Source organism: Perissodus microlepis, chromosome 16 (genome assembly GCF_051167445.1).
Source record: "Perissodus microlepis isolate ML-2025 ecotype Zambia chromosome 16, ASM5116744v1, whole genome shotgun sequence".
Taxonomy (NCBI): domain Eukaryota; kingdom Metazoa; phylum Chordata; class Actinopteri; order Cichliformes; family Cichlidae; genus Perissodus; species Perissodus microlepis.
The window spans coordinates 10,511,335-10,583,423 of record NC_140476.1 but is presented as its reverse complement, the minus strand read 5'-3'; the positions used below and the strand labels follow the sequence as shown (position 1 = coordinate 10,583,423).

The following is a 72,089-nucleotide window of genomic DNA, read 5'->3' as shown; positions in this document are numbered from 1 at the left end:
TCCTATAATTTGCTAGTTTTTGATTGCCTTTTATACTCCCTAACCATCTCTTCAACCTAAGACGCAGACAAAGCAGACTTTGTCCCAAGAGTTTGCGCCTTGTGTCCACGGTCAGGGAACACCAGAGCAGAGTTGATGTTATGGAGAGCACAAAATCAACTTCTAAGTGAAAGGATAAAACAGATCTATTTCACTATACATGCACTCCAAAACCGGATTAATCAGACTCTACAGGAACTCAACACTTCTACCCTCCCCTATTTTCAAGTTTGTGGACAAGGCTTAGTGAGCCCAACATTCGAAAGGAAAAGAAAGACAACACTGGAAACTCCATACTTTGCTAATAAAAACTCCCCAGTCAATACCGGCACAATACTTCACCCATTTTTCCTGACTGTCCTTGGTTGTGAGAACTTTTCAGACAAGAATCTCACTGAACCTGAAAAGAAAGTGCTAGCCAAACGACTCAATTTTGTAATTTCTCTACAACAGCTGCCCATAGTGGACCTCACTACAGCCACGGGAACTATAAGGATTAACAAATTAACAAAAATAGAAGCAGAGCAAATCAGGTTGAAGATTTCAGTCACCTTCTCCAGTGGAAAAGTTCTATCTAATCTCACAACACAAGAAAAGAAGGCCGTCACATCCCTGAGCAAAGCCCATAACATCACCACATTACCAGCCGACAAGGGGAGGTGCACATCGAAAAGAAGTCGCCCAGCAGACTCCCCGGCACAGACTTTACTGACATCCTAGAGTCAATCCATAAGCGATTGTCCAGCTTTGATGCAAGGTTTTCCCTGGTGGAGATTTTAAACCAGGAATTTAAATCCCTGAGAAAATCCCTGGAGTTTAGCCAGCAGCGGTTGGAAACGCTTGCTGCTGAAAATGCCTCACTATGGGACTCTGTCTCACATTCTCGGTAAGAGACTTGACAGTTTAACAAAACAAACAAAAGGACTGCTATTGATCTGCAAGCCCGTAGCATGAGCGATAACCTTGTGTTTCCTCATATCTCAGAATCTGCTGGAGAGGATGTGAACGCAATGGTGAAAAGCTTCATTAAAAAAAACGATGAGCCCATCACATTTCTGGAATATTTACGCCGTATAGAACAGGAAGAAGACAAAAAACAAGCAACTACAATACAGGCTGTGTGTGATAGTGGAAAGCCAGACCCCTTTTTTAGCAACTGGTCATCTGCACCTCAGGGTGTGTGTGCCTTGTGATTTTATCAATGTTTTTGAGCACAGTGTATTAGACTTTAATTTAGATCTCTTCGCAGAATGGATGGTTACCGGTGCTGGAAATGCTGTTTTAATCCCTACTTGAATTTTATTTGCCCCCAAAAAAGTTATGTATAAAACGAAGGAGAACACAGCAGGTCGGTACAAAGACAGACTTGACGAAAAGGCAAAAACAAATAAACAAGCAAAAAAAAGGTAAGAGGAAAAAAAATTAAATGATAAAATCAAAGGAGGGAAAGGGTTTGACCCATACGAGCATATAGAGTGGACTAAAGACGTTAGCGTGCTGCTCAACTTTCATCATGCTCATATTTATAATTATATGGTCCTAAGTGTGAGTTCATACACTCATGAAGTGTTTAGCAACTTCAGATCCCTGCAACAAGCCCAGGTCCAGTTTACCGGCGGATGGGTACAGGACCTTGTACAGACGACAGTCTTTTGGTAAACTTACCTTTGAGATGTTCCGAGTCGAACATCTCAAAGGTAAGTTTACCAGTCTCACAAATTGTCTTCATAAATACCCATTAGAAAACCGTGGAATAATAAGTGCTAAGGTCAATGGAAATTAATTAGTACATTTCTTGTCCAAATTAAGAAAACGTAGCAGTGACAATAATAGTGTACGTTTTAATCGTACTGGACAAAAATGAAACAAAAATCTGAAATAAATTGTGAGAATAAAGTATTTCTTTTTTCCCCCATGTACCATAGAGTATTGCATTTTACTATTATTATTACTGTTAATTACTGTTACTATTAATTAAGACCATTCACTATTTATAAATCACTGCAGATTTACTGTACAGTGTATCCTCTAAAACATGTTTTTCTGTATTGACAGTTTCAGGTAAATCACTCCATGCGTCTCAGCCAAAAGCCTCTTCAGCCCTGGGTTATCCTTAAATCTAATGGGGAGGTTGAGAGTGCCCATTGCACATGCATGGCTGGTGTGGCAGAGAAATGTGTACATGTGGCAGCTCTCCTGTACAAAACTGACACTGCAGTGTGTCTACGAGGGAACATCACCTACAGATGTTCATTCTTACTGGGTAATGCTCTCAAATGTGCAGAAAGTGCAAGGAGTCCCGGGCCACGCAATCGACTACACCACCAGTGCAGCAAGGAAAAGGGCACTCGACCAGTCTATCAGTGAAGGACAAAGCAAGTGTTCTGTACCCAAAATCCGGACACGTACTGGTGGCAGTTCGCTAAAACAAAGCACACTGATTGAGTTAAAAACCTCTCACAGATCTTTTGCATGCACACCGGTCGGGACTGCTCTGTTATGGAGGAATTCTGCCACTTCTATCCAGACCCTGTCCAGCCTTGTGTCCTCCACAAATCCCTTCTACGTCTCCATGACCCACAGATGACGGTACTTCTGGCGGCACCATGAGCAGGCAGCGGCTGATAGCGCTCTGGCAAAATTCTTTTTTTTTCTACGGTGCATCATTTTGTTTGGCGACCAAGGTATGATGGGTACCACCTACCTACAACAGACAATTCCTGCTCAGAATCAGGAAAGGAAAACAAAACAAAAAAAAAAAAACACAATTTCCACGACTAATCTGCCGACAGAAACCCCCCCACCACCACCAAGGCGCAGCTGGCCAAAACTAAAGCGCTGCGCATGTAAACAAAAGCGAGGAAAGCCTGCCAGTGCTAGTGCTAGCCTAAAGGCTAAGCCGTTCCGACCAGAACTTCTATCCATCGTGCTCTCCAATGTTCACTCCCTGGACAGTACAATGGATTATCTGTGGCTCCAGCATTCGACCCAGCGTGAATTGAAGAACTGTCGTGTTTTCATCCTCACGGAAACATGGCTGAACACGGACATTGCTGACTCGGCTATCCAGTTAACTGGGCTATCATGCTATCGAGCTGACAGAGAAGCCTTCTTGTCTGGTAAGAGCTGGTGCGGTGGTTTGTGCATCTACATCAAAAAACTGTGGTGAACAAATTCGGCTGAAGTGAGCCGCCACTGCTCACTTAAATTATTAAGTTTCGCCAGTTCTACCTACCAAGAGACTTTTCTTCGCTACTTGTTATAGCAGTGTATCTCCCACCAAATTCTAATGCTAACTTGGCACTAGCAGAATTGACAAATGCTATCAACGAGCTCCAGACTGCACACCTGGAAGGCTTTTTTGTCGTAGCTGGCGACTTCAACCACAGGAATCTCAAGACATTTTTCCCCAAATTCCATCAACACGTGACCTTCCCAACCAGAGGGGAGAACTGCCTGGATAAAGTTTACACCAACATGTGCAGGGCCTACATAAAACAGCTCTCAGAACAGCCAGAACCAACCTCTCTCGCGCCATCCGAAAAGCAAAGCGTGCACATGCACAGAAGATACAGAACCAATTCCACAACACAAAGGACTCTTTCTGGAAAGGTATTCAGGCCGGAGACTTGGCGGAAAGACAGTAAATGGTAGCTTAGAATTTAACAAACGTTTTCATCTTTTCAAGCTTCCATTATACCAATCAATTGTCATAAAATTAACAATATCTGCTTAATCATCTCCAAAACTGGAGGACAGCGGGGAGAGTTTAGACGCTCTCCAAGATTACATCGACCAGTGCTTCAAGAACATAGTTATGAAGAAGGCCCAGAGCGCATCTTCCCCGGCAAAAAAAACGACACCCCATTATCAAAAGAAGTCACCCAGCAGTCTCCCCTGGCGCAACATCACCTGCCAGCAAAGACATTGCAGACATCCTGGAGTCAATTGACACGCGACTGTCCAGCTTCGATGCTAGGTCGTCCCTGGTGGAGATTTTACATTGAGAATTTAAATCCCTGAGAGAGTCCCTGAAGTTCAGCCAGCAGCAGGTGGAAATGCTTGCTGACGAAAACGCCACGTTACGGGTGTCGGTCAAGTCTCTTACAGAGAATGTGACCAAACATCGCAGAAAATTAAAAAAAAAAAAAAAAAAAAAAAAAGCAGCATGAGAGATAACTTTGTGTTTTCTGGTACCACAGCATCTGCTGGCGAGATCGCGGAAGAAACAGTGAGAGGCTTCATTAAAAACACATCTGAAGTTGCCAGAGGACACTGAAGAACACAATATAAAACAAAAATATAAAATAGGAACGTCTTGATGCATTCTCAATCATCCAGGAAAGTAAATCTCCAAAAGTTAATTCTGTTCATCTGGACGTAGCGTTTTGTGGGAATTTGCATAATTATGATTAAGGAACTGACCTCCCAGCCCATTGTTCCTTCGGTGGGCTGGTTTCAGTCATTATGCAAATGTACTGTTTATAAGATTTGGGGAAACCTTCAGTCTCAGCTGACTGCAGAAGTCACTTGGATGAGTGACGAAACGTTTCTCCCACAAAACGCTACGTCCAGATGAACAGAATTAACTTTTGGAGATTTACTTTCCTGGATGATTGAGAATGCATCAAGACGTTTTAACCCACTTTGGCAAGGACTGCCTAAAGCTTGTACGTCAGTATGAGCAAACAGCACTCAAGATGGCGGACTACAGGAACCACCTGAGATTCAGACTCAGATGCCGAAAAAACAAGGATTACTCCTACAAGTCTGCAAATGAGCTCTTCAGTTAAAGGCTTCCAGGCAACAAAAATCCTCCAGAAGGCACAGCATCAGTTGCTTAATGAACAGGTGAGGCAAACAAATTTTACCATCGAAATGCTAAAATCTCAAGAGGAGCAGATCCGACAGAGACTGCCAATGCCTTTAAAGATGAGAATACTCTTAAAAAGGTGTTTGACTTTACTGAGAAGGCTCGTCTAGCACAGCACAATAAGTCTAAGACCAGGCAACAAAGGAAGTTCGACTTACGTCGGAAACCACCACAAAATACGGAGAGTGCCCTCAGTGGCCAGAAGAGACAAGGATGCGACACCGAGGATGTGGACAAGTGGGTGAAGAATTTGTCTGACAGACAGCTCACCCAAACAGAGAAAAACATCCTTGCTAAAGGGTTGAACTTTGCTGTGACGCGAGACAAATCCCGCTAGTGGAACTGATCACAGCCACAAAACAACAACATTGCAGACGTGGAAGCAGAGCAACTACAGACAAAAGTTTCGGCCTGTCTCAGCAATGCAAAGCCCCCAGCATCCAACATCACCATGGAGGAGAGGAAGGCACTCACATCATGTGATGACAACAACATTATCATCCTTCCGGCAGACAAGGGCAGGTGCACAGTACTGCTAAACCAGACAGACTATCATGAGAAAATTGTCACTACTCAGTGATGAAAATACTTATGAGCCCCTGAAACGAGACCCAGGAAGTGGGTGATAAACCGTCTGAAGCAGTTAGAACAAGACAAGGCTATCGACTGGACCTCATACCAAAGGCTGTACCCAGGGGAGTCAACATGGTTTATCGAAAATACATAAACAGGGTGCACCTTTAAGACCAATCGTCTGCATGATCAACTCTGTCACCTATAACATCTCCAAGTTTCTGGCTTCGATCCTCAACCCGCTGGTGGGCAGCTCTGAACACCACATCCAGAACACCGTGGATTTTGTTGAGAAGGTGAGAGATGTCATTATGGAGGCAGATGAAACCATGGTCTCGTACGACGTTACAGCTCTCTTCACTTGCATCCCAGTCACGGAAGCGTTGGAGGTAGTCCGTAAGAGATTACAGGATGACACCAACCTCAGCAACAGGACCACTCTCAGTTCCAAAAGCAAATACACTTGGTCGATGCTGTGTCTTCATTCCACCCTACTTCACATACAAGGGTCAGTTCTACAGGCAGAAACATGGGTGTGCCACGGGCTCCCCAGTTTCACCCATCGTGGCCAATTTGTACATGGAAGAAGTGGAAAAAGAGGGCTTTGCTATCCTACCCTGCAACACCACTGAGTCATTGGTTCAGATATGTGGAGGACACCTGGGTGAAAATCAAATCTCAGGACGTACCACATTTCACGGATCACATTAACTCAGTGGACCGACACATCAAATTCACCAGGGAGGATATGAAGAGTGGCAGGTTAGCCTTCTTAGACTGTGAGATTTCCATCAGTAATTGTAACTGGGTGTCATTAGGATGCTACAACACAGAACGAACACCATCGTCACTGACACAGCGGCCATGGAGGCAGAACAGCAGCACATCAAGAAGGCCCTGAGTAAATGTGGTTATCCCAGCTGGACTTTTGTCAAAGCTGGAAAGGCACCTAAAGAAAGCTCCAGCCGATCCAGGAGAGAAGGACAACCGCTGCCCAAGCGAAAGCCTGTAGTGATCCCATGTGTGTCAGGATTATCGGAGCAGTTGAGACACATTTTTTCTAAACACCGGTCTCTGTGGCTTTTAAAATCCCAAAACACGCTGCGCCAAAAATTGGTACAGCCCAAGGATCAGGTCCCCCGACACAAACAGAGTAACATAGTGTACACTGTTAAGGGCCAGGAGGATTGCCAGGATTTATACATCGGGGAAACCAAACAACCTCTGGCGAAGCGGATGGCACAACACAGAAGAGCTACCTTGTCAGGCCAGGACTGTCCACTGGCCTGTAGGTGTAAATAGACTGCACTCTTTCAAGGATTAGGATGTACACATCCTGGACAGGGAGGAACGCTGGTTTGAGCGCAGAGTCAAGGAGGCCATTTACGTGAAAAGGGAAAGACCATCTCTGAATCGAGGAGGGGGCCTATGGGTACATCTTTAGCCATCTTACAGTGCTGTGATTGCAGCCATTCCTCAACTCTCTGAATGGGACTCATGGCCATTGATGAGAATTTGCATAATTATGATTAAGAAACTGACCTCCCAGCCCATTGTTCCTTCAGTGGGCTGGTTTCAGTCATTATGCAAATGTACTGTTTATAAGATTTGGGAAAACCTGCAGTCAGCTGATACTGAAGAAGTCACTTGGATGAGTGAGGAAAAGTTTCTCCCACAAAACGCTACGTCCAGATGAACAGAATCAACTTTGAGATATAAAATAGTAACTGAAAAAACAAAACAAAAAAAAAAAAAAAAAAAAAACCCTATCAAATTCTTAGAAGCCTACGTGTCCGACCAAGATCAGGAAATACTGAACCAAATACACAAAACCAAAATAGAATTAAATGAAATTATTAATTAAAAAACCCCACAAACAAACAAACCCTCAATTCCTACTACAAAAACTTCGCTTGCCTTCTTCCTTCTTCATCGTGGTTGGAGTTTACATCCCTCCTTAGGCCAATGCGAGCAATGCACTGTGGGAGCTGGCTGATCAGATTGCTAAGCCCTTATTGGACTAGATCCAAGAATAAAGGCGGTGAGGCAAGCGCAGCTGATGTGCCCGTCTACCCCTCCCTAGCTCACATAAAAGACTGTTATAAAGCCTCAGCTGCAACCGGCGAGGACAAGGGGGGGGGGGGGGTATGCTTCGCAGCCCGACCCCATCCATGCAGTAAATACCCATCCCGTGGTCGAGGTCGAACCCCCATTATGGCATTGAAGGTGACCAAAGCCGTGTTATTTGTGTTTACAAGTCATGGACTGAGTCTGGATGTGCAGAGGCATGTAAAGGCTTAGGGGACCCATTGACCAATGTTGATGCATTTATCACCCGACAAACAGCTCTGCTCCTCGTATCGCTTAAACGGTCAGGAAACAGAAGCCACCTTTAGGAGGTGTCGGACACCTCGGGTGAGAGGCACCTACACGGGGAGGGATGGCAACACCATCCTGCCCAATGGGCATGAAAACTTAATAGGTCAAGTTGGTCTATGAACGCCTTAGAAACACTTTTAAAGCCTTTGGGCGATTTTGTTGTAGTCAACAATGTGTGCAGAAAGAGGGGGAGGATGTCCATGAGTTCAGGGCAAGATTAGAGGAAGTTTTCAAAGAATACAGCGGCCTTGAAGAGAGTACAGAGAATATAGCCTATAGCAGCAGCAGTTACAAACATGCTCTGATGAACAGCTTTCATTCACCCATTGCTGATTTCATTAGGAAATCAATTGTTAATCATAACACTGACAGGTCCATTGAATGCATGAACTGGGCCCGCCCTGCACAGGAAGTAATCAAAAATACAAGAAGTCAAAGCTTTGCCGCCGCCTTCTTGGCAGATAAAATCTTTTTCTAGGGACAGGTTAGAAAGGGGAAAAAATAGAGGCGGAGGCAAGAGAGGCAGAGGAAATTTGGGTTCTAAAAAGGGGAACGGGACAAGAAATTCGATAGGTGTTATGGGTGTGCAGGAAAGGGCCGCTATATTAAGGATTGCCCCGAGCCCCAGCCTGAAGAGTATAGACGTCCCAAACCCAAAAACCCATCAATAACTGACTAGCACCTGTCGCCACTGCCAACACCCACACATGTACAGATGACTGTTTAGGTTGCCAGAATCAACAACAGCCTGTGCTCCAGACCATACATTTAACTGAAGTATTGTTAAACTTAACGTGCGAACTGGTTTCACTTCTTTCCCTGATAAGTGTGCAAGGAAAAACCATTCAATTTGTGTGTGATTCAGGGGCAGATAAAACAGTCTTGAAAGATCATGTGTCAGGAGTTGACCCTTCAAGTGGCACAATTTATGTAAAGTCTGCAAGTGGTCAACTAAATCAACATAGAATCTCTAAACCAGTGTGGATTAGAGATCCTACCACGCGAGAGGCAGCCCAGGGTTCAGTTGTTATGTGTCTAACGTGTCCAGTGAACCTTTTAGGAAGAGATATGATAAAACTTGGAATTTCAATAATTCCAACATCCACTGGGATGACAGCTGCAGGAAAAGGAGAAAACTGCTGAAACAATGGTTCATCAGGACAGTGGGGATTTGCATTATTACTGGACACTTGACCTGTCAGCCTCCAGACCAGAGCAAATAAACTGCAAGCTGCAGCTGAGGAAGTGTTTACAACCAGCCATGATACACAGACACCAGAAGATTTGTTACGCTGATATTTTAAGACTACGCCTGGGCCTGATGAGGCCTACACAGACAGAGTGATGAAATTAGGGACACAGAATCACCATAAAAGCAATATACACTGATGGTGAAACAATGGCTGGATGCAGTGTGATCCTTTCTGAAACAGCACAACTCTTTAAAGGAAAAAATGCCACGTTTCACTGACAAAGTAAAGCACGGCTGAGTGGACAGATTTAGTCTTTAGTGATGCAAGGTGACCACAGAGCGTGGCAGCAAGCTGGAGAGGGGTGGGAGACAGACATGCAACGCAGCATCTTTCGTAAAAAGCTGGGATGGGTGACACAACACCACAAACACATTTAGAGGGGGGTGAGAATGACACATAAGAATGATATCTTGTAGATGTCACAGAACACCCGGAGCTTAAACAGGGTCCCAGAGAAGCTCTGGTCTACGGGGAAGACTGATGTAGTGTTAATGACAACAGCAAGTCCGATGGTAATAAAGCCCAAAACATATAGGCCAAGAGTGAAGCAATATCTGTTAAAGCCTGACACAGAGGAAGGCATTAAACCAGTAATAGAGGACATGATTAAAGCAGGGATATTAGTTGAAGCTCCACATGCAGTATCTAACACACCTATTTTCCCAGTCAGAAAGGCTGATTCACAGTCATGGCGCATGATTTAAGACTTAAGAGCTGTAAATCAGGCAGTGGAGAGCATCGCTCCATGCATCAACACCCCAGAGTGAGTGCCGGACTCGTGATTTTAGTGATGTTTTTGAGTACAGCATATCGGATTTCAATTTAGTTCACATACCCACCACACCAGAGTGTATCAGAAATACCCATGAGTCACACAGATTTTGAAGAAAGCTGCATAACAGACTCTCAAATATCACAGGCATATGACGCATACTTAAATGTTGCAGGCTCGCCGCCTGCTGAACAGAGTCACTGCTTCAGTAGTTGATAAATTATGTTTGATTGAAGCTAAACTCAATTATCATTAACAAGCAGCACAGGGACACTTGCAAGAAATAGCCGGTGCTCTAACTAGGATCACCGAGGTAATAAACAAAACCTGCAGCGTATTAGATGTCATCTGCACCAGAATTTTAAATCCCTGACTTTTAAAATCCACATCATGGACCCTCCTAATTATTTAAACACAATAACGGTACCTCCACTCCTGCTAGATGGTTTGACTTAGAGGCTTTTAACCAGTGGTCTGAACAAATAATAAACAAATGTGATATTCTGCATACAAGACTTCATAGGGCTCGTGCGACAACATCTGATGCACATCCTTGTCTGTCGGCACGGCTGCTGGGGCTGTTTTTACTAATGCTTCTGTCACACCTGCTCAGGGGTGTGCACCTGGCACACAAAGGTGTCTGGGGGGTGCTGCTGCTACTGATGCACCACCACAAATGATCAGTATTTCTCCTCCACACAACACCTCAAGAAATTTGCAGAAATTTGGGCTTTGATAACTAGATACTTCTGGAGTACTTTGTCAAGCAGGGCATAACACCTAGTCACCTAGACAACGATGAGGCCGCCTACAGGGAGGAGGTGGATCGTCTGGCTGAGTGGTGCGACACAAACAACCTGCTGCTTAACACCGAGAAGACCAAGGAGCTCATCGTGGACTACAGGAGGAATGCTGACCCACATCCATCCATCCACATTAAGGGGACGGCTGTGGAGCGTGAGAGCAGCTTCAAGTTCCTGGGAGTCCACATCTCCGAGGATCTCACCTGGACGACCAACTGCTCCAAGCTGGTCAAGAAGGCTCACCAGCGCCTCTTCTTGAGGACTCTGAGGAAGAACCACCTGTCCTCAGACATCCTGGTGAACTTCTATCGTTGCACCATCGAGAGCATCCTGACCAACTGTATAACAGTCTGGCACGGGAACTGCTCTGCCTCGGACCGGAAGGCGTTGCAGAGGGTCGTGAAAACTGCCCAGCGCATCGCCGGAGCACCACTTCCTGCCATAAAAGACATCTACAGGAAGCGGTGTCTGAAAAGGGCTGGGAAAATCATCAGAGACCCCAGTCACCCATCACATGGACTCTTCACCCTCCTGCCCTCTGGGAGGCGCTACAGGAGCCTCTGGACTAAGACCACCAGGTACCGGAACAGCTTCTTCCCCACAGCTGTCAGACTCCTGAACTCTGCCTCCTGACATCTGACCCACGTTAACACATGGACTGAACATACACACCCACCCACAATGGACAACTGTACCCTCAAACACACAATAATAACAACATGGACTGAACCACCACTCACAACCACTCGCACTTTATATAGATACTGTAGAAATTATCCACATATCTAATTTATCTTAACTGCACTACTGTATAGCTCTGTAAATAATCATTCTGTACATACGATAATTTTTAACCCTACAACTGTTTACAACTTGCATAGTTCCCATTTCTGTATAACTGTATATCTCAGATTTCTGTAAAGTTATTTATTTCATATTCTGTATAGTTTTTCATATTTATATCCTGTTCATAGCTTGTACTCACTACAGCCTGTACATACCTATAGTTATAGAATATTCACAACATACTTCATACCGTGTACATTATAACATACCATAATAGACCCATTTCTGTAATATACTTACATATCTATATTATTGCTAATATATATTGTAATATATCTATATCACTAAAGCACTTCTGGATGGATGCAAACTGCATTTCGTTGCCCTGTACCTGTGCAATGACAATAAAGTTGAATTCTATTCTATTCTAGTGTCACAATGAGAGGGAGCCATGTGATTTTGATGCATGATAGGGACTATGACCAGCCGTGAATTGTTCAGCTTTTTGCCCATGGGACTTGCCAAAATACCCTCTGCTTTAGGTTTTCAAGACCTGCAGAACGGCCATTTCTCACACAAGTTTAATACAAGGGATAATGAGTACTATGGTGGTCCGTACCCAGACCCCTCTTTCTACGGCTATGAGCGCATGTCTGAAAGTGGTAAGGTGAAATTCATGGAATGGCACCAGACCGCCTGTCATGATCCAAGCAGCCAGGAACACACAGGCACAAATGTAATCTTCAAAAAAAAAAAAAAAAAAAAAAAAAAAAAAAAAAAAAGGGTTTATTATACCCCCAAAAAGGACAAGATGATTACAAAAATTCAAAATAACAAAAATAAAGTTTTTAAGAACCAAGTGGGCCCATAAAAGAGGTTAACTTAACAGAACGCTACTCAAAAGTCACTTAAAAACATAACTCAAACTGACCTGCCCAAATGAGAAACAGCTCTAGTTATATAGCAAATGAACAAACCATTATATACACACCAAAGGTGAAAACTAAAGAGATAACAGCTAACCATCATTCAAGAAGAACCCCATTCCCCCTGCATGATCACAATAGATGGTCCAGTCCACTTTATTGGCTTCTGCATTTAAACCAGCTCCACCCTCAACCTCCTCTTTCAGCCAAACCAGGAAGGACTGGAGCGGAGGTCAGGTAACTCAGAAAGAGCAGAAATATAATCAATATAACATATACCTATATAAAATAACAAACAATGCAAAGCAAAGTCTATGCCACCATTTGGGCTATAGCTTAGTGCTGTCATGCATTACAGGTAAACTCAAAATATCAAATTAGTTAACTTATGCTCTAAAGCTTCTGTGATCATAACGTAAACATAAGACAAAAGACCAAATGAATATTACCTAAGTATCTCAGTTGTGTGGTTGCATGCATCCATCACACCGCCTCACAAAACCCCTTTGATTTTCAGGCTGAACTCAGGCGCTACTATGTTAACGATGTCTTGCGTAAAGCATGCAGTAAATATCGTGACACTCTACTGGGTTGTACACACATTGATCCATTCATGTATACCACCTTAGCTGCATTCAGCATGTGTGTATAAAACACTGTTTCTGCCTAGAGACACGCTTGCTCTCACGTATGATGGTGCATACGTCGAGCAGAATAAGACGTTTTCTAACATCTCTATTGAATGGCTTCAATACGTGGCCCACACTACCAACACAGTGGTAAAACATGCTCTCAGAGGCGGCGAACAGCGGGTTGGTCCATATTTTGACCCCACAAGTAATACGGCTTATGAATTTGCTGGATGTTTTCACCACAGTTGTGTTAAATGCTACCCCGGGAGTGAAGTTAACCCTGTCAGCAAAGCATCCATTGGACTGCTGCATTGCATATTTTGTGATAAAGTGGATGCATTGAGATAACACAGTATGAGCATGGTTGTGATGTGGGAGTGTGAATGGGCTGCCTTGAAGCAGACAGACCCCGCAGTTGTGGCTTTCATGCACACATACAGAAAGCCAGAACGCCTGAATCCACGAGATGCCCTCTTCGGTGGGCGCACAAACGCTCTAAAGCTGTACCACAAGACTACATGTGATGAGAGAAAAAAAAAAAAAAAAAAAAAATCCTTTAGGACACCTGCAAATCATTTACAGGCTAGAAAATTATTTCGGCTTTGTAAGATGCTCAATCTTTGTGGGGGCCATGACCACTGCACACGCTAGACTCATGCTGTATTATTTGTTAGACAAGCTACAGCAGCATGTGCTGTATTGTGACATGGATAGTGTCATTTTCACGGCACGCCCTGGCGACTGGATGCCTCTACGGCCATTTCTGGGGGGATCTCATGAGCGAATTAGATTCTGGAGAGGGAGGTACAGAGGATTACATAGTGGAACTTGTTTCCGGTGGGCCAAAATGCTATGCTTAACACACATCGCTGGGAAAGACACAGGTTAAATGTAAAGGTGTAACACTGAACGCACTAAACTCGAAAGCTGTCATCCACAACTCAGATATCAGACGCACACCTAGTTGCCGTGTCTGATAGTATCAGACGTGATAAAAATAAGCTTCATTTGAAGAATGAAGCCGTTGTGAAGAAGGTCAAGTGGTCTACAACAAGCGCCGTGCAGTCCCAGACTACTACACAACCTTATGTTAAATTAGATCAGGGGTTTGACGCCAGGCTGCAGCACCCGTTCAGCATGGTGGTCAGCGGTCCAAGTAAATGTGGCAAGACTTGTCAAAAACGTCATTGAAGACGCTTCTAGGATTATTTCACATAGCACTGATATATAGAGATAAAGTCTGAACGATAGAGAGATCTGTTTATTCAAGAATAATCCAGTAGAACCATTTCCTTGAACACTAACTACCCTAATATTGTTTAATAATCCATGAGATAAATATCAGGTCATCCTTTCACAGCGAAGAGGTGAAAGGATGTCATCACACATGCGGAGGAATCTGTCTCTGCTTGAGTTGATATACAAGGCTCGCCCTACTGTACAGAGTTATTAGTAATGCAAACTTAGATTTCATCAATGCGTTGTGTGAGAGCCTTTAACGCATTGCAAGGCAACATTCCGCTGACCAATCAGCAGTACAAACAACTAGAAATGAAAGGGGGGGGGAATCAATAATCAGACTGATTTTTGATCTTTTTTGTCAGCAATTTTGAAAAAGAGAGACAATCAAATAATCTGGCGGGTTTTGACTACCGTTATTAGGGGCTGCAATCCCTTTTATAACCAGTCTGATTGCAAACAGGTGAAAATGGAACATGTGCAAAAGATGCTTTTGGTGGCCCAACACCAGTTGGACTTATTAAAGCAACAGCAGCACACAGGCAGCATCAGACAACAGGCTAAGAATGAGTTGGACAATGAGATGCTTAAAGTGTTACAACAATCCGGCACAGATTTGTATGAGAAAGCTATTTTAAAAAAAAAAAAAAAAAACACACCCACACAAAAAAACGATAAAGGCGAAATTGTTGATAAACACACCATTAAATGTAAAGGTGTGACACTCAACGCTCTAAACTCAAGTTGTCACCTACGACTCCTTGAAAGGATTAGTCTGTGCGTTTGTAGCCAGACATGCACCTAACAGCTGTGCCTGATACTATCAGATGCAATAAAAAGAACTGACATTTGAAGAATGAAACTGTTGTGAAGAAGGTCAAAGAGGCCTACAAGTGCCCTGTGTTTCCAGACTATACAACGCAGATTAAATTAGAGCAAGGGTTTAATGGCAGACTGCATCTCCCTTGTAGCATGGTCGTCAGTGGCCCCAGTAACTGCAGAAAGACTTTGTCAAAAATATTGTTGAAAAGGCTTCCAGGATTATTCCACACCGTATTGATAACATTGCGCACACCTCAAGCTGATGATACCCTCCTACCTACAGACAAGAACAATTTGCTAATTATAGATGATTTAGTGAATGATGCCGCTAATAATGTAGAAGCGTTAACCCTAACCCTCACAAATAACAGGTAATTGTAAACAATAACAATAACTGTTTGATTTAACTCTTAGACATCTCCGAGTTGGATGATTACCTATTCCCTCTGAGTCAGATTCCCAGGCTACCTTCACGAGTACAGCTAGATTCCCATGAAAAATATTTGCTTCTCGGACACTGAGAGACAAGACTTGTTAACAGAGCTAGGCCGTCTGGCCGCTCGTTCCCAGAGCTCCATGCTCGCTCAAGCAACCGCTGAGACCCAGGCCCACTCTCGGCAACGCAACACGCCAAAGCCCCGGCGCGTGAGCTGCTTATACTGAGCGAGACATTGTGAGTTTCTGTAGGTTCTTGTAATTTTGAGCTTACCTCAGGGCACTCAAGACTGAGCACCAGGACCAAGAGGAGGACCAGAGCAAGGCGTAAACAGACAGCTGCTAGTCTCTCTTGCTCTTCATGCAGTATGTCTCATTGTTGAAATAAGAACATGTTGGCTTTTGTCCCCCCCATTCTTGCGTTACATTTTTCTGACTGAATAATGGAGAATGAAGGACAGGATGTAAGGGACCCATTTTTATCACTAAACCTGGCTTTAGCTACGTTAAAGCCAAATATCACTGATGAATCTCAAAATACACTTTCACAAAGCAGTGAGCACCCTGCTGCGCATGACCCTTTAATGCTGTGCATACACTGCGATTTTTTTTCCAGTCGCGTTACTCAGCTTCTGCTCAAACTGCACGATTGACTCGCAGGGGTTAGATGCAATCTGAGTGCTCACACTGTGCGTCCATAAAATGAAGGTTATAACAGAAAATCTGTCGCTCACTCTCCCTAACAGTCTTTCATTCACACCACCACCTTTGCTAAATTGCTAATGAAAAACATTGATCAGGCAGCTGTGATTGAGCAGCAATGTAAATCCAACCATTTTCACGTTTGTGGTCGTGATAATTTTGTGAGGCCACATCGAAAAGGCTCGGATGAGTTTTCCAAAGTTCTACAAGTTGTGCCTCCATCGCTTGTGTCCAGATCACACGCTGCACTGCCGTGCTACTCCATCTTTTTCGCCGACATTTATGGGTTTGCGTGTGCGCAGTGTGAGCGGCTGCGGTGACACCCTCACAACCAAGCAATTGATGATCGGGAGCTGGTCGTGAGGTGTTAATCGCTTCTCGTTACCCCACGTATAGTACACGACGCATGATGAAGGCCAAAATCGGGCCAATCACCAAAACGGTCGCACGACTCAAATAGTCTCAAAATGGGCCAAAAACTGCAGTGTAAGCCCGGCATAAGCCCAGCTTTACAGCAACTGCTCACACTGTCAAGGCAATACAATAGACAATTACATCCACACTCTTTGATAAGTCTTCACATATCCTGCGCCAAAACTTCTTTAACTGCTGGACAGAACCAAAGTGTCTGAAATGTAAATTTCTAGCCTCCCTTTAGTGTGTTTGTTGGGCAACTTGGATGATGTTACTACAGAAATGAACACAGCCCACATTGTTTTCACTGTCCTATGCATTGCCAAGAAAATTGTCCTCATCCGGATAGGGCCCAGGCCCCATTGTGTTGTTGCTACAGTGCTGTTCTGTTTTTGCTTGTTTTCAGTGACTGACTGGCCTGTAACACACACACACACACACACACACACACACACACACACACACACGTTGGTAGAACCTCCATAAATGCTTGACCAAAGTGTTTATGGATGCTCTTAAGTGACAAATTCAGTGGTCCCCTGTTTTGAGGTTGTGTGGTTTTGTTTTTGTTTTATATCAACCACATTAGAATTTAAGGCTTCGGTTAAGCATTTTAAGAGTATGGCCCTGTATCTTGTAGAAAGTGAGATAAGCATCACTATGCACCTTTGATACTGCGTCCATAAATTGAGGCTCTGAGTGCCACCTCAGTTTTCCACACATTACTGGCTGATGTCATATTTAAGATTAAGCAGGCGCTGCACCATCTCAGAGACTATGGACTGATTTCCAAATGTCTAGAACTTTTGGGATTAGCCAAATGGGTGCAGTGTCAGTCACTGCAGGATTAGCATGTGCAGATCACACCAAGCTGTTATTAAAGTGCTGATATTTTGGCTGTTTTCCTGCCCTGAAGGTTTAGAGCCAAGCCCCAAATATTTATCCAACTGGCATTTTGATTAAAACAGACGAGCTGAACTTCCTTACAGAAGCATGTCTCACAGTCTGACTTAGCATATGGTTATTTAAGAGTCAATCAGCAGTTGCATTTATGCTTTTAGTCTTGAGAAACCAAGTAGTTTATGTTTTGGATAAACATGCTGGAAAATGTCCTCTTCCTGTAGACTTGTGCCTGTGAGTGCCACAGCAACTCCAAAACCGTTTCAATGCAGAGCCTCACATTCAGAGAGCCAAGGTCAACAAACACTGCTCCCAGTAGGTTTCTATGGTACCTCACTCATCCATGTATGGATTCAAACGCAGTCACATTTCTTCTTTGTTTGTGTGTTTGCAAGTGGGTGAATGACTCCTTGTGCAACCGGCTGGTGCTTGGCGGTGATGCCAACGCACAGTAGGGGAAACTGGGTCAGCACTTGGCAGGCCAAGGACATGATCCCACACATGCAGATGTAGACTTTTGAGAGTGCTTACTTCATTTACCCAAACGTTAACCTTAAACTAAAATGCCGCACCCTCAAAGCCTTTTAGACAACAAAGGGGAGAGAGAAAGTCCAAAACGCCATTCTTATCAGTTTAGGGCTTATGAGCTTCATTCAGGAATATATGAGTGTACTAGTTTCAACACCAAGTACTACAATTATGAAGTTTACTGTAGTGCTAGTCTTCCTGCTGTCAAATAGCATAGCCCTTGATTGTACAATGAAATTGTGGATAAGTGAAACACCATGTGTCAGCACTAGCAACAGCATTGCTGTAGAAAATGGAACAGGGAGTGATGAGGCTGCTATTCCATTTTTCCCCTCCCCCTAGATGGTGACATGTCAGGAACCTCAGACATGGGTGTGTTGATGTTGGGTAGTCAGTGAGAAGCCAGAGGAAACAGTGCATCTTGATAGCGTCAGTGCCTGAAAGACTTCTCCTGCTGTTTCCCATGCCATGGAGGAACACAGCAAAGTTGATCCAGCGTCCAAGCTCTAAAGTCCAGCAGTTCTTATGACTTATTTGGCTTCAAGTAATTCAAGACTTGTTTATTAATATGAAACAAAACCCCAAACACACGACCAACTTCAGAAACGTGTTTACCTTGTTCAAGACACTTTTGGCCTTTATGGAAAGTTTCCCCTCCTTTCATAGAGAATGAGAAATCAAGTCTGGCATTTTTAAAAAGCCCGTATTTTCATGACATAGCCAGATTTAAGCTGGGCTGGGTCTGTGCTTTAGTTTTGCTGGGAGGAAGTCTAGCATAGTCAGTTTAGCACCAGTCAGCTATGTGTTGCGCCCACACCAGCCACTTCACCTTGTTTAAGTGGCAGTTTCTGGCTCAAAAACCCCAAACAGTGGTAATTTGAGTAGAGCAAGGATCAGGCTTCCAAAAAAAACATGGGCAACACTAAGGCTGCCAGGTTCACTTCTCATACACTTGTGAGTTCTGGGGAAAGGTAGGGCTTAGGGAATTTCTGCTAGGCAAGTGGGAACTAGTTGGCTTAATACCTGGGAGTAACATGTTGATTAAGGAGGAGTTGAGCTGCTACATATTACAGAAAAACAGGATAGGGTTTTCCTTTTTGGGGGGGGGTTATTAAAAACATTTCACATAAACCACCAGCTGCTCACCCAACCTTACACAACCGAGCAACAGGGTGGAAGTGAAAGGTCTGCTGTATATATAGAGGTCTTGATTATGGAACTGGCTGCAGCTGGTTGACTAACACACCTGTGGCCACTCCTGCAGATGAGCAGACAACCGCTGCAGAGAGGAAAGAGAAAAAAAATCTCTCATAAAGTGGCAACAGGTTAACTTGACCCAGAATAGGTCGCTAAGTGAGTCACGACACTTGATAGAAATCACAAAGTCTGCTCCTTTTATGTAACCAGACCCATATTGTTCATTAATTCTGCACTGTGATGCCTCAGCATGACAAGGGAGCTCACAAATGTAATGAAATTAACTGTTGATATGAGTGCTTGTCATCTCACAGACTGAAATAAAAGTGAGACGCAGGGGATATAAATTTAGTAAAAACTTCTTCTGCTTCAGGCAAACTTTATGCCCGAGTGTACTGCTTCTGAGAAAATTGATGATTTAAGTAAATGAAAAATTTATAAGCCATGCTGTGAGAGGAGATTTCTTGCTTCTTTGAAATCCTTTAATTAAGCTGCAAATTGCATCAAATCATAACTTTCAGTTAAGTTGTTCAAGAGTGCTTTATCTATGAATAATATTCTAATGGTTCTAAAATAATTAAATATGGTTTTGAATAATTTTTAAGCAAAAAGGAGTTAAAATACAAATTATACAAACAAAATTACTTTATTTTGAATTTTTTCTTTTACTTCTACAAAACAAATCAGTTCAGTAACACAATGAACAGAAAGTCCATATTGTTCAAATAAATGTAACAAATCTTTCTTTTTTTAAAAAAAAAAAAAATGGAAATGTGAAGAGTAAAAAAAAATAAAGTAGTTTGACTTCATTTGGTCTCTTGAAGGTTAAATAAATTCACAACATGGTCAAATGTGACATATCACAGTCACAAACAGAAGGGAAGGGCAAAAAGGTTGATCGGCTTAAAATAACCAAAACAACAACAAAGGAATATTTATTTTGCAGACTGTTCTTCCTGACATTATTTATATTTCAGTGACGTGTTGCATCTCTTGCATGCCTCAAAGGTAAAATAACACATGTGCGTCTGCAGTTACAGTACTGAAATGGAATCACATGGTGGAAATCTCTCCTTCATGTGATCCCAAACTGACTCACTGGCCTGTTCTCTTTTCTCTGTCAAATGTACCCTGCGTGGTAGCGTACCTCACTTGAAATTAATTAATATAACTGACATTTCCTTTGAAGAGCAGCCTCACTTTATGTGCTTAAAACAGTACTTATAATACTCAACAGCATATTCATGCAGTATGTACCTACATAATCCGATGCAGCGTGCAATTAAATGCAATGAAAACTACTTTTCTGTCCCGGTTCTTTGTTAGCTAAGGTTTAATTATCACTTCTCAAGAGTGATGGTGTAATAATAATGAGTAATCCAGCTGGCCGGCGCTCCTTTACCGTCAGCCTCATTCGTAACAGCAGCACCTCTGACGTAATATTTGGCTTTTCTATCTGTGTGTGTGTGTGTGTCATTGTATCTACAATGGGTAAGTGAAGAATTCCTCATAGGGATGTGTCGGACCTCCACCAGTGATGCAACTGTATGCTTTCTTGTGTGTTGGTTGAGGTGATGACTCTGCACAGGAATGTAAACTTCTCCTGTTGCCTGTTGCCTGGCTCAGGCCTCAGCTCGACACGGCAACTCATGTTTTTAATTAATTAATGAGTGCTTTCCGGATGTGTTACGCTTTCCTGGAAATACTCAGCTGTCCGTTTTCACTGAAATGAACTCAGTATTACTAAGCAGAAATTCATCGACCGAACCTGCGATTGTGTATATAATCTCAGGTCCAGTCGATTTTTAAAAAACGTTTTCCCCCGGGGTCAATATTTCATCTCTACAATATTCTTTAACCCTCCTACTTGAGTTTAAAGATGAGAGCTTCTTGTTTATCTCCATCGGCAGTCAATGCTTTTTTCTGTTTCCAAAGTTTTGATTTGGCTTTGGCAATAAAACTGGGTGGAGATGAAAAGCAGATGAGAAGGTTATCACAGGCATTTGTTGCCTGTTTATTTAAGGTTTGTAGTTAAGTGGCTTCAAACTTACTTTTTTTTTAAAGCAAGTTAGGACTCAGTATAAAATGTAATTAACTTTATGTATTGTATTTCATTTAAAATAGCAGAAAGGTGACATAGAACAATTTTTTAATTGTCTTTTGTTTTTTAATTTTAATGTAATTGCTTATAATGTGTTTCAAAAAGTTGGGTCAAGGCCAACAGAAAATCAGGCAAGTTATGCTAAGACTCCGTTTTGTTCAGGTAAATGGGGAGTCCTCTGAAAACACTAAAATTAACTATGGAGTGCCACAGGGCTCTGTGCTAGGACCAATTCTGTTAACATTATATACAATATGCTTCCCTTTGGCAGCATCATTAGAAGGTGCAGCATACATTTTCACTGCTAGACAGATGACACACAACTTGATCAATCAATGAAGCCAATTAGTTAAAATACAGGAATGTCTAAAAGATTTAATTTAATTTAGATGCAGAGCTGTTGGAGCCAACTCACTCCCTGACTCACACCTAGCTAACTGTTTTAAAGAGAGATTGTGGCTAACATTCACGCTCTTTTATCCTCAATTGGCAGGAGTGTGGTTGGTTTAGTTTGGATTTTGCTTCCCTTTGTTAGGGGTTGAAGTTTATGATTTACATACCTTACTGATGTAGTAAATCCACATTTTTCTTTTGCTTAATTAGTAAATACATTTTAGTTCTGTATACAACATTATCTTTCTAGTTTTCCTCTCCTTTTTGTGTCAGCTTTTTACAACAGTACACAATATCATTACAATATTTTGAATCTCAAGAAATCTCAGCACACAATGCCATAATCAATAATTATTAAATCCTATATTTTTGAACCTAGATTAAAAACAAATTCTTTAGTAAAAATTCAAGAGGTTCAGGAAGACTTCTGAAGTCTTCCGTGAATGAAAAGTTTTGTTTCTGCATCCACAAATCTAAGAACTCTAAGCTCATAACAACTGAGGTGAAGTTGAAAACTGTCCAGTCGCCAGAAGCCTACGTGACAATATGTGCTAAGGATAACATCTGTGAAGGCACCTTTCATGCTGAACAATATAAACACATTTTGAAGCACCATGCCACCATGCGGACATCTTTTTCAGGAAACATCTAATCTCAGCAAGAAAGAAAAATACGTGCACCTTCTGCACTTTTAACCCACTGAAATATAAAGTCGAGCAAAGTTGTTAAAGTGGCCTGTCACCCAGTGAAACAGCTCTAGGATTATAAAACAACAACAACAACAAAAATACTCTTAAGAAAGCCTCAAACTGTTGAGTAGCTAAAATCATATGAGAAGGGATGGCATAACTTTTTTCCCCAAAAAAACTATAGCAATATATCCTGAGGGTAATACAATACCCCAGTAAACTTCCTATGTCTTGACATCTTTTAAATGTGTTCAAAATGTGCCCTGCAGATGTCCCAGATTCCATGTAATGTTTTATTTATATTAGATTCAGCTAAATTTTGAGTTTAAATGATTTGCAAATCAAACTCTCTCTCTCTCTTTTTTTTTTTTTTTACACAACATGCCAGCTTCTGTGGAAACTGGGCTGGAAGTTCGGAAAACACTACATTTAATTATTTCTAAGAACAGTGTCCCAGGGACTGGAGCCTCCATTTCTCAGAAGAGGGTGACTCATCAGGCAGTTAGCTCTCAGTGGGAACACTGTGGCACACATCTCTGCACTCATTGCACAAACGTGGACAAAACAACTGTCTACCTAGTAGACTCACTCTTGCATTTCAGCCGACAATCTTTCGTTGAAAAGTTACATACCCAAAATTTTAGTTTATGATCATATTTTTGCAGCTAGCTGTTTTAAAGTCTTGGTCTTACATGTAATGTAAAGAGTGTGGCCTATGTTAACGCTGTTGTTGGCCAATAGGGTGCCAATGAAAGCTATGCTACTGTTGGCTAAGAACAAAGGAAGATAAGAGGGGGGAAACGTGAGAGCACAAGATAATTTATCTGAATTTCAGGAGCAGGACCACACCTCAAACACACCCCATCGATCCATTTCCTACACTGACACTATACTGTTTACACTAGACAGTATAAAGTTGGAATTCAATGAATAAATCCAAGCACCCTCAGCTTAAAGGCAAATTTACATCTGCTACCTCGATGTAACCTAAATCTGACCGTCAGCAGCACCGCAGTCACTGTGTATGAGTCTAACTTTACTGTGAATTCACCACAGTACTGCAAACTAACCTGTTTATTCTGGAAAAACCAAACCAGTACTTTCATGCAACATTTGAATAACAAAGCTAGAATAGCTTAGTTTGTTTTGCAAGACGTTTCACAAAATGAAAATACATAATTTATTAAAACCCAACATATACAAATCCAATATGTGATTAAAATTATTACATGTAAGCTTTAAATTTGCAGTTCATCAAGCGTCACTGAGCAGTCCTTACCTTTAAATATAACTTCTCTTCTTCCTCTAGTGTCCTGTCTTTCGTGTCTTTCTTCATCTCTGAGTGAAGTTAGCTCTTTCTTTTCTCTCCCTGTGAAATACAGCAGCTGGATCTTTAGCTAGCAGCAACTGTGCAACAATATGCACACAAGCAGTTTGTGTGTTTTTTGATATTTGTGGAGCTGATAGAGATGTTGAATTTGAAATTACCTGCCACTTAAACAAAAACAAACAAAAAACGTAGTTCTCTTAATGCTTCCTCCTCCTCTTTGGAGCTAGCTAGCCAGATACAACTAACGGACACCTGAACTCCACTTTAACTCCTGAGTATAAAGGCTATAAATGACACCGCTAAACCAAAAGTAACAAGTTCGTTTTGAAAATGTACGAGGTAGAAAGTAATAAAAGTAGTAAAAGTAAAAAGTTGTCAGAAAAAAGTACTCAAGTAAAGTACAGCTATCTGAAAATTCTACATACGTACAGTAACGAAGTATCTGTACTTCTTACTTTCAACCTCCGCTAACCAATGAAGAGTGTGCTGAGAAGGCGGAAAGAATACTTTGAGGAATCTTGTTATGAAGGCCCTTCTTATTTGCAGCATTGATGATTAGAATGACAGATGAGGCCAGACAGGATACTCTGTATTTTGATGTTTGCAGATGACATTGTGATTTGTAGTGAGAGTAGGAAGTAGCTGGAAGGGAGTCTGAAGACATGGAGTTAAGCTTCAGAGAGAGAGGATAAGCGGGAAGAGTGAAAGGTAAGGTTTACAAGCTCATAGCATGTAATAAGACCTGCTATGATGTATGGTTTGAGATGGTGGCACTGACAGAGACAGGAGATAGAGTTAAAGATGTTGAGTTTCAGTGGGAGTGACCAGAATTGCTAGATCAACAACATTATTTTATTCTTCTTTTTTTTAAAAAAAAATTACAGATGACTACAAGGACATTGTTTACAGAGATGTGCAGCATATGAACATGTTGGGCTTAAATGTACAGGTAGTTGTCATTTGAGCAGTGCAAGTGATGCATTCAGATGAAACAAGAAAGTCAGAAGTTGCACGAATATGCATACAGGCACAGTTTAATGTAGCAACAGATTAAGTTGGTACGATTAACAATTCCAAGGTACTGAACGAGGACTTGCCATGGAAACTTAAAAGTTCACTTGAGATGGCTGATGGCTTCTATTGCACTGTTGTGTCTGCACTGTCTTGTGTCTGTATCGTTCTGTTCTGCCTGGTGTTGCACTGTCTTTGTTTTGTTTGCAATCTTTGCACATTGCACTTTATGTAGTCCTGTGTTGATCGTCTGTTATATGTAGCATCATGGTCTTGGAGGAGCGCTGTCTCGTTTCACTATGTACTGTACCACTGCACATGGTTGGAATGACAATAAAGCCACTTGACTTGACCAAATTCAAAGAGCTCTGTACAGTTTATTTCATTGATTAGGTTTAATATATCTTGCTCTGATTTTTTTTCTTTCTTTGATGGTTTGCACAAAAGTCATTATAGTGATATTAAATGCTGTTTTAACATGCCTAAATAAAAAATAGAAAGTGTCACACAAAAGTACAACAATCATTTTAGTGACTCCCGTAACAGTTCACAATAAGCAGCTGCATGGCTGTCAGATACACAAAAGGACATTACTGTGTTCTCATAAATAGATGCATGCACTTGGAAAAGTGGATGTAAAATTCATGATACATCAGTCTGCTGCCAACCTTTCCATACCGTCCTGTTTATTTTGTGCTCTGTGTAAATGAGCTTTCACCTGTGGGAAGGTTGGCAGCTCCTCCAGTCTGCACGCCAAGGTGTCCTTGAGCAAGGTACTAAATTGCCCCTGATGTATCCATCTGTGTGTGAGTGTCTGTAAAATGAATCAAAACAATTTAAAGTGCACAGTGTGAATGCTTCCAAATATGACTTTACCGTGGAAAAGTGCATCAGGTACTCCAGAGTAAAGCACTTCATAAATACCAATTTTACCTTTCTGCTTTTATTTGAAGAAAAATACATGCTGTAGTTTACCTGTTTTCCACATTAAAGGTATAGTGAACTTAATTAAACTAGATGTGCAAAAGTTCAAGTTAACTTAGATACAATAAACTAGTGTTAAAGACAAAACAAAATTAACGGAGACCATGTTGTGGACTTAAAAAACTAACAATATGTGTGAGACAGATGTCTGACTGGATTGTTAAATGGAATTATTGTGCTAAATCTCACTCCGACATTGTCACGATAACAAGAAACTAAACAAACTGAAATGCAAAGCACAAATAGCTATTTAAAAACACGTTTGCTTTTCAAAATGCTGAGCGAGAGTCTAAAAAATGTGTCAACGCTCATGCTGAGTTTATCTTGTGTGAGATATTTAGCTGCTTCAGTTTCTCTTGGCAGACAAAGAGCTATTGTGGCTGCAGACTGTCATGTAGATGACACTTCTCACAAACACAACTATCCAATATCGCGTGCACACTTGGATGTACACGAGTCCTTGGAGAGTGAAACACAACACCCCAAGTGATCGCTGACTCCAATAGCAATGAATACATGGCATGGGAACACCTAATTAACACACGGCCCAGCTGACAAATGTCCTTCGCAGTGTGGCTTCTTTCTTTAAGCTGCCAGCGCATGAAAGGAGTACTGCAACAGAAACATTTGGACATGCCAAGGTTAATATTGATGAGTGTGCTTTCAAAGAAAAACTTGAAGGTGAACGGTTTGCGTGGCAGTAAAGCAACAAGGAGGCCAACGCCATCTAAGAAATTCACCAAAGAGAAACCACAAAGTTGGTGGGAGGCTGTTTTTATGGATGTATGAGATCAAAATAGAATTTTTTGCCTGAAATTGAGAAACACAGCATTTATAAGGGCTCATAAGGGCATGCATAAGGGCTACCATGAACTTCCAACAGGAAATATAACTGGAAATTAATAGCCAACTAAAGCCTAACTTGAGTGCATGGATGTGGATTTTTCATTACAATCTTCAGTCTCAGTTTTTGTGTTTTTTCTTACACTGTGGTTGGTTATTACTGAGATTTAATGGGTTCGGAGCAGACACCTGACACAGTAACAGACATCACAGTCATAGAAATAAGCAACAAAGTCTGCTGAGACTGGTTGGGCTGACAGCTTTGACCACATTCAAAGACTAAAACTGAAGATTTTTCCCACATAATATTTATTTCAGTTATATTTTTTTTTTACAAACGCTAGTTTTTAAATGGTCTTTTTTGCACTTTGAGCACCGGCGACTCTGCCAAAGATTTACTTTTAAACAGTGAAGGTCAGATACTGATACCAAATACTGTGGAAGGACCTCAAGCAGTTCATTTGAGGATGCCCAGCAATACCAGAGCTGGGGTAATTTTGTGAGAAGCAGGGCTGTGAATTTGAAGTTTTTCCTTAGGGCTGTGTTTGCTGTTCAAACTGTGCCTGGAACCAAAGTCAACAAAGTTTTTCCACCCAGATGGAGAAAGTTGCAAGAGGAGTCCTCAAAGCAGAAATCCTTATATCTATGTGACCAAAACAAGTTCTGTATTTATGTTTATCATTACAACGCTGAAACTTCGCTGACATGTGTCGGTTTAGTAAATCTGACTCTGGCAGAGCTGTGTTATCTTAGTTGGCTGTGACTGACCCTTACGTCAAGAAAATATGGAACAACTACAGCAACTGGCCAGTAATCAAAATCACTGATTTATTTCTTGCCTTAGTAATGTGAACCTAAAGAAAGTATTTCCAAATATTTGGACTCTGAAACATTTGGCCTCATTTGTAAACACAGTGCACAAATGAGTGATTTATGAATATTTTGAGGGTCTGGCTGTCTTAGAAACTTTATCTTACACTGTCTCTATTATCAGCTTTCTTGATTTTTTTTTTTTAAATTAGTATTTTTTTTTTTTTTTTTTTAAATGGTCATGTCTTCTGTGTCTTCTGTGCATTTTCTGGCTTCCACCTCAGACCTTACTATTTAGGTTTTTTCAGAGTTTCTCCTGCTTTTTTGCAGGCTTCTTTTAAATCACTGCTCTTTCCACATCACCTTGAGCTAAACATTTGCATATAACACGCATTCTGCAAACAATGAGCTGAACCCTATTATCTGGGATGAGTCTGATCCATTAACACATGCATGTTAGTCAGCTGCAGAACTGACTGGCGCACATGGGTTTTTTGTTTGTTGCAGGTTAATAACGTTGTCACACTTGGTGATAGAGGTCCAGTGTCTTCAAATAAAGGTGACTGTGCCTTCACAGCACCACAGGGATGGTGGATAAATTCAGCAGTTAGTATTTCTCCTTTTAGCAGTTTAACAACTGGTTTGTGCTTTGCATTATTGTCAGTTATCTTCCATGCAAAAATTTTTAAGCTACAAGATATTTGGTTTTTCTTGGAACAAACTATACTTACAAGAGGTTAGTAAGTTTTTCAAGTTTTCACGTTTACTGTACTCTTCTAAGCAAGGTTGTACAACTAAATTTGCCTTTTGGCCTTTTTTTTAAATCCACACCAAGGAGGTTATGTTATTGCTAGGGTGTGTGGATGTGTGTATGTGTCATTTTCTTTGTAAACGTGACGGCTCAAAGTTTTGAATAAATTCTGTTAAAAATTTGCAGGGGTGTAGAGCTGCCTGGTTAGAAACATCCATCTGGAGGCTGGAGCCAATCCCAGCTGCCAGAGGGATATGTGTGAGTTTTGCCAGAGGTGGGAGCGGCCCACCTTAGACTTTTAGGTTTGAAGTATTTACTGTTGCAACAGGGAGAAGAATTGGACATTCTGTGTCTAGCATCTTATCTAGTAATAGAAATGTACATGAGAATGAAACGGGCAGAATTGGGAGCCAGCGTCTTGATGATCTCTGGATTCACATCTGGATCCAATTTCTGGAAGCATTATGTACCACTGAGAGGAAGGGAAACATCTCAACTTTAGTTGTCACTGTCTCAAACACTTTAACCTGGATCTCTATTTCCTCCTGAATCACGGGCTCTACACACGTGGATGTGGAGGGATTTTTCAGCCTTGGCAGGTATGTGCATTCTCAGTCTGCACATAAGACTTGGTGTCCTAATTTGCTGTGTGTCTGGGAGTGTGTTTGTACCACAATCAAAAGCAGGTCTGCTGACATAACTTCCTCCTGGCCAACAATACACAAAATCAGTGCAATATTTAAGAATGGAAAAAGGACCAAGAAAATCTGACAAAAAGTTCAGACTCATACTGAAGAATTTGAAAAACTGGTCAGTATGGTAAACCACATGGTACTTAACAGCACTATTTTACTCTAAAGCCTCATTCACAGTCCCACTTATTCTACTTCAAAATGATGAGCTTTTAATCAAAGAGAGTTGCTGCATTCAAGAAAGAATCTGCACATACTGTATATGGGCATATCTGACCTTGCTGGCAGCTTTAGTGCACAAAATATTCAGGATTAATGCTTTAAAACACAGATTTACTCAGTACATTTTTGATACGTGCAAGTTTAGCTTAAAGGAAAGGCTTTGCTTGTCCGCATGTGTGTTTATGGGTGAGTGAATAAATGCTGCTTCTAGCTGTCCTTATGCACTGAAGGCCAGTCCAGGCCAGTGTGCCGGCTATGCCAGTATTTAGTCACGGCAGGTAACTGGGTCAAGAGCCCATAATCCCTCCTGTGTCCTCCTTCAATGCTCCTTCATTTATTCCCTGTTACTGGATCAGTAGGACAGGACGAGGGACAGAAACAGCACAGAGACAAATTATCCCTTCTCGTGTATCAGATGGCTTTCAGCATCTCTATTTTTTTTTTTTTTTTGAAGTCTTTGCTGGTATAATTTGAATTCAGAAACATTTTGCAGCATATTAACTGGAGGAGCAGCTGTGTGGATGTGCGTGTCAGACTTTTCCTCTCCTGGCTGTAAAAAACTAAATGCAATCAACCTTTTTCAGTCTGTTAGAAGGTTGTTTATGTGATTAAGTTGCACCATCATCAGAGAGGAGACACAAATAAGCAACAGAGGCTTCAGGAAATCACTGAAAGGATTTTTTTTCCTTTAATGTTGACGTTATTTGATCTTATTTGAACTTATTTGAACTTTTGATTTTCAACATTAAAAGGGGACTTAGGCATTTGCATGATTTCTCATTTACCAGTTTTTTAACTACATAACAGTAATGAGGAGGTCTTAAGTCAGAGGTCACATAAACACCTAATGTGACTGTCTTGATGCCCTGAGGGTTAAGAGGGTTAACCTGACCAGGCTCTTTCCTAGCTCTTGGCTTGCTCTCTATCCTCACTTTCTTTCATCCTTTGCAGACACAAACACAGCTGAGATGCAGGCACACAATCAAAGTCTGTGTGTGTGTGTGTGGAAGCTCTGCCAATCCGAACCGTCTGACCTGCAGCTTTGTCGGGGCCTCGGCTCACCGCTCGCCCTGCAGATGGGCTGCACGTCAGCACTTACAGGAGGAACAATTATGAATGAGACCAGAACTGATCTGAATCAGCTGATCCAAAAAGAGTGTCTCATTTTACATCATCTGGGTCAAGATAAAAAGAATAACGGTCTCTGTCTCCCTCTCTCATGCAGACAAATGCTAGATTTCAAGCACACGATTACTGCATATCTATTAATGTAAACAAACTTCATGTAAAAGCTGTGGGTGATTGTTGATGCTTTATCCTGTTCATTATGACCTGCAGGCCTTTGTAAATATTCTTTATTTGTGATGACATTCGGTCTCAGTGATCGTGTTAGTGTGCTGCTTTCAGTGCAGGTACTGAATTCATTCCAGGAAATCTGCTGACACGTGAGTCACACCGCCCCGGGATCGTCTGCTGACTTAAATTTTGAGAGCAAAGTCAATCTGAAATTTAAGTTAATATGTTTAAGCAAACATAGCAGCCCATTTGGAATACACCACCCTGGAAAACAGTAAATAAATAATTGAACAAATGTGCCATTTCTTTTATCACGGGCACATTAAGACAAAAATTAGAACTTCATTTTTCATTTTTATTGTTCATTTTGAGATTAAAGTTGAAATGTGGATCTCTGCCATGGCTCCTATAACCTCTCTGCATAATGCCTTGTGTAGATGGGTAAGTGAAACAACTTGACCAGCTGACTCATTGTGTCTGGCGATACAACATATCCCCTCTTTACTGCACAAGGGTGCAGCCATCAACATCCTGGCCAACTCTTATGAGTTTGTGTGGTTTTAACTTCTGACCAGATACAGCGTCTCTTCAATCGCACTGGAACGTAGACAGTTTAACAGCCGTGGAAGACTTGAAACTGAAAGTTTAATCTCCACATTTTGAATTTATTTTGAAGATAAACAATAACTACTCAAAAAAACCCTGATCCGGGTGTTACATGTGGATCAATCGTGTTTTTGGCCCCCACATGCCTCCTGACAACTGGGGATGCTTTAGATGAGACGGTAGATGGTATCCTATGGATCTCCTCCCACACCTAGATCAATGACTTTAAGGTCTATCGGGCTATTTGGCAGCATCGGATGCACTGATGTATACCGTTCCGGATGTTCTGCCAGTCAGCTGTCCAGTCGTGCTGATGGAGGCTGCAGGAGGCGTAAAGTTCTCTTCCTCATGTGTCACACGTACAGAGAATGGAGCTCACTGGTGGATCTGCCGGTTCCCTTGTTCTCTGGATAATTCCAGTCACGCTGCATGATGCTGTGGTAAACATACTTACAATCATTCCTGCGTTTTAATTAAACACACTGATATCCCTGAGGTCTTTTTGATGACCAGGTGTTTCGTAATTCTGTAATTCAATTTGCAATTTCAGGCTATGGGTTAAAAATTGGGTAACACTTTATAATACAGCCCACAGCTGAGACCTTAATTCACTTGTACTTTAATGGAATTTTAGGAAAAGAGTGTCACCTTTCCTATAAAATACTCGAAGTGCAATACTTTAAATTGCTCACGCACTACCTAAAATTATTTAAATTTCCTGACAGTATATTTATTTTTTGTTCTTGCGAAAACCCGATTGTTACTCGTGTATTCTATTCTTAGTCTACCTACCTACTTAATTTATATTAAATTAAAATGTAATATAATTACATTTTAATTTAAAATAAAATAATTGAAGTTCCATTTCATTACAGGGGAATCACACCCTTATCTGCATTATAATGTGAGTATATGAACATAATAAATAGGTGAAAGACAGCAGCATGCTACAGTATGGATTAACAAATGGAAATTCTATATTTAACACTGGAAATTATTTTATTTTAGGAACTAAAATGGTTCACTAAGGGCTAATGGATGAATATGGATGGATGGTAGGAATCAGTGCCACACAGGGAATAATTACCTTTCCTGTAATCTCGACTTTAAAGACATGTATACATCCTCTGCAGATGAAACCTCTAAACATCCAGGCATCTTGTGTACATATACGTATGTGTGTGTGAGATCTGCAGAACAGCTCTTAAAGGTCAGGTATATACCTTTATATACCTGACCTTTAAGAGCTTCTTTTCAAGGTCCATTTAGCTCTTTCCAAAACAAAAGCCAGCAGTGTCCGATATTTTTAAAACACTCTGCGGTTCCTGTTTTTCTGACCCCTGGTCACAGGTCAGCAAGGCTGGGAGGAAGGAATATTTGTTATGTCGCTGTTCATCAGCTGTTATCCGACTGCTTTACTGAAAAGTAATGCATTGAAATTTCATCAATGGACCAGCCGGCACGTTTCAGCTGGATGATCAAACATTAAAAACAGTCAAAACTAAACAGTTAAAGGAGGGTGGCTGACAGTTTAATAAGACAACTGGCTGCATGAAGATAAAATCACGTTTTTAATCATGAGCACGTACTTTACAAGAGAGAACAGCCCAGGGTGACTCACAGTCAGCTGCCTGAATAAAATGTTTTAGCTGGTATAATTAGTTTTTCTTTTCAGACAACAATAAGGATTTTACAGAGTTGGTGTCTAACTCTGTGTTTCCCTTTTTTATGTTTTTTGTTTCTTTTTAAAGAAACCAAACTAATGACAAACTCCTGATGTAAAACTTGAAGCCACTGACTGGATTACCTTCAGCAGAGCCGACGAGAATGAGGCACAAATACTTTCTTTTTTTTTTGTTAGAAATCCAGGTGATGTCAGGAAGAAACAATCATCCATCATTAATGAAATGGACACCTGAGCCTGCTCCAACACACAGGTGTTAACCTAAGATCACACTCCACAGGTAGCTGCGACATCAGGTTGAATCGAGTGTCAGAGAGTCAACATCTGATCCCTCACGACCGCTCCTGGGCCTGAATATGAAATGGTCACAACGTGTTAGTGTTTAGGCATGGTTAAAGCTTGTGTACACGCCACAGACGGCCTAAAAGATGGACACAGCCAATGTGATGTGACCTACTGGTAAGTGAAAACCTCAAGTTTATTAATTTTGTGATTGCAATTATTTGTGAAGAGTGAAGAGCGGACTTGTCAACCTGGCAAAACCTCCTGTATTCTCCTGTAAAATAGTGCTTGAGACAATAAATTCAACAGGAAAGTGTTTGCTGAGGTCCATGAGAAAAAGAGCTGAAAAGAGCTTTTCCCATTGACTCCTATTTGACCAGAACTCACTTTCTAACAACAAGGGCGCCCCCTGGTGGCCATTAAAAAGACCATCTTTTATACCGTCTATAGTTCTGGATCTCTTACATTTAGTGGATTATGGTGCTCTTTATGATCCTAAAGAGGCTGAATTAATCTATTATGTTGTTTTTTTACTGGTTGTGGAAACCACATCACTGTTTCCTATTGGGTTTTTTTTAAAAATGCAAATACCTGCTTTGTATGGTTTCCTCTTATATCTCTGCATGTGTAAAACAGTTATAATCAGTGTAGACTTCACTTTCACAACATTTTATAAATGTTTGTCCCCAGAATTGAACTACAACTAGGCTAAAAAAAGAAAGGAAAAAACTAAATATGAGCTACGCTTGTCCTGAAATTGGTCTTTTTCCAGTGCTTACATGTACTGGATATACTGTTTATAATGGGGCCCTGAGATGTATTACAATCCTTATGAATGGTCCTGGTCAGCTTTCTGCTCTGTACCACTGGTAAACCTTTTTACAGGGCTATTCTCTCAGTCTGCTCCTATGTTAAGAAAAGTGTGGGAGGTTACGGACTTCACTCAGATATTCTTCACATAGTCCTTATAATCGTTATAATGCCTGCTGGCCTCTCAGTCGATCTTAATGACACTTTGACCCAGGAAAAAAAGGACTGCTTCGCATCTCTGTAGTCTCTTCATGTGTGTTAAAACTAACAGACTCATAAGTAAAACGCTTCACTAGTCAATATTTCTCATATTAACAGTAAATCAAATGACTGTAATGTGTGAGTTCCTCACTTAGAGCCTGCTGAATTATAGACTAAGCTCATGGTGTGTATTAATTTTAAACGCCTTTTATTGTCTTCAGTGTGTGTGTGTGTGTATGAAGTCTTCTCACTTCCATCAGAGACTGGTACTTATAAACAAACTCTCCGAAAAACCCTCCATCATCCTGCTCAGCTCTACACATCACTTCCCGCTTGTGTCAGCCTCACAAACCTCAAAATCCAGAGTCTAAATGTTTCACCTACATGTGCAAAAGAACTAAATAACCCTCAGACCACACCTATTCCTTCAAATATTTGGAGCTGTTTCCAGGTGTCTGTAGCTCAGAAGTTAGAGAAGGTCATCTACTAACCTGGTTTGCTCCCGGGTTGCATGCCAAATATCTGTGGGCAAGATACTAACCCCAAGTTGCTCTCCGATGGAGTTCGAATGTTAGATAGAAAGCACTTGTATGAATAAGTGTGGGTATAAAGAGCTCTGGGAGAGTAGAAAGGTGCTGTATAAGAATCAGTCCGTTTGCAAACACTCTGTGCTTCGAAGGAGTGCTGATCATTTTTGAAACAGTCGTAATTTTAATAAAACGAGGAGACCTTTCCAGAGTTAAAATAAATTTATTGCCTTTTTTTAAAATAAACATCTGAAATCTTTACTCAACATTCATCAATCATTTTGCCCCAAATCAACTCTTTCTACAAGGTTACAAAAATATACACCCAGTTAGAAAAAAATATCACCTCAAAGATGCTTCCTAGTCTGAAACATGTTTTACATGTTAGCTCTAATGGTTTCTTCCTTCCAGGCAGACACTGGCTTCTCTTTAGGAAATGCATGAAGCCGGAGCGCTGCTGTACAGTGCATTACGATTCTCAGAGAAACTTTTCATTTATCTCAAATCAAGAAAAATCAGTCTGAGAGCTGAAGACAGTGTTGATATTTGGCTGAGGCTCTCTCTCCTTGAACCTGATAGGTCCAAAGATTTAACCCTGTAACACAGACTGTATCATATTTGATACATACATGAGATACATGAGATCTGTACATAATCAGTGTGACTGACAATCACACAAATCATTTATAAACTGCTATTTAATTTTTTTTTAAGCAACAGATTCAATAAACACACCAGTTTCAAAAAGGGTCAATTATTTCACGGCTCAGGCTTTACACCATGAACTCTCAGCAACTCTCACTCCATTGCTTGTAGTATTTTTAAAAAAGTAAATCAGAACACAGGTTTAAGTGACTCTGCCAAAAATAAAAACATGGTGGAGGTGGCAGTGAATACAGTGCAGCTTTCAGTAACACTGAAATTACAAGTCGTCAGTCTCGATGATACAAACGCATCACAGTCCTCAGCTCACTCAAATTTAGATGGACCCTGTGCAGGTTTGTGGTAAGTCTTCATAATTTATAATCAATATCATTAATTTAAACTGTATTCGAATCATAAATAAATAATAAAATCATTTTAAAGTGACAAAACTCCCTCATGTCTTATTTTTTTCCTTGAACATACAAGGACACAACATTAAAAAAAATATTGTTCTGAGTCAGCTTCAAGGTATCAAAACAACCTAAAAGTTTCATTAACTAGTTGGACAAATATGTGTTTTAAAAAAAATCTGGATCTGCATTAAAACACACACACAGTTACAATTATGACGTGCATGTGCGCACCATTTTCTCTGAACTGAGATGTTCATGAACTTTTCTGTCCAACTTTTTGGAAATGTTGCAGCTTTTCTTAATAACATAAAACAAAATAAAACACACAAACAGAAACCCAAAAACAAAAGAAAAACCCTGAAATGTTCCTTTCATGCAGCTTGATGCAAAAACCTGACAGATGACAGATGCAGATTCCTTTTGCACACTTTCGCCGGCTGAATGTGGAAGTAAACTAAAGCCCAGAAACACTCGGCGTTCCTGGATCTGAAGATGATATTCTTAAACATGAACACAGAATAAGAGAAGAAGCACTCAGATTAAAAGAATGAAAGTTTCCTTTATGCTGAGCTCGTTCATCCTGTTCAGCGAAGGACCAAAATCAGTAATCCTGCTGGTCACTTTATCCTGGTTAAAAATATCAGAGCTGTAGGAGATCAGAGTTATGTTTGTGTGTCAGAGTTACAGTTTTAGTTTGTTAATGTGCATCGGCATCGGCGGGATGCCCAGTTTGATCGAGCTCTGTCTCATTCGGCTGCTCAGTGAAAAGTGAGCGCGTCACTCACACTCAAAATAAAATTGAGCTAAAACGGAGAAAAATCTTTCAGCCTCACAAAGCAGCAGCAGCAGCAGCAGCACATTATTCTGGTTTAGAGCCAGACTTTAACTTTAACTGCAGCTGCCACATGCTGCACGTTCAGTAAGTACCTGCACTGTAGCCCACATTAGCCTTCAACAGTGTATTCATCCAAAATCTGCTACCAAGAACACACTCGTCATCTCTCTCCCTGGTTTTCCACTGCATTCAAATTCAGCTAAATAAAAACAACGATCGCAGCTTTAACAGCCTTAAAGTTCCCTTTTGAAAACTCTTTCACCCTTAGAAAAATATTTACATCGTTATTGCAGTTATTAGCACCGACTTTTCCCTTTAAAACACAGTCATGTTTATGATCTATGATGTAGTTAGCGCTCTTTGCATCCAGTTGATGCAAAGAGCAGATGAAATCGGTATAATATACACTGTATATTCAGCAGTCAGGGAAACACTGTAAAATAAAATTTTCATTAAATAGTTCTGAAACTCAAATGGAAGTTAAACTGACACGTATGACAAAGTGCATTTAAAAATGAAGGTGCAGTGTCGCAGCCTGTCCAGAAGAGGGCGCGATGCTCCCACTGTTTACAGACCTGCTGAGGTTGTTGGATAGAAAAAAGTGGAGTTAATGAGAGGGGTCAGACCTCCTCCTGCTCAGAGGTTTAGCTCCCACATTCCCTTTGCTGTGCACGTCTGCAGCCTCGATGCAGCTTCGGTTTGGTTATGGCACTTCCTGTCAGCGCGTGGCATCCTCCTGTCTCCTCCTACGTGTTCGTCTCCCGCTGGATCTGGATGTAACAGGCCTGTGGCAGAGACATGGTTTAAAATCCTGCACGCATGATGGACGAAGAATAACTGTGATTGGAGTCACAGCTGAAACAAAAACAGCAATTTGGAGATTTCCTGAAGTTTTACAAAGATTTTTTGTTTCCTTTGACGAACTATGGAGTCAGGAAAGTGCTTATAGACCTTTCTTATTGTAAACTGACACAAAACTAGGAATTTGTTGAAAAGGTTTTTTAATTACGCTGCTTCAGATCCAGAAGAAAACACAAAGGGTCCATAAAATTATGTTGAAACAGAGTCGGATACTTTTACACCTTTTATGTAAATGTGTCTGGGAGTCGGCTGCTCTCACCTTTAGTGTTGTGAACATCAGTCCCAGCTCTCCGTGCTGAATGTTGGGATCCATCAAATCTTCTATGAGGCTGATTTCAGCTCCCAGGTTTCGGATCCTGAGCAGCAGAATAATGTGTAATGGGTTAATTGGATGTTTATAAACCTACTTTCAAAGAGGTGGGATAGTACAAATAACAAGACTGCGAACTTGAAAACCATCAGGACTGGTTTGGTCCTCTTTGACTTGCTTAGTTTGGTTTTCACTTCTTGTACAGCTACTTAGACAACCTCCAACAAAACACAGTACTTTATAAAATACTCAAGAAAATAGCTCAGGATGGAAAATGCCCTTCATTCTCTTACAGATATAAATTCTGCCAGCGAGCACTTATAAAATGTTCCGTTTTTTTAATCATTATAAATATCACGTGTTTAAAAAACTTTGAGGTTATAGTTCCTACACCTGAATCTCTAAGAGGGGACACAAATTTAACACTGTGAGGTCTAAGTCACCGGCTAGGCTGACATCAACCCTGAATCCTACTCCTTTGTATTTGGAGACAAGCTAAAAGTACTTTTTGGGGAAAAATATAAGTATTTTTGAAAAATATCAGGTAGACTGATGACTGTTTTTGTTCCCTGATTGTCAAGACTTCAATAAAAGCATAAGGTTAGGGTAACCAACACAGACCTCAAATATCATCAATAAGGCAATACAGACACCTCTTACTACATGCAAATGCATGAATGTGTGATAGGATACCTGGCTCTGAGCACCACATAAAGGAAGAGTGGGAACAGATCATCCATGCACCAGAGGAAGTCACCATGCAGCAGAGGTTTCACCTCCAGGGTCAGCTCCTCAAACGACTTCTGGATCACCATCAGCTTGTCTGACGGAGTGAATCTGGTGCTGTGTAAATATGAAGGGTTGAATTTTAATACTCAACTCGTGAATTTACATTATAAACTCAAGATATTGTGACATTTTTATTAGTGCGTGGGTGTGTATCCCTTTACCAAAGTCTCAATAGTTTGTGATCAAGCATCACAACATCTATTAAAAATCCAGCTGAGTGAAGGAGTCCCAGTGTGTGCTTGAATAATCAGCTGCTAACTGACTGAAATGACCTGAAAGTATCTGTGTGGCAGTCTTGATAAGAGCTGGGCAAATTCTTTAAATGCTTAGGAAAGGTGTTTAATGCTTCCTTTAGGAGAGGATATAGCTGAGCATCCTTGATGAAGGAAAAGGAGACAATAGCGACATCCCATTCAAGTGATCACCCATCCGACTATCCTTCTTTTTAACCGCTTACTCAGTTCACACAGAGAGCTGCTGGCTGCTCTGAGGTCAGCAGGAGAGTGCAAAATACTGAGCACCCTCGAGGAGACCCTCCATCACAGTCAGGAAACTCCGCCCACCAACGAGCTGAACATCTGTGCGCTCAGGTTCAGGATGTGAAGGTGGACGTCAGGATCGACAGCATCATCCGTCACTCTGAACTGAGCACAGCTGATCATTCAGTGTAGTGACGCTCTTCTTCACGGCCGACAGGTGAACCATGAACTTTATCCCGCTTTAATAAAATCTTCTTCTAAGGAGTTTTTTTTACTTGTGTGAAGAAACATTTACATTTTTAAAAGGTTGTGTGTTTGTAACCAGGACATCTGTAAATTCAGTTGCAAATTAATCACTCTTATAGATACACAAAACTCTAAACCATGAATAAGAGCTCCATTTTTCATTTTTAGTGTCTAGTCATCACTAATGACATTGTGCGTGATCACAGGGCAGCTACCTGATCTGCTGGAGTGTTTCTACAGCAGAAACAAAACAGGCGTCTTTGCTGCTGGACACAATCTGTAATGCATGCAAAGAGATCCAGTTACAGACAATGAAACGAGAGCTGCCGCTGTAAATAAAAGCTGCACATCTAGACTGAAAATTACAGAAAGAAAAAAAAACTGCCTCACCTGCTTTTTCTCCCCAAGAATTGACATCCACAGCGGCCAGAACTTCCTAAAGTGGAAAAATTCAAATGACACAAAACAAACAAACAAAATGTTTTTTTCTAAAGAAGAAAACCTTTTATATTTTTACTTATTTTGTGTGTTTTGTACTCACTCCTGCACTTCCAGGAAGCTGAGCAGCGATTGGTCAGGCTGTTTGTTGAGTCGGAGGATGCGCTCCCAGTACTCAGTTTCCTCCTGCTCCTCCTGCAGGGAGTACAGCGTAAAGAGAGGAGGATAGAGTCGAGGGAGCAGCAGAGGGAGGAGGAGAGAGGAGGAGCTCACCACCATAACACAGCTGGAGAATAACGTGGTGGAGGAAGAAGAGGAGAAAAACACAGATGAAGAGTCAGGAAAACTTCATGTGTCCTGTGTGTGTGTGTGTGTGTGTCACTCACCCTTGCCCTGTTGTGTAAGAGTTGCGTCTGCTCTTAGATGGAGAGGTGGGGGCATCTGGGAGGACGCTGCCATCGTCCGGTAATCCTGGGAATAAAAACCTGCAGACAGAATATTACACCCATATTTAGTCAGGTGACAGACGTTATACCACATATACATATATAGTAAAATTTATTGTATACAAGAGTTTTTTTTAAGTTGGTTTCACCTTCAGTTTCTAAATCTAAAAAGGGCTCAGTCCCCGTAAACCAAATCTTAAACCACAGTCCTGACTCCCTCACAATCAGCTGATTGATTTATTTTTGGTACAATAACTTTAATATGAAGACATGTCATGTTTACTCTCAGAGTTAAAAGCCCTCAGAGTCACAGGGGAGAGGTTGTCTTATTTTTTTTCCAAAATTGTGGAACTCTTACAACTTAAGTGCACGAAAAACCCACATGAAATTTTCAGATCCTCGACATAAAGTCGGTTAAATCTGACCTGGAAAATCTCTGCACAGGTCCATGGTGAAATCATATGCACAAGTGCATGTGGTCAGAACAGGATTTCAAGGTAGTGACTGAAATGTAGCAATGGCACAGGAAGCTGCACTAAGATGACCTTAAACAGGGAAACAGCAAAATGTCCTAATTTTCAGAGCAGTCCTGGAAGTTTCTCCAGTCTCAGACCCGTGTATAGAAACTCTTTCCTGAGGGCCCAGCAAACAGATGAATCTACCTGATGACGCCGTAGAAATGCGTGAGGTAGGCCAGGACCTCTTGGACCGCCTGCCTGAGCAGCCTGTGGTTTGATCCCACACCGACGTACGTCATCCTGTACGCTGTCACCAACGTCTCCACCAGCCAGCCTAGAGGGTGGTGGGGGGTCTCACATGCCTGATGCACACACATACACAAACATCTATTAACAAAAATTAACAAAAACAAAACTACAAATAACCAAAACCAGAAGACTTTCTTGACGCAGGAAAACAGCTCATGATAATCAAACCGTACCTAACTTAAACTTTGTAATATCTTCTTTGAGCCTGGACGGCTTCCAGTGCGTTCAAACATCACGTGATGGATCATCGCGGCTGATCGGGGCTGGGTCTCCAGTTGCCACAGCTATTACAGTTTCTATTTTGGTTTATTTTATTTTGTTTTGAATTCAGATTAGTTTCAGCTGTTCAAAGAGTGAATTTCCCCATTTCTGTTTAGTTATTAGCTTTAGTCTTAAATTCTTAAAATATGTGTCAGTAGTGAGATTTAGAAGTTCATAATGAGTACTAAATACAAATGCAACGCTTTTTAAAGGTAGCTGATACGTAATCTTGGCAATTACGTATCGAGGTGTGACCAACGTGACAGATAAAATATAAGGAAACCACCTATATTTTTATTATTTCCTTATATTTTAGTTAATTTAGCAAAGCGTTTCAGGTAGCTTTCCTTTTTTTCTTCTTCGAAAATGTGAGTTCTAATTTCACTATACCTTGGTGAGGTATCTTCGTATGTTGTCGTAGTTTGCTGCAGTGACAGGTTCTTCATACTGAGGAATAAACTCCAGACACTCCAGGACTTTGGTCTGAGACCTGCTGAGGTCTGGGCTACAAACATACAGCACACAGACACATCCACTTATTTAAGTTGACAACTGTATACATAAGACACGATGAATTATTATCACACTGTGCGGCCCATTAAGTAGTTTGGAAAGTTACATATTTCTTCTGCAGGAGCTTCAGCACATTTAGTTTAAAGTAAAATGATAAATACTGCATTAATGTCTCATCTTTAAAATGTGTAGGTTTACTTCATTATAAAAACTGTGCGGCAGAGCTTTCACTTTAACAGATACAGTGTTTTATTAATGCCACTGTGGCAGTTACACTGTCAGCCAAACGTGCCGAAGCACGACAGAACCACCGCCGTGTTGGATGGATGAGGTGGTGCTTTAAGTCATCAGCTGTTTCCTGTCAGTTTTATAGAAGTCTAGGGGAAAATGACCCGACTTCTCACAGAATTTATGACGGCAGTAAACACCTTTCTGATGAATTTATGTTCTCAGTTTTAGATTTAAGTCTTAATATGATATTCATTTTCGTAATTATGGTGCTATTTGAGGTAAAATGTACAATAAAGAAGTTTATTATTGAAACCTGATTTAAAAAAAATCAGGCTACTGACTATTAAAATGTTGAAAGTGAGCCTTTAAAACTGGATTTCATCAACCAATGTGTGACCTCAACTTGGCTACATCAATCTTTTATTTGAAATCTGCAGTCTAAACTAACACAAATTAAATCTGAGGCTTTGATGTTGCGTCCTTTATGTGTCTACCTCTGCCGTCGTGCAGTTGTTATTGTAACAGCGATGTTCTCCCAGGCCGTCGTCCTCTCTCCTTTCCCAGCAGCGTCGCAGCCTAGCCGACTCCAACATTCATCAAACACACAGATCCACCTCTGATCTGCCGGCACGGCGTACTGACCCAGTCTGCTGCACATGTGCAACATTTTCAAAGTTTTAAATGACACGGCATTATACGGTTATACCCTCGTAACAGACAAGAAGTTGACAAATAAAAGCCTGCACAAATCAGAAGCACATTTACATGCATTATTATAAAACCAGCTTACTAAAGTGCAATAAATATTCACCTCAGGCCGTTCTTCTCCTTGTTTGGAGGTTCAACAATGCCTGGCTTTGTGTACGTTCCAACCACCTTCAGCCCTGAGCTCCACTCTCCACTGAACTGGCCATCCAGACTGTCACCATTAGGCATGGTTAAAATCCCCTGAAGGAGAAGAGGAGTGAAGAATGAAACTTGTTTTAGAGTATTATTAGTAACAACCGTGATAAAAAGGAAAAAAGGTAGATTAAGGTTTTGAAGACTATCAAAATAAGACCTTTGCAGACAAGTCTTAAACAAAGAGCAGAAATCACTTCTACCTTCCCACTGATGGTCCAGTCGTCAGTGAACTCCCCATGAAAAACTGTGTCATCGTCTGACATCAGCAAACCCGGACCCTGTCAGAAAGCACACAGCATCAAATGTGTCACCAATACGATTAAGATTCCATCACCACATTATATTTATTTACATTTCATCATCAGATCAGATTTAAAGGCAGGCAGGACATTTTACTAGTTCAGAGTTCAAAGGCGTGAGGTGCACAGGTGCACCAGTTCTACAACATGCACTACAAACTGCAGTCCAGTCACATGTCATGGATAAGATTAGAAATGTATCGATCCTGAGTGAAACCCTTGTGTCTTTTAGGTGCTTTGTGCAATAGAAATATAAACAGTTGCAAAACAAGAGACATCTATAGTTAAAATTTAAGTAAATACAAAGTTGTTGTTTTTTTGTTAAAATGTCTGACTCAAGCTAAGAACATCCGAGAAAACATTTTGCAGTTGAAAAACATCATTTTGATGTTGTTTGACAAACCCCAACCCAACCTAATTAACAACAGTCTGCTGGACGCTCTTCCTGTACTCTCTGGAAAGGGGATGTTTGTGTTTAGTAATTAATTTACAATATTATCTTATCAACTAGAGCATGATAAACTCATTTTATCGATCTGATTCACACACTGAGGTGTCTGTGTCATCCATCTGTTTCTCTTAAAGGGCAAAAGGCAGGACATGGCCTCAGCAGGTTGGCAGACTACAGGGCTAACACAGAGAAATTCACACCTACGGGAAATTTAGAATCACCAATTAACCCAACATGCATGCCTTTAGACCAGGGGTGGGCAATTCCAGGCCCCGAGGGCCCGTGTCCTGCAGGTTTTAGATCTCACCTTGGGTCAACACACCTGAATCACATGATTAGTTCGTTACCAGGCCTCTGGAGAACTGCAGGAGCTAATTTAGCCATTTAAATCAGCTGTGTTGGTTCAAGGACACATCTAAAACCTGCAGGGACACCGGCCCTCGAGGCCTGGAGTTGCCCACCCCTGCTTTAGACTGTGGAGAAAGAATGGAGTGCCTGGAGGAAACCCACAGAAGGAGAACATGCACACAGAGGGCCTCTGTCTGGCTGGTGGATTCAAACCCAGGACTCTCTTGCTGTAAGGCAACGGGGCTAACCACTGTAACGCTGATACTGAAGGGCAGAGAAGTGATAGGTGTGATCACCTCGCAACAACTGAGACAGAATTTACATCTACATAACCATAAAAGGATTCAAATGACCATGTATTTTAAAAAAGCATGCTTTGGTAATACTGGGGTTTGTATATGTTGATGTCCTTTGCTGGCATGTTTAGAGTCTACTAATGGGAGCAGCAGTGGGGTTAGCATATTTTAAATTCTGCTGTTTGAAGAAGGAAAAGCATGAGCTCTGAGCGCTCTGCACCCCTCTCCGCCAGCCCAGGACCCCTCTGGTATGTGCTTCAGTGACATCAAAGAGAATCCTTTTTGATGATAAGCAGGATAAGTTATTTAATTATTACCTGCCGCATGTAGGATGCATTGTGTAAAATGCATTTGGTATTTTATCAACGCACCACAGGCCTGCAGCTACTACCTGTCTGCACCAACAATTCAAGCCTTGTTACACTGCATGTCTCCCAACTTATCTGTTATTTCAGGTGCAGGGGTTTGTATATGCTTATTATAAACTAAAAGCTTTTTTCTGAAGTGTTTAGAACTAACACATAGGATGAATAAAGACAAAAATGCATTTGTAAATATTCAAACTAGTTTTTTTCTTTCTGCACATGTATTTAAATAAACCAGCAAAAAACACTTATTAAAATGTACTCAAACTCACTCATCAGCAAACAAATTTGTAAGCACATATGTAAGCAGATACATATTTCAGGGTGTACTTACGCTCATTTTGTTCTCTCTGAAAGCTCCTTCAAAGTACACGCTGTGCTGCGTGATGACGACCGCACTGCCATGCCGCTGGTCATCCAGCCACATGCCCATGTACTTCTCACCTCTGGGGGGAAAAATGAGATCAGGGACTGCTGACTTGATGCATGTCTTTGATACAAAATTCATTCAATGATAGGCCATCTCTAGAAACCAGGACCGATATCGACTACTGTGAACCGACCATTAGAGGAAACCTTGCTCCGTCCTACCTAAGGAGATGCGTTCCACATTTAACACTTCTGAGTTTCCATATTTCTAAAATAGCAGTTTTCTTGGGGTTATTCAGACCTTGTGATGTCATCGTAGACACCATATCCTGTCTTCTTGTCGTGGACCCACTGCCCGATGAAAACACTGGAGGAATTCCTCGCCAGTTTCCCAGAGCTCAGCATGCCGTAACCGTGCCGCTGCCCATCGCAGAAACAGCCCTCGTACACCTCGCCACTTGCATACCTGAGTATGACACATATACAGCAGCCTTCTGTGTTAGTGTGCAGAGCCCACAGCTGTGGCCACTTCAAAAAAAAAAAACACTGTGGAGACATGATGTTTTATTTTAGTTCCACATTTGCTGACCCAAGACATTTGTTAATAAGAGCCGATGTCTTTAAAACTTAAAAAGCTTTTATATCTGTATATGGACGTCTAGCGCTGCTACTTAACACCTGACTAAGGCAACACGTACAATTTGCGCTATCTCACACCAGAAAGTTGGTAGAAAATGTGTACTGACTTGTACTTGCCAAAACCATGGATCTTGCCCTCTCTCCACTGTCCTTGGTAGGTGTCGGTTTTATTCAGTAGTTTATTAGGAATCACACACTCTCCATAGCTGGAAAGAAAAGTAACAGTTAACAAAGATCAGAATCTGCGACGTGGATATTTAAAACATGCCGGAGGTGAAGTGTAGGGCAATTACATCACTATTTCTGTTTCTTTTTTATCACATGACCAAAGGCAGGAAGAGCAGAGGTTTCTTACTGGAAATGAACAACATATCCAGTAACCACCTCTGTATAAGACCAGGTTACTGTACTGACCCATCCTCCAGTCCATTCTTGAAGTTCCCCTTGTACAGTCGCCCATCCGGCCACTTCATGGTTCCTCTGTGAAGGAAAATATAGCTTCTGCTTAAACCATTTAGCCAGCGTCATCAATTAGGCTCCCCACACAAAGAAGGAATTTACACAAGAAGGCTGGAAACAGTCTTTTCTTCATTCATGCTGACTTCACTTATTGGTTTCTAGTGATTTGATTCCTCATTCATGCACATTGCTCCTCTTTGACCTAAAAACATAATGACTTCAAACCTGCGTATTGAAGAAGTGGCTGTGCTTTTTAAATATATATAAACATATTTTACATTAATCATTGTTTCTAAGAGATTCCAAAGTTAGATTATTTGTTTTGTACAGTGGTACCTCGTTATAACGCAGTTCGCGGCCTCGCTGTTTCGCTGATTTTTTATGTCCAATTTTGCATGTTTTTTTTTCTTACAGCGCATTGTGTTCTGCACCCTGATTGGCTGTAGACCACTGTCAATCAATCTCGTGCCGTGTCTCCTGTACACTACAGAATGCGTTCAGCTTGTCAAATTTACACAAATCTTCAATTGCTAACAGTGTGACACTGAAGTGCTGTACTGTATGTTTGTAAGTTTTCTCCCCGACAAACACAACAATGTCGACGAGGCGTTTTGCACTGTCAAAGGCAACAGCGGGTGCTTTTGGTTTCATTCTATAATACTGGACTTTTTTTTTCTTTGAAGGTTTTAACTTTGAGAGTGTTTAAACAAGAGAGAAGTGTGAAAATGTTCACGCCTGTCTGAGAAAAGTGTATAAAGTGTGTAGTAAGGGGTTTTACAGCCTTAAAACATCTATAATAATTGTAAAAAATAAAGTTGGATACTTCGTGGATTGCACCTATCGTGGGTTATTTTTAGACACAACTCCCGCGATAAACGAGGGACCACTGTATTGCTAACTGGCTGTTTTTTTGGGATTCAAGTTGTATTGGAAACCTATTGAGTTGGGCACATTGTTTTATGCATTTATGCGTGACAAAATAATACAGTTCCATTAAATCCTGTTATTATTGTTTGATTTTACAGGTGTATTAAATGAGGAACATTTTTAATGTTCTCCTAAATGATGCCTTCAGGGACCCTTAAAGAGAATGCCAAAAACATACAAACGTGTTTTCTAACCTGCCATGAACCTGTCCTGCCAACCAGCTCCCGGTGTACTGAGCATCTTTGAACCGTTCGTCTGTCGTGAACGTGTAGGAGGCCGTGCGAGTCATTGCTGGTGACGACCCCTGACCTCCGCCGCCCAGTATCTGATCCACTGCCTGGTTAAGAGATCGTAACCACTTGTTCTGCAGAGAAAGAAGCACAGAACCGAAGGTGACGCTTTAAGATGGAATTCGATCTCAAAAAAACCTTTTTTTACAAACTGATTTTGAAAAACTAAGCAACAGTAATGGTTTAAACCATAAATGTACCTTTTCCTGCGGTGTTGAGGCCACCAGGGTGAAACTCTCCTCTGGACATGTTATTTTGAGTGCATGACTGAAAATATGTCGCACAAGAGCAATAATTAACTTAATTGGTACAAAAAAACAAGGAGGTGGATCTTTTAAATATTGTATTACAAATGACATCCAACTTCCACTCCCTAAACGCTTTGTAGGCTGGAGGTCCAACTTAAAAATATTTCTAGAATTAGATCACTCTTGTCTCCTGCTGATTTTCATAAGGTCATGCAATGCTCTGCAAGCTGGAATAAGTCAGAGCTCACTCCACTGATCCCAGCTGCTCAGATTTTAAAATCTGACTCATAAATAAAAAGCATAAATGACATCCTTATAAGTACATGAAGTGCTTATTACCATCTTATTAGTCTGGGGGTTGAACGGGACTCTACTGGTTATTCTGGGGTCTCAGCTAGCAAACAAAGGTGACAAATGTACCAGTACTTTTAAAAGTAGATGATTTAAAGAGCAGTAGGTTTCATGGGAAGTTAACCATAACCATGGCTTAATGTTTTGCTGCTTGTTGCCTATCCAATAAATACAAAGTAAATTAAAAGATTAAAAAAGATCCCCGCATGGATCTCACTGCTCCCATGTTGCTGTTGAGGCTATAGTGTTGCATAAATGTTTTTATCAGAGCGACTAACATTCCTTTACTTCGCATTAGTCAGCATGTAGATTGATTTCTACAACAACAAACTCACAGTCCGCTGCCGTTTTCAGTGACCGGTTTCACCCACAAACAGGTCAGAGGGTAGACGTGATGAGTGGAGAACTGCACACAAAGAGGGAGAGCAGCACTTTTTCTGTAATTCTCACATATTAGGTAACAACGCGCTGTCTGAGATTACGAAACGATCAAATCCTACTGTGTGTGTGTGTATGTTAGAGAGGGAGAGAAAAGGATAGATGACCAAAAGATATGCCTTTATAACTGTCTGTGGTTTCCTGACTGTGTGCTGGTAAATTGGGGAAGTCCAACGTCTTTTGAGTTCAGCTACACTACCCTACACTAATAAGGCAGCTTCCTCTATAAACGTATGACCTTTTATGATATTTCAGTTGTTTTCAACATGACTTGTGTTTTAATATTCAAAGTAATTGACTGTTTTAAATTCCTTTTTATATCAATTACAGTTAAAGGTCCATAAAAGCTTGTTTTTTTAACTACATGAGATGTAACCATTAAGTTGTGTGACTCCTACAATATAACCCTGATTTAAATTTGGATGACTTCTCCTTCAAGGTCCTCTCCTTATGCACCTCTGTGCTGCGTCCAGGACTTCTGCTGCTTTTAGGTCTATCTGTCTCTTGTAAGTCTTGTTCTGACCATTTGAACATGTGAGCTGAAAACAGAAGCATAGAAATGACAACCATGCTGGACGTGGACACACAGAAGTGAGTGTTGGACCTGTCAGGGTTTCACCCTCGTCTTTGATCCATGAACAGGATTTTAAGGGATAAGCAGGGGTCCATTTTTTGACCCTCGGAATAACATTTCTGCTTTTTGCAGATGTAGTTCTGTTGGCTTTAGTGGTGCGTGACCTTCGATTTTGTAGCCAAGTGTGAAATGGCTGCGATGACAATCAGCAGCTCAAAGTCTGAGCGCTGTAAAACAGTGGAGTGCTCCCTCTGGATCTGGGAAGAGACGCTGCCCCAAGTGAAGAACTCTCATCATCTTCTTCGCCAGTAGTGAGAAGATGGAGGTAGACCAGCAGAGTGGTGCAGCGTGTGACTGGATTGTCATGGCACATTTGTTTTCTCTTGAATGACTGAATGGTAAAGCGAGAGTTCCAACTCTCACCTATGGTAAGGAGATCTAAAAACCAAACAAGTAAAATCACCTGAAGATCTTCTGGGCTAATTCTTAGGGAAACTCAGACATCCAGAAGTAATTTGAAGCCTTTGCGCCTTTGTGTGAAAAAAGAAGCTAGCAGAGATGGTTCAAGCATCTGCTCGTGGATGACTCATGAATGGAGGGTTTTCGGGCACATCTAACATCTAAGAGCAAAAGATCCAGAACTCACTGAGAGATTTTATATCTCATTGGGCCTGGGAATTCCTCACGATCACTCAGGAGGAACAGGAAAGAGATGCTGGGGAGAAAGATGTCTACAATATCCTGCATAACCTGATGGCAGATAAGCAGAATTGAGTTGGTGGATGGCCGGATGGGTAGACGGACAGACAGACAGATGGATGGATAAGGTGAAGACCTTGAAAGGGAACTGACCAGCTTTAATTTTTGATTGTCATGGGCAGAATTAACATTTCTTAGTGCACATTGCATACTAACCACATTTTACAATTATAAGACTTATTTATGATGCACAAAATGACTTTTAGTACATCAACGGTTGCTCAAAGTTTTAACTCACAACACGTGACATGAGCCCAAAACTCTAGTAACACACCACACCACATCAAACAGGAAACAGAGTCTCAGGAAGAAACTGCTCTAAAACCAAAAAAAGTAGCCAGAGAGGACAAGCTGACAGTAAGTGTAAGAATAAAGAAGCCATCATCTGGAAGAAATCAGTGACAGTCTCCTTGTTTAAAGCTAGACCACAGCAGTGAGAGATGCATCCTTTCACCATCACCCTTCCAAGCTCTGAACTACTGCAGCTATGACCTCATCTACTTTCACCACTAACTAATGTTGGAAAATCTTCTAAACACAAATGAATCCACACACAGCAGCCTGCTGAGCAGCAGCTGGACAGAATCAGCCATCAGGACCACATGCACAGAATAAATGTTAACACAGGACATCTGTAATGCTGGAATATTACAAAGGCCAATGATCACTGTTTGTTTTAGCCTCATTCATGTTAACTGAGTGGACAAAATATTAAAAACAGAGTATTAGGGAACATAATGGCCAGCAATTCTGACATCAAAGGAAAAATTAATTTATGAACAACGCAAGCCATCGTTCATGATTATACAAACAGACAACGAATTCTTAGTTTAGTTGTAGATCAGTCGATAGTTTGTTCTGTCTTTTCATTTACTATCAAAGGGCTGACCAGTTGCCATAGATGTGATCCCACCAGTGAGACTCTTGTCTCTCAGGTGGACCAACTTCAACTCCACCATCTTATTCTGCTGTGAAGATTTGGTGCAAGCTGGAGGGCTACTCCAACTAGAGGTGAATAGGTTTGTGTGCTGCCAACCCAAGCTCAACAAGGCTGCAAAGCAGAGCATAGACTAGTGTGGCCAAGTGCTACTCAAGAAGATGGAGCTGGAGCATGTCCACAGGATGAGAGACTCACTGGTGAGGCAGTTAATTATTCGGCCTATATGATATTTGCAGAGCTCTTATTTCTGCAGGGGAAAAAAATCACCTCAGATCTTTGAACTAACAGAAGAAGTTGCTTCTGAAAGTATATAAAGCCCCAGATCTTTAAGCACCTGTAATACCTGTCCTGTATTAACATTTATATAGCTGCATTCAAATCCTAGTTGATCCTGTCAGAGTGGAAGCACTGAACAGATGCCGGCCCACCTACAGTATGCTGCTGCAGCTCAAGCTCAAGCTCAGTTACAGTTATGTCTGTTATTGGAGGTAAACTGGTGGAAGGGATACTCACGAAGCTCTGAGAGGGAATTGTACCCTGAATAAAAGACACAATGTTCATATGTAAGCTTCAGCTGTAAATCAATGCAGATGACCAGAAATCACTGTCAGCAGAGATCCTTTGGGTTTTCTCTGGTGTACAGTGAGTGTTGTTGTTAACAAAAAAAATGAAATAACAACAATTTTAAAAGACTTAAAGGCTCCTTTATGCACTGCTTCCCCCAACATGAATTTATGCTACTAACATAAAAAAGAAAAGCACTTTAATATATCTGATTTCATACTGACTTATTCTGAGTACCTGTGTGTGCACCAGGGCGTCATTGAACAATATGAACCAGTGATTTGAGAACCGCCCGGCATTCTGCAGAGTCAGAGATCGGTTGCTGCTTTCACAGACCACACGACGCCTGGGAAGACGCAGGCACTCCTGAAGAACAAAATCACACACGTAAATTTCCTTAATAAAACCCGGGGTACTCTGGTAGCTCATAAGCTGCAACACATGTCTCATAACTTAATGTGTTTTCACACAGGATGTGGAAGAGGCCGCACTCTGCAAAGCAGCAACCCATCATTGTGCAGTACAGTCTATTGAAAGTAATGGTTTTCAGAGCAGCGTGCAGTTCAGATGCTCTTGCAGACACCTTGATCAAAGTGCAACAAATTTAAATATAAGGTGATTTATATTTGTCTGGGAATTTGATGAATTTACAAGAGGAAAGCCTTGGAAACAGGTTTCTGTGCAAGCAGACAACTCAGGTGTGTGTTTTAACACACCAGTTGCTCTACGGATCTATTATAGTTCTTTAACAACTGAAGAAAGGAGGTGCAGAAAAGAGACTGACATCCAACTGAAAGTATTCAAAACTGTACCTATTTGTTTTGTCTTTGAACAGCATGCTACACCCATCAGTGAGAACTACCCTATTACTTTAGCCAATGAAATACAGGGCAGGGCTGTTCAGGGCAAGTTAATACTCTGGGAATCAGCTCAGTTTGAAAAGGAGCACTTAGAGAGTCCTGCCAGGAAGGCTAGTGGCTCTAGGGAGTGAAATAAAATTTAGAAGCACACTTGTTGTCATAGGTTAAAACCTCAAAGGAAGGCATAGTGACTAACGTGTATAGACTAGAAAAAAATTACAGGATGCAGGCACATAAAACAGAGTTGTGCTCACAGTAGTTTTGCCAGAGTGGGTCTTCCAGAACAGGAAGGTGGTTTCAGTCTCCTTCTTCCTTCTTAGCAGTGATGAAGACAGGGACTCGCAATCTTTATGACCCTGATCAAGGGACTTATACTCCACAGTTAACTGGAGACAAAAGGAAAGACAGCACGACAGAGAATTTTGTACACCTGAACATATAAAAGACTTGAAGCCAATATAGTGACAGTAACAACCACTTGTTCTAATGTTGCTCAGTCATGGGAACGAAACAGAAAGTGAGGGAACGGAGCAAGGGAAAGAGAGAAGAAAAAGAAGAGGGAAGGTCAAAAAAGTGCTTGAGACAAAAAGAGAGAAGAGGATTTTCTCACCACATCATAGCAGGCCGCCAGTTTGAGCAGGGCTCGGCTGTACTGGTGGAGCTGCTGCAGAGGCCAGTACAACATTGAAACCAGATCAATATCACCACTGGCTGACTGATCTGATACGGACAGCTGAGTGAGCAAAGTCTGCCGAAAGCCTAAACTCTCACTGGGCAGGAACAGAGACAGGCAGAGACAGATGCACTCTTAGAATAACACGTCTGTCAAGTGACTGGGATAAGTTTTATGCTTTTAGTTTAGTCACAAAAGAAGAAAACATACAAGAACATGTATTTGCAAATGAAGAGAGCTGCACTCCTACAGTGAGCACTTAAGAAAAATAAAAGTGCTTACAGCGAGAGTTTGTGAAGTGGTTGGAATCCGCCCATTACTTGGAAATCACCAAGTGAAGAAAAATACCTAGAGTCAGACAGAGTGATTTTAACTTAGATTTTACCCCTCAGTGACACACAAGATACAGCTTTACAAAGTCAAGTGAACTTGCAAGAAGAGCTTAAACCCTCCATCTCAAATTAGAGGCGTTTGTACTATTAAAGATCATTTGAAATAGGTTTGTCTTCCTGGCTTGTTTCTTTTAACTATATATAAGCTTAAATAAGACGTGATGAAACCTAACCTGATCACAGCATAAGTATGTGTGATCCCCAATTTCAGGAGGGTTTGCTTGTATGTAAAGTAATTCTAGCCACAGCACTATAACTGCTTTGTAATACATGAATAAACAAAGCATCATGAATGTGCAGCTGACAAATCAGCAACAACTGTGTGATGCGATCATGACAACATGGATCAAAATCTCTGAGATATTTTTCCAGCATCTTGTTGAATCTATGCCGCAAATAATTAAGGCAGTTCTGAAGGCAACCTGCTACAAGGATGGTAACTAATACAGTCACCAGTGAGTGTAAAAACTGGAAAAAAAATGGAGAAAAGGGGATAAAAAGGCATCACAGGGATTACTGACATAAACATGAGTATGTCTGTTCATGTTTTCTTTGAGGGAATCACATGATGGGACTTTTGTTTGGTGAGACAAAAAAACCCAACTCACCTTTTGTATGTGTCCATGAAATACTCTGTGTGTGTCAGCAGGGGAAGGGTAGTGACATCACAGCCCTGCACGTTATGCAGGAAGTAGGTGAGTGCTGTGGCATGTCGGCCAATCAGGGTGCTCAGCTGAACAAAACTCTCACAGAGAGAGAAGAAGAGATGAGTGCACTGCTCACCCAACACTGGACACAAACTTTCTGCAGATGAGAAAACACACACACACACACACAAACACTAATTTTAATAAATGTTTTAATAAGGCAGAACGAGGCAGTAGATGCTCTCTGACCTCTTTTACGCAGAGGGGTGAGGAGGATCTTCCTGACGCTGCTGCACCAACAGTACAAGTGCCTCTCTCTGGAGGCCAGCTCGTGGATAGCCGAAATAAAACCCATGACATTGTGGTCTGCCAGCACCGCACAGCTCTGACCTCCACTGCACACACTGCTAACGTAACCCATCTACACACACACACACACAGAAAAAACAAGAGGGTAACATTTAGGTTACAATTACAGATAGAGTTAGGCTGGTGTGAGTAAGAACTTCCATCTCATAAATATGCTCGTGCTTTAGCGGAAAAAATGCTCCACCCATCATTTTCCTTACTGTCTGTGTTAAGTTGCGCTTTAGACCTACAAACCTCGATGCAGAAGGGCAGCAGGGTGGGCATGACTGTATAATGCTCCACTCTGTTGGGTGACCTCTTGCTTGAGCTTTCACTCTGGTTTAGCCTCTCAGTTTGCACTGGCTCCTTCTGTTGGCCGCAGTACAACAGGACTGGCTGCACACAGTCTCCATCAGCCAGGAGCAGGGAGTGGCTCTGACCGGCTGACAAGTCCCAAACACGAAGCCCATCAGACAGCTATGGTGGTCCACCCACAACAAAACAGAGTAATATTAGGAAATGGATGGTGTTGCTATGTTTTCCTACATTAGCGAAAATAATAATCTATGTGAATGACTAAATCTTTGGCTAGAAGTGTGAAATGTGTGAATTAAATTTTAAAAAATGGGATGAGATTTCTGTACCTTCGCCTGCTGAGGGACAGTGATGGGGCTGTTCACGTGGCCGAGTTGTCCACACATGTTGCTGCCCCATGAGTACACCTACAGCACAGAAGAGATGAAATAGGGGGTGAGCATGCACTTACATACAAGTAATGCTTGAAACTTGAGACCTTGAAAAATAACATGATTAAAGTATCATAAGACAGTTAATTACATCTTATTTTTAAGATTGAGTCACAAATGTTGATGTTTAATTAGGATGTCTATTAGCTTTTTGTTAAAGCATAGGTGTCCAGAGGTTGGGAGCATTTAATGTCAAAGGGAGTCCTCAGATAGAGCACCTGTTTGTCTAATCATGCTAAGTGTGTGCCGTTTTTGTTACCTGGCACTGAGCAGTGAGAGCCAGTGAATGGTGCGAGCCTGCAGCAACTTTGATCACTTCTTCACCTGTTAAAGACTTGATGCATAGAGGCTGGAGTCTGGACACACAAACACAGTTCAGTCTAATCTTGTGGTTATAATTTCTTTCTTTACACATTTCCAACTAATTTAATTGAGCATTTCATCCCAAAAGGTTGTATCTAATTGTCTTTTAATGTAATTCTGTTCAATTCACCTTTAAATAATAATTATGCTTATTACATCATCATAGACATATCGTAAACACAATATAGACATTTTATTTTTAAATATCACTGTTACACTTTATTTTTGGTCCCCACCTGGCGAGCTGATCTCCATGACCAAGTTGTCCCTCAGAGCCACGGCCCCAGCTCCAAATCTCTGTCTCCAGAAATGGCAGGCCATCTTCTGCCTCCTCTGGTGCTCCAGCCGGAGCCCCACCAGCTGAGGACGGCCTGCAAGCACAAGGGTGTCGCCTCCGAGGAGACCCTAACGGAAAAATACACAAGCAGAGTAGAGTAAAACTGTAATGTCCCTGTGGGGTAACCTGCTTTGCAGAGAGTAGTCCAATGTAATATATACATGTATAAAATATGCTTGGGATTAAATATGATGGTTTGTCGTTACATTAAGACTACCACACCAGCAAATCACAGAATAAAAAAAGCATTGACTGAATAAAAGAAAAAAATGCACTAGGTGAGGACATTCAAATAACTGAATCCTCACATAATTGTCATATTTGAGCATTTGTCTATATTGTAAATTGAGTTTTTCATTAAAATTACATAACTCTAGAACAAAATGTTTTTGTCAATGTTTCAGAATGATCTTGAAATCCTAAAAAAGCCTAGATGGACTTGAGCGATCTTTGAGTATATGAATGTTATTGCTACAGAATGCAATCTGCAGTGTTTCCCACAATCAGCTGAATCAACATAGCTTCAGGATGATCCATCAAAAATGAATTCAGAGTGGCTAAGGGGCGACTCAAGAGATAAAGACGCCAGTATCGCCCAATATTTTGAACATAAACTAAGGAAGGGGATCGTTATTGCTTGTGAAAACAAACTTTCGTGGCTCTTCTGAGATTTTAAGAGATGTCATTAATTCAGAAAATTCAGTGTTTATGTCTTCTCTGCAAACGAACTGCCTCAGAGTTCAGTGCAGTGTTATTGACCATACTACATGAGCAAACACAAACAAACCGCACCCACAAGGGTTTGCATGAACACACCCTAACGACTCACAGAGCTTCACTGCTTCACTAGAATCAACATGTGCCACCTTGTACCTACAAAATACTTAAACTAACCGGGAGCTGAGTCAAGCTGTTGAACCAGGATAAGCAGGCACAGAGCAGAAAGTCACAACATCAATGAAAACATTCTGCTATTCAATATATCTAATAAATACTTTTTTTTTTTTTAAACAAGGCTTTTCAGCAAAAACCTAAAATGTCAACGTGGTTTTCATTTCTGCGTCGGCTGGCGAGACACTTTCATTTTTACGCTCCTGAAAGTCCTGGAAAACCAGAAACTGAGAAGCTAGTCTGCCGGCCCTTGTATGGCACAATCAATGTATTTCATACAACCGTTATTAAGTAAAGTTATTTGAAATCATTAGCACAGTCATCAGAAATTACCAGTACTAGTATTGGGATAGAGTTATATAGAGAGAGTATAAGGTGTTTGCTAAAATGGGAAAACTGTGTAAACTTGAATCCTAAAAAATGAAGAACTCTAGGTCTAATTCCACTGAAAATGCAACATGAAAAAGTGAACTGAAATAAACCCATTGCGGGTTTACTTCTTATTCTGTCAGGTAGTGAAATTGGAGAAGCAAAAGTATGTGGCACAATAATCCATTCATCTCGATTGTGTTGTTTTAATAGAGGCTAGAAGGTAACGTTTTAATTAAAATCTGATAAAATGCCTGTTAAAATATTCTTATCATATTCCAAAACAGCTTTCCTAAGATCCTCTGATCCAAACAAAACAAAGGAGGTAATTTATTACAGGACACCAAATGTAAAATTAGATGTCCAGCAAGCTTTACAACATTTCATCACTTATTACAATAAAATTCTCACAAAGTTCTTTCAAGAGTTGAGGGCTAAGACTTGGTTGAATTAGGTTACGCGAGAGTGTGGCACTTACTAGTGATGATTAAACTTAAAGGTAACATTAAAAGTAAGATGATTAGTAATGCATTATTATATCTTCACAAAGACAGCCAAACAAAATTTAGAAATTGTGTGGGTGCTGCTCATCGAATGTATGTGATAAACTGATCATCAGCAGCTGTCACCACCTCTACAAATGCAGAAGTTTTGGCAATTTTCTGGTCTGGAGCATTCAGTTGTGTGTTAACACAATCCCACAATCTTCCCGTGAGTGGACATCCCAAGGAATTCACCCAAAGGTCAGACCATGCAATGCTCAGATAAGTTAGGCCTCAGTTAGCATGTTAAAATATTGCGTTCATGAAGAGACACCGTAAAGAAGAGCGGGCCAAAATCCCTCCACAATGATGTGAGAGACTGATCCAGTCATACAGAAAATAGTTACTTCAAGTTATTGCTCCGAAAGGAGGTTTTACAAGCTACTGAATCATGAAGAGCCCTTAATTTTTAAGATGGCTGCAAACAGTCCTGTGAAAACTTTCTTTGCCCCTCCTCCCCGTACACAGAGTGGATCAGGCAGAGGGTCACTTGTAAATGAAAGTGACCCAAAATATGAGAACGGATAACCCAAATAATCTCATACTCGGCAAAGCACTTACACATGTCCCCAGTAATGCAAAGGCCAACACTGACTGGACTGGACAAGCAGTTGTCAAGATAAGCACAAAACAGGTAGATGTAAAGAGAGATTTCTCAACTTATTAGTGAGACCAAATTACGTTTTCAGGCTACTTGAATGTCATTTTTTATAGAGATTGAGAAATGCTTTAATAATGAAAAAAGATATATTCAGAAAGCAAGAATAACCTTGATTGACTTATCAGTTTATTTGAACACATAAGCTCAAGTTTTAAAAGATATGTTGGTCTTAAATGCGTCAAAGTGAAATGCAAACACAGGCAGGAACTGCGCTGTGTGTTCTGTTGCAGGTAATAAGCTTTTCCTTCTTCTGTTAATCGACAAAAGTGCCAGATAGCGTATAAACGTGTTCAGTCCGTACTGCTGTATTTCACTAATTACTAATGTAAAAAGTTAAAATTCATAATCAAACATAATCCTAACAGCAGTTCCTGTACTTCCAAAGTTAGAACTATAGGAATTACCTCTTGTTCGTTCATTTCAAATACAAGTACAGATGCAAAAAAAACTAACAGCTGTGGTTTTACACAGAATCAAATGCTGTGTCTGTTTTTTTGTTAATAGCTTCTCAGTGTCTTGATGAAAAGCTATGCTAACAGTCTCCTGGCTCCATATTTGGAGTTTGGGGAATCTTCTCATCTCACTCTTGGAAGTAAAGTAAATAAGCTCATTTCCCAAATGTACAGTTAAGCTGTTCACACCCTATCATTCCTACCGTGGGTGGGTGTTCCGGGAAGCGAGCTTCTCCTGCTCGTTGCTGTTTTCCCCTTCTGGTGTATGTTTGTGAGACTAGAGCTCTTCAGTCCCTGCAGGGACGGCTTTTCCTTCTCCAGACAGAGTCGAACTTCATTCAGACACACTGGGGAAGAGGAGTGTGACCCAGACAGTCCACTGTTACTGTGGAACAGAAGGTCAAAGGTTAAGCTGCTAATACCCTGAAGATAACAGACATCCTGGTAGGGCGTGTATCTGCATTAGTCGACGATTATTATTCATGTTTTGCAGTTCTGGGACACGGTTTTGAAACACAGTCTTACTTGTGCATTTGTCTCTTTGTATTTAAGTCATCTTTGTAACTGGAAGTCAGCAGGTCAGAGGAAGGAGTTGAGGAAATGCAGCTGTCGTCTGGATAGAACAGATGAGAGAAGAGAAAACATTACAGAAAGCAGCAAAAAACAGCAACTGAAAACAAAGGAATGAGTGAAGGATGAATCAAGAAGAGAAAAACAGTCAATTATATTAAGTGTTACATTAAATGATAAATTTCAAAACATCGAAGAGACGAATATCACAAACCTGAGGTGTGGCTGCTCAGTGAGTCAGTGTCTTGTTTATCTAATGACTGATCAGAGAGTTTCTCAAGGAGATTTTGCAACTCCAGGTCTTCAGAGAAGTTCTTGTTGGTTCTCCAGCCTGACAGCAAGTGCACTTTTGGGCTGCCGTCAGTCTCTGTTACACTGTCAGTTTGACCCTGAGATTCAAGGGTTGGGCTAAAGGTTTCCAGTGGAGGAAAGGCAAGGAAAGACAACTATGAGAGTCAGGAATTATTTTTACAATTAAGTGTTAAAAGAGAGACGCGAGTTATGTAGTAACGTACTGTTTAGTGTTAGATTTGCTGTCATCAGAACCAGGACTGCTGCTTGCTGATGTTGCTCCAGCCCGGAGCCTTCGTCTGGGTCCTCGAACTTGGAAAGACGTCTGTGAACACAAAATGACAAGGGGTATCACACATTGTTGAGAAAGCTATGGTTCCTGATTATGTAAACTACTTGTTTTTAGTCAATTTTCAACAATTACACACCTGTAAAATGTTGGAACTGGACATTATTCAGATTAACAGGATGTTGAGGCTTTATATACACTCACTAATGCGATAAAACATCATGATTGCACCACCTAACACACTGTTGGTCATTTACATGTCACCAATAGCGACCAACAGTGTGTTAGGTGGTGACACATTCAGTAGTGACCCTTCAAATAACTCTGCTGCAAGGGAGGGAGGGAGGAAGTGGTCTTTTTATGACCGGTCAGTTTCCTTGACACTTCCTGACTGGCAGCTCTGATTAGCTGTGCCGTACCTTTTTTTTAAAGCTACATTTTTTTTTTTTTTACATTTTTTTTACAAAAAAAAAAAAAAATTCAAGAAATTACCTACAACCATATCCTTTTTGGCCTCATTACACAAGTAAACTGAACATCAGTATACTTGTTTTATTCTATGCTTCCCACTTGACCTGGTCAAAATTAGCGGATTTGGACACAGAAAGAATCACAGATAGAAGATGAGCCTCAAATTAAAATGTAGTTATAAAGAAGACCTTTCATATGCTAGAACTTGTTTTGACCACCCATGCCACATGATGGTGTGACTCTTTAAAGTTCACCCCGTGTATTATCAGAATTTAAACATCAGGGCACTGATGCTTGTTTCTTTTTCTCTACATTTTTCTACAGAAACTGTGATGTATCCTTTAATATTGATGCTCCAAGACAGTTATAGAAAAAAGCTGAACAAAAATTATATTTTGGCTTGAGATTGTGATAATTGTAAAGTGCTCACATTTGTTTTTAAAGACTTGAAAATGTGTTTCTCCTGTGCTTAAGAAGTTACAGGGCTCAACATGTCTGGAAAACAACCTGTATTAAAACTCCTATATGGAATTAATAGCTGCATTCATCTTATTCTAGAGTATTCACAATAATTTGCTCTACTGTTGTAAGTACTGGCAGTTATTTTACAATTTGTGTAGCCCCCTTTTCATTATTGTTCTTTTACTTATTCCTGTTTGTATTTTTATTTACCTCTCCTTTCATCACTTCAGTTAACTCCACTCCAAGTGGGCAGTAATGAGAATCCTCAACTGCTGAGAGCTCCTCCCTCTCTGTCACCGAGTAGTGGGGTGACTGGCCTCGCTCCTTCTTCTTAGGGGCATGCTGGGTATTATAGTCCTGAGGAGGTAACCTGCGGACAAGAGCCAGGCTGTGGTATGCACCGCAGGCCACCTGCAGGAAGGAAATACAGCCAGTAAAGCTAAAACAGAACATCACAGCTTTGGAGGTTTAACGTGGCAATGAAATTAGATTTTACCTGAATCACATGTCTGCCTGCCAAGTGTTCCACCTTTGGACACAGAGGATAAAGAACACAAGAGTAAATGAACCATTTCATAAATTAACTAATACTTTAAAATGTCTAATATTATTGTCATGTACTGAGAAAACTGTTTAACCATTTACACTCGAGCTCCTATTTTCCTGTTTTGTGATATTTGTATGAGCTGTATAAATAAATTAGTAGTGACACTTGTTTAACTATTGCTACAGCAGTACTTCATGTCATTTAATTCACTAACAACTTACAACTACATTTAACTGGGAAGGTTTTTTAAATCTTCATTCATATCTATAACAGGAAAAGAGTTGTAGTATTACCTTCTGTGGTTTCCCCACAGGGAAGGTGTTGGTGACCAGGCCGAGTTGGCAGCCACTACCCCACGCCCACAGCTCGTTCTGAGCTGACAGAGCCAGGCTGTGTTCCCGTCCACAGGCAAGGTCCACAATTCGAACCACCACTGGAGGAACGACCTCACCATCCACCACGTTGACAGGACAAGGCTCTGGAACTGTGGGGTAATTTTCTGTTTCATTTAAATCATATTAAGCCTGACACAGAAGTAAATAAATGCCTCTTTTTAACTGTTTCATCTAATTTAACAAGTTTTTATTTGTCAACCTCATATCTACTATCACCATTGGTGCTTTAAAAATCAGTTTTAAGGCCTCATAAACACATAGCTGGTAAATTAATATCAGCATTTATAAAGAACGAAAATAAAAAAATAAACCATGTTGCAAAAAATGGGAGGAAGCACTGACAGAAAATGGAAGTTTCACAACAATGGATAAAAGTAATGAGAAAAGAAAGTGTTGAATCTCTGACAAAGAACAGAAGTAAAAGATAAGCGAGAAAGAAGCTGACGGAGGTAGTGAGGAAGGAGGGAAGTTACAATGGAGAGCAGAGGCTGAACACAAGGGTAAAAGTTAGGAACATTCAGAAGAAAGGTGTTAACTAACCGGTGATGTTTGTGACTGTACCCTTCTCTGTTTGCCCACACTGTCCTGCAGTATTCTCCCCCCACATGTAGACGCTACCCTGCTCGCTCAGTGCACCGCAGTGGAAGCCGCCAGCAGCCACACGGACCACCGTCTTTCCCAGCAGAGAGACCTCTGGCACCGGAGCAGACGCGGGGACGCTCAGATCCCTCCATAAAAGCTCTCCAAATGAATACACCTGACCACCTGAAAGACAGTAACATCTGAGAAGTGATGCAGTGATGAAGCATAAATGAAAGTGGTGCCTTCTTTACTACAAACAGACTTACCCTGTGCGAGCAGGAGGCCGTGGTGTTCCCCCAGGGAGACCTGCAGCACGGGCCTGGACAGCAGCACCCTGTCTGGACAGAGCTGCCTGCTGTGGCCCGCTGAATGCCAAACATGGAGGAGTCCTCGGTCTGGAGATGTGGGAGCCTGCTCATCTGCGAGGCTGCAATGAAGCGTGAAAGATTAAATAAGTAAGTCTTAATAAGTCTGTGCATTCAGATGTGATCAACCTGAACAGATTCTCCAAATTCTGCACCTGGAAACCACCAACTGCAGAGATTAGATGTGGTTTAGTGACACAACTATGAGTGACAGATGGATTATATTCCATCTCATCCATCTGTCAAACAATAATTATTTGCTCAACGTCTGCCGGCCCTGACACGCAATTAAGTTCTGAAGTAGACAAACAAGTCTGTGCAGTTTACACAGCCCTCATACTGAACTAGACACAAATATATGACAGGATTGGGACTAAAAATTAGCTTAGGGTATAGAACTTGTGGCATGTGGCATGTGTTTATGATATATACACATGTTCCTGTACCAATAAACAATAAATAAACAACTGAGTATAGGCACACCTAGTAAGGTTCTGATATTCCTGTTTGTATGTAATCAAAGCTGAAAAAGTTACAGATACAGGATTTCTGAGTATGTTACAATAGAATGACCACATCACCTACTGGTTTGTAAAAATCCCATTTTAAAACATACCCTGATTTATTGTTCCTCTGCACTTTAATGGGGGAACATAATTCACAAAATAGACATCATGTAGTATTCAATAACAGTGGAATTTACTGACTGAAACTCTAAATTAATCAAGATTGTATTTACTGAGGGCAAGGTCAAGGGAGCACAGACAAAGGTAAGCTTTAAGGCACTTCAGTGCTGGCATTACTTTTCAGACCTAGAAGCTCTGTCTATTCTTTTTATACAGTACAAAACCAAACCAAAACTCTCACATTACATTATTAAAAAATGTACTTCTGGTATTGTGTATTTTCTGTGTGATTATGAAATGCACACACCACTATGGGAAACTTTTGAATAACCCCTCATTTCTTCATATTTTGCTTTCAATAAGTCAGACTTCTACATTTTTTAAAGTAGTCTTAAGCAATAGTTCTTCAAGCTTTCTGAAGATCTCTGAATTCTTTTTCTTTGGTCATTCCAGTCCCCGTATCCGGCCATTTTAAGATTAATGCTTATTTGGTTTGGTTGTTAAACTTACCCTATGAATCACTAAAGTATTAAAAAGGCACCTAACTCAAGAGATGAACCATGGTTAGGATAAACGCATAACAGACAACTTGCCAAAGAAGCAATTCTTAAATTTCTATCTTTATATACTCGATTACAAGCAGCCTGGCACAAAACACATCATTTGTTCCAGTTTCTTTATTTGACTCTACAAAAACATTGGAGGAATCACTAGCTACACTCCATGAGACAGGAAGAGGAAATGATGGATGGAAATTACTGGTGTGGTTTACAGGGTGGAAAAGCAGGGCTTTGAGGAGCTGGTTAAAAACATCCCAGGTAAAAAAAATATTGTTTAGTCTGTAACAATAGTGTGCAGCTTCTGAAAAAGTTACAAGGTTAAGTTAATTTATTTTTTTCATTTCTACATTTTAATTTAGGTAGTCTGTAATAATAGACAGCATCAGAAAACAAGGATGCCCATCATTTACTTACAGTTATGAATGTTGATGCCTGTAATCATCAGTAAAACCTTGTTCAGAGCTTGTTTTCCTCTATTATCAGAAATATCAGAATCAGATGAGAAAATTGAAGAGCAATTCTCTCAGTTCAAAAGAAGACACAGTCACTCAATAAAATTTAATTTAATTAATATAAAGAAATGAGGAATGACTCAAGACTTTTGCACAGTACTGTAGTTATAACCATTAGCATAAAAGTTTCACTTGAGCTGTAATGGAATGGAAATGAAATTACAGAAGAACTAACTGGAATACTTATTTACTGAACAGAAAAGGTTCAATAAGTAAGGTTTAATTAAACTTTAATTGTTATTGTTTTTGAGTAAATGTCCACCAACAGTGATTTTTTTCTTATGTTCTCTTCTATGACTTTCAATCTCCCTATGAGAAGAGCATGCTTGTTTATATTTCTGTATTTGTGAATGTCGATATATGCCATTTGTGAATATATGGAGCTAATGAGAGCTTAATAAAACACACAAAAAAACTTGTAAGTTGCAAAGCAGTTTCTCTTAGATTAATGGTATGAACTTTGTGTTTTAATGTACATAAATAAAAGCTTAACACACTGCTTGAGAGATTGTCCAAGATTAAATGAAGGCTAAAGGTATAAAGGATCTTGCTTTTATGTTCAACATGTTTCCACTTAAAACAAGTTTCTCAGAGATTATAAAGCCAAGGTCTGCTGAAAGCGCTCCTATGTGCTTACCTTGCCTCTGGAATCTCCATCACTTCAGGCTCCCCATTCCTCAGCACACTTATGACACTTGTATGTTCATTTCTTCAAAGCTCTTCTTTGTTTTCCCTCTGAATGACTCAGCTGATAGGAACAAAGTGAATCCTCTGTCCTGCTGCAGTGCCTCGTTGGTTTATCAGGCTCCAGGGGCTTATTTGGTACGACAACAACAAAGACACATTCAGTTTATCACTTGATGTAAGTCTGGCATGTACCAAAAACACTTAAGTCATTATGTCAGTTGGTTTTCTCTGGTTCAGATGTAATAACATGCAATAACATTTGTCCCAATGTTTGCATATGACTGAAATGTGGTCAAGAGCTGTTTTCCAAGGCATTTATTTACAATTGTCCACTATTCAGGTGTAAGTTTTTAATTTATTTTTTGTTTATGGCCCTTTATGTGGCTGCACATAAAGGGCCAAGAACCAAATCTGTAACACAGAACAGGACATTAACAGAACATTAACACTGATTTTCAGCCTCTTGTGCAGCACCCTGTACCCTAATACATCACTCTATTACATGAAAAGTGGCATGGTGAAGGAAGCGATATTTACATAGATCATGTATCACATAAATCCTATTCTTTGCTTTACAGGAGATAAAGTCTTTGATATAAACATAGTTTCCATTGATCAAGTTGTTAACAGACTTGATGTTTTTGGTGTAATCACAGTTTATCCAGGTTCCTTTACTGTGGTCTCAGAGTACTGACATGCTTTAAGTATCCTGTCCTTGACACTTTGTCTTTAAAAGTTAACTTGTAAATATTAATCATTGTAGCCTCACAGAAAGAAGGTCCTTTGTTTGAATCCACTGAGTAAATCCAGAGTAAAGAGAAAGGCACCTGTCTCATTAGGCCTCATTAGGCCAGCCAAGATTTGCTGACTGAGTCTATGTGGTAGCCATGAGAAGGTTGTACCCCATCTCTTCCGCTATGACAACGGGGACTCCAGCCCCCCCACAGCCACAAACTGGATAAGCATAAAAAGATTGATGGGCAAACAGAACATGCCCTATCTTCATCCTATTTATTATGTTCTATCATCATTGCCATTTTCTAGATAATAAAGTCCTAAAGAAAACTACCTGAGCTGGCTGCTTTGCACTTTTATGGGTATATCTGGTATCTGGTAATATGGCTCTATCACTATGGACTCTCGGGAGTGAAGCTCAAGCTAACATACATGACCCATGCTTTGAGTCCCTAAAATAGTTGGATGCCTGATCTCTGTCAGAACTTGTGGAGGTCTATAAAAAGCACAGTTTGGCAGGTAGAGCAATGATATTATATGTACAGCTTCTGATATCCAGAGGACATAATATTATTTTTTAAAACAGTCCAGATCAGGTGAATGGTATTACAGTTATTAATGCCTATTATGGACAAAGACATTTTCATCCAAATTCAGCGCGAAATCCCCCACTTTTATATTAAAAGCGAGAGCCTCTTAATATTATATTTAAAAAAATGTGACGGTGACTTATGAACATAAGTAACTCTGCTTTTAACATTAACTTTAGCTCGACTTCTTAGTAATTTCTTTCTCAAAATTTGCCAAACATTTCACCTTTGGTTCTTCACAGCGATTAAATCACTTATATACGATATACAAATACATTACAACATTGTAATGTGATCATCGTTAACTAAAATCGATGCTTTTACATTAAAGGTCAGTTTAATATGACTACATGTTTGTTTGTTTGTTTTTTAGCTCTATTTACAAAACAGTGGCGGCAACAAAATCCATATCTAATCTGTCTAATAGCTATCTAATCTCGGAAGCTGTTTACTTTCACAGACTGACAGCCATACTTCTTCTGTCACCGAGTGAAGACAGAAACAACTGTGATCATCTTAAATTTTTTTTATTCCCCTGACAGAATTTCCTACACTATCTAAGAATACGAGAGAAAAGCGAATAAAGAAGTTGGCTAGCTCGATGCTACAGCTGCTAAAGAAGCTAACTAAACTCACCGAGCGCCCGTTTGAAGTCGGCGGAAGGCTGCGGAGGTTTGTGCTGCGGTCACTGTGAATAAATCCGGAACTGTGTCCAGCCAGGTGTCACAGGAGGGGCACCGAGCTACGGCATTTCTTTTTTGTTTTTTATTTATTCAAATCAGTGCAGCGCAGTGAAAGCAGAAGTGGTGTGGTTGTTGTTGTTGGGAGGAAACTCTGCGATGGCATCCGTGCAGGGACAAACTTTACAGCGGCGACTCACCTGTTGCTGCAGCACGCGAAAGAAGCTCTAGTACAGAGAAAGAAAAATAGGGTCTACTGTAGCTCTGTTTCCAGAATACAGTCTGAAAGGCGTATCATCTTTTTCAAATCCAGTTATCTGTCTTATGTGGAGACTCACGAGTGCCAAAATGAATTATAGAAATACAGATTAAATAATTAATTAAACGTGACATCAATTCATTGAAATGTTAAATAAGTAAACAAGTACTTTATTAAATCTTTTAAATTAAATGAATAGCTATTTAATTTATTATTAAATATATAATTAATTATTTAATTCATTTTGGCACTCTGGGCCCTCCACTATTGAGTTGTCTAGCCATGTCTAGAGTCTGGGCTTGGGTTGCTACTGGTCCCACCTGATGTATAACCAATTCTCTTAACTGGAAGCATTTATATTGAATTTTCAGGTATTTGCACTTTATTTGAGTATTTGTTTTTTCTGACAAGCTTTTACTTTTACTGCTTACATTTTCAAACAGGCTTAGGATGGACGGTAATTCGTTAATGCACTAAAGTTTACGCACTTAGTTTTACGGGTGTTTCACAAAAGCTGTACTATTTTCTTATCGCAGGTATAATATCAAGTTCAGGTAGGACATGCTTTTTTCAGCATTAATATTAGGACAATTAGCAGTAAGTTGCTTGTTGCTGATATTAGTAAACCAGTTTGTGCTCTTGATTTAAACATTTTCCTTCTTATATTTTGCACTTTGAGGCAGTGAAACTCAACTTGCAACAGGGTCAGTCACAAACATCTCTGTGATCTTACACGCAATCTTGTCACTTCGCTCTCTTTAAAAATAGTACTTTTTTGCACTAAAATCCAGTTTTTTCTGGTGCAGTGCATTAGTAAATCTACCTCTAACTCTATTATGTGTATATGATATAATACTAGGTTACACAGGGAAGTCTGTGTGGAGTCTCCCTGTGTTTGCATGGGTTCTCTCTGCCCACAGTCCAAAGACATGCATGTTAGCTTAGTTGGTGATTTCAAAATTGCCTTTAGATGTAAATGGTTAAATGGATGTCTGTTTCTCATTGTTGTCCCTGTTGGTAGACTGAAAATCTGTCCAGGATGTACTTCTCCTCTTGAGACAACAACTGGATAGGTGCGAGGCTTCCTAAGACCCTGAACTGGGTGAGTGAATAAGAAAAGGATTCGATGTATTATAGATACCAGGAGTGTATAAGCAATTATAATCATATCCAGGTGCAAAATAATACACAATAATGAATCAATACTTATAGTCTCATGATATATAATATAGATGACTCTGGATAACGTATGATTTTACTTTAGGAATAGTTTGATGCTAGTTTTTTTTTCTATTATTAGGCTACTCAAGAGTGTAAATATTTCTTTCACCACTTTGTAAAACAGCTATTCCATATAAATTTTAAACTCTTGTGTTGTGTAGTATTTCTACTCTGCTTTTTAATGTCTGGTTACATTTTTCTGGTTTCCTGTGGGTTTTCCCCTGCCTTGTTTTTGCCATGCCATCCCAAATTAAAGAATCCTGGAAATGCTCTTATCCCTTTTAGATAGTTTCCTGGAATAAACACTGGAATAATATAGAACACGGATATGATGGCAATTAGTGCCATTATAGGTTAAAAACATGAACACCAACCATGAAAGCAGTTTTGCAAGGGGAAGCGGTACTATTGAAAGAATGCAAACACAGGATGTCTAGATTAAAGTGGCAAATTTATCAAAGAAAAATACAACATTTGATTATAAAGCACATCAGGCACATTTAGGTGCGACACATCACCTAAACTTACAACAGAATAAGTTTTAGCCATCTAACTGCATGAATAGGCTGTTGGAAAACAATTAATGTTCAGGTCTGATGACGCAATTCCAAAAACTGATCAAAAAGATAACTATAAGTTGTTCCTCGGGTGAATTTAATATAATTAAATAGCAAGACTAATGCATATGGATGTAAGTGCAGGCCTCGGTGCTCTGTGTTGCTCCTCATGTGGGCTTTCAAACAACAGAGGTCTTTGAGCTGCAAACACATCAACCTCTCAACTGGAGGTACAACTTTACTGCAAGCTGCATATTTACAATCACCTTTAGCTAAATTAAAATTACACATTTTTTTGGTAAGTGGTCATTTGTTACACAGTATCTGTTTGTATTGTACCTCAATCCTGTTTGATGCAGTGCCCTCCAGAGGAGGCTTTTTTGAGCCTTTCCTTCAGTTCATCTAAAACCCCTCATACAGTATTTATGACAAATATGTTGCTTCACAACTGTGGTTCCTCACGAGTCATTCTGTAACAAATCCTTAACTTAACTGTGGTGTTTTGTGTTTGTCTTTTAAAACTTTCAACTTGTAGGCTATGTAACAGCATGCCTCACTTTCTCACTTACACTCACAGGCAACAGTGTTGCCAGCGTGTTACTTTAAAACACTGTGACGCATACGAGTGACCTAATCGCTTAATTGTGGCTTTTCCCTTCCCTTCCCTTCCTTTCATTTCCTTTGCTTTCCTTTCCTTTCCACGGGGATCTTCACAGCTACGTTTTTTTTTTTAATCCTAGCATGATGAGTCATAAGAAGTCTGTTACGAATACTCAAAACAGTGCTCAATCATTTTTAGCTGTAGACACTTTTTTATAAACAATTTAAGTAGCATAATACCCTTTCCTTTCCTTTCCTTTATTTCCTTTCCTTTATTTCCTTTCCTTTCCTTTCCGCCATGTTCGTGATCAGCTCTCGTTTGCCTTTTTAGTGTTTTCTATATAAAAGCATCCAGCAGGTTTTGGCTCAGACTTTTACAGCCTCTCATAAAACAGGGGGAAGAAAGAAAGAAAGGGCAGTGAATTCAGAGGGAGAAAATCTAATATTTTGCCTTCTTGGAGCTGAACATGAGACATTAAAGGATCACAGCTGCTGGCAGTAGCTTCTGATGTGCGCTTTTTGTTGGCAGTCTAATTTTCAGTTTCCATCACACAAACGTCTCACTGCTGTGAAATCTAGCTCATCTAAGGAGACACATTGCTCAAGTCGCTGCTGTTCTCATGATTTCATATGCTCGTCAAGCCATCACCATGGGACTGGATTACTTCAAGTTCATGCGTAGCCGAATAATAGTATAGCTCTTTTTCTCATCAATATTTGCCTAAAAAGAATTTTTTAAAAGTCTGAATTTCACATAGTTAAGCTAAGTGCTTAATAAATGGCAAAAAAAAAGTGCTTTAAGGACACAATTTGCTAACATTCATCTTTAAAGTTAATGAATGAGCCTCTTGCCATTAAGGTAAATCTTGAAGCTTGTTAAATTAAAATGGCTTCTGTTTGGAAATCGCTGTTTTTCATGACATCAAACTTTTAAAATCAATGTCTTTTCCAATGTTAATCTAAAACGGTGTGACAAAATTACTGCAATCTTTTCCTAAACAAGTTTACATTGTTGTAATTCTCACACTCTGAACAATGTAGAAGAATCTCTGGTTGATCAGAAGAAAAGGGAAACGTGGCAAGCTGCCTCGTGAAAGCAAGGATGCAGTACTTTTAGTATAAATGGAGGCTGCACTATCACACAAGAAAATACTGAGGATGGCAAAGGTGCTTGTAAGTACAGTCACCAGACATAAATATGCAATCAGCCAGCCAAATGGCAGCAGCTTAGTAGATTTAGGAACACAGACATGGTGATGAATTGGTAAGAACGATGATTTAAGTGACTTTGAATGTGGCATGGTTGTTGATGCCAGGCAGGCTGGATCTTATTATTACAGAAACTGCTGATCTGCTGGGTTTCACCCACACAACCATCTCTAGGGTTTCCATAGAATGGTCTGAAAAAGAGAAAGTATCCATTGAGCGGCAGTTCCCTGAGAGAAACCACATAATATGCTGAACCTTGAAGCAAATGGGCTACAGCAGCAGAAGACCACACTGGGTGCCACTCCTGTCAGCTAAGAACAGGAAACTGGCTTCAATTTGCACAGGCTCACCAGAATTGGGCAAAAGTTTGTGAAAATGTTACTTGATCTGATGAGCCTCAACTTCTGCTGCAACATTCAAATGGTAGGTTCAGAATTTGTTGTAAAAAACATGAAAGCATGGATTCATCCTGGCTTGTATCACTGGTTTCTTTGCACACAACCACCTACTTCCAGTTGACCTTCATTTAGCCTATGAATTCAATGGCCTCAAATGGCCTCAGCAGACACGTGATCTCAGTCCAACAGAGCACCTTTAGGATGCAGTGTAACGAGAGATTTACATTATCTGCAGCAACTTATTTATGCTGTCATGTCAATATGGATCAAAATCTGTGAGGAATGGTTCCAGCACCTTTTTGAACCTGTGCCATCAAGAATAAAGGCAGTTGTGAAGGGAAGAGTGGTTACACCCACATCCTAGCAAGGTGTACCTAATAAAATGTCTGGTTGTAGTTCATGTAAAATCTATGTAACCTGTAATTTCAAACACAAAATCTGTTCACATCACTGACAAACAGTCGGTAACCTGATTTCGTGACCCGAGCAGCCTGTAATTCCCTCACCAAACCCTCATAAAATATTACTGCTGCTGGAAACAACACAACCTGGGTTTACAAGACTGCAGAAGCTATGTGTGTGCGCCTGTGTTTGTATGCATGTGTTGTGTGTGTGTTTGTATGTGTTTGTGCATGTGTGTGTGTGTGTGTCTGGGTAAAACCATGCAGGGTTGCAGCCAGGCCACAGAAACACAGCAAGAAAGGCGGGTTTTATTGACCGCAATGTCGTGAGGAGTAAGTAACAGACACACACACACGCACACACACACAGCAGCCTTAGGGAAAATCAGGTAACACCGGTCATGTTTAATGTAAATTTTAAAAAGCGTTCTTTCACATTTATTCTCTGTTTATTCTCTCTTTGATACTTTGATAAATTAATATCATTATCAAATAGCTCCTCTAATATTTTTTCATTTGGAACTCCCGGGTTGAAATGATCTTAACACTGTAGGGATTTTTTTTTTTTAGATGATCTTTTTCAGAAAGTAAAATGTAAATCTCGTTGACATCTAGTATTAAAATGCAGATTTTAGGTTGAAATGATTTGACTGCTGCTCTGGTGTTTCCTCAACAGGTGAATCTCCTAAAGTTAAGTTGTGTAAATGTTTTTTTTCAAGGATAAATTAAACTTTGTTTCAGAGAAAACATGGGAGGGGTTTCGTTTTAACTATCTGGCACTGGAAGTGCTGTGCGTGTGTGTGTTTGTAGGCAGTATATTTAAAGAACATTGAAAACACATG

The 72,089-nt window shown here is 40.6% G+C and overlaps 1 protein-coding gene across 3 annotated transcripts; it reads right to left on the bottom strand.

The window, feature by feature from the left end:
- Positions 1–34,708: 34,708 nt before the first annotated feature.
- On the bottom strand, positions 34,709–66,772 carry LOC146370440 (alsin-like). 3 transcript variants are annotated; one of them, XM_084907755.1, is made up of 41 exons: positions 66,559–66,772; positions 64,548–64,724; positions 62,114–62,274; positions 61,806–62,030; positions 61,164–61,354; positions 60,820–60,852; positions 60,534–60,734; positions 59,326–59,426; positions 59,025–59,218; positions 58,766–58,853; positions 58,444–58,625; positions 55,225–55,393; positions 54,885–54,981; positions 54,524–54,601; positions 54,135–54,356; positions 53,781–53,952; positions 53,493–53,688; positions 52,775–52,840; positions 52,430–52,589; positions 52,074–52,205; positions 51,197–51,325; positions 50,909–50,932; positions 48,020–48,090; positions 47,286–47,352; positions 46,990–47,159; positions 45,824–45,889; positions 45,517–45,615; positions 45,072–45,236; positions 44,736–44,847; positions 42,843–42,920; positions 42,551–42,687; positions 42,234–42,389; positions 41,386–41,500; positions 40,630–40,787; positions 39,908–40,006; positions 39,625–39,807; positions 39,474–39,519; positions 39,299–39,360; positions 38,263–38,412; positions 37,519–37,615; positions 34,709–37,183 (listed from the first exon to the last, which is right to left on the bottom strand). In XM_084907755.1, the coding sequence occupies exons 2-41, from the start codon at positions 64,565–64,567 to the stop codon at positions 37,145–37,147; spliced, it is 4,911 nt and encodes a 1,636-aa protein (XP_084763881.1). In that variant the 5' UTR covers positions 64,568–64,724; positions 66,559–66,772; the 3' UTR covers positions 34,709–37,144. The 3 variants fall into 3 exon arrangements, with proteins under 3 accessions (XP_084763881.1, XP_084763882.1, XP_084763883.1); XM_084907756.1 differs by having other exon boundaries at positions 42,234–42,386; XM_084907757.1 differs by lacking the exon at positions 50,909–50,932.
- Between the last annotated feature and the right edge of the window lie 5,317 nt (positions 66,773–72,089).

Coding starts and splice junctions, on each gene's coding strand:
- LOC146370440 (XM_084907755.1), bottom strand. CDS start 64,567: ATGGAGATTCCAGAGGCAAG. Junction 54,982..55,224: donor CATGGAGATCAGCTCGCCAG/GTGGGGACCAAA, acceptor TTGTGTGTCCAG/ACTCCAGCCTCTATGCATCA. Junction 39,520..39,624: donor AGCTTCCTGGAAGTGCAGGA/GTGAGTACAAAA, acceptor TTTCCACTTTAG/GAAGTTCTGGCCGCTGTGGA.